This window comes from Notamacropus eugenii, chromosome 5 (genome assembly GCF_028372415.1).
Source record: "Notamacropus eugenii isolate mMacEug1 chromosome 5, mMacEug1.pri_v2, whole genome shotgun sequence".
In the NCBI taxonomy this organism is placed as follows: Eukaryota; Metazoa; Chordata; class Mammalia; order Diprotodontia; family Macropodidae; genus Notamacropus; species Notamacropus eugenii.
Genome location: NC_092876.1, coordinates 36621345 through 36693433, shown reverse-complemented (window position 1 = coordinate 36693433; position 72089 = coordinate 36621345). Strand labels below are relative to the sequence as shown.

Genomic DNA, 72089 nt, shown 5'->3' with positions numbered 1-72089 from the left:
ACCTTTTACTATCATATTGGAATCACAGACTGGTGGATCAGGGGAATTCTATGGACAATAGTTTGCCTAGGTTACAGTAAATCGTTTGACAAAGACTCTCATGCTGTCCTTGGGGACAAGATGGAGAGGTGTGACCCAGGAGACAAATAGCACAGGTCAGTGTACTTGGTACTGATTGAATGTTTAGACTCAGAGAGGAGCCATTAATACTGAGATGTCAACTTCATCCGAGGGGTCCAGTAGAGTTCCTAGGGGCTCCGTCCTTGACCTGATGCTATTTGATCTTCTTATCCATGACTTGGATGAAGCCACAAGAGACATACTAATCAAATTTTTAAAGGACAAAAACCCAAAAGGGACAATGAATATGGTTGGTAATAATGCTAAGCTCCAAAAAGATTTTATCAGTTGAGAAAGCTGGGTAGTGTCTAGTAAAATGAAATATAATAACAAGAAATTAATATTTAACTTGATAAGAATGGAAGTCTATGCATGGGTTAAAAAATCAACCTCACAAATAGGAATGGCAGAGTGAACTCAGCACCACAGGAGTGGACATATGACATGGAAGCCATACATGAGAATGTAATCCTGAGCTTGTGCATTGAGTAGCATGATTTCTGAGACTGGGAGAGGATGGTGCAACATTCTCTGCCTGTGCTCAGGCTGCATCTAGAGTATTGTGTCTCATTCTGGCTGCCATATTTGAGGAAGGAAATTAACAAACTGGAGCAGAGGAAATCCACAAGGAAAATGAAAGGTCTTAGGACTAGTCATCTGAGCAGAGAGCCAGCCTCAGAACCAAGAACTGGATTCAGGTCCTACTTCTGGCACTTTTTGTCCTTGTGATGATCCTCAGCAACTTGACTTATTTCTCAGCACTCCAAGGGATCTCTCTAAGAGAAGTCTCAGAGAAGGTGCTGATGACGTATTCTGTAGGAGCCAGACCATGGTTCTCCAGGATATGTTCAGTACCAGGTACCATGTTTCAGGAAGAGCATTGCTGTGCAGAGGAAAGTCACCAGGTTGGTGTATGCCTCCAGAGCATTTCAGATAAGGAGAACGGGTTGAAGGAACTGGAACTCTTCAGCCTGGAAGAGAAAACAACAGGGTCAAGTCCATGAAAGGCTGTCAAGGGGAGGAGGGATTCACTTTGTTTGGACTGGCCCCAGAAGACAGAACTAACAGCAGAATCTGGATATTGCACCCAGGAAGATTCAGAAGTGATACTGGAGATGAGAGGTCAGAGCCCTCTCAGGAGGTGACAGGAGTTCCCACTGAAGACCTCTGAGAGAAGGCTGGAGGATCACTTCTCAGGGAGCTGTTGAGAGGCTTCTGGTTGAGATGTGAGTTGGAACTGATGACCGCTAATCTCTCTTCTGGAATCTAGTCCCAGAATCATACTCAGAGCCATAAACAGCAGTTTTTGTCCTGGGGATAAGTGATAGCTTTGGCGGGGAGTAAAGTCCTCCTGGGGTGGGGAGTGGGGCCACCGTGAGGTTTCCAAGCTTCCAAAAGGAGAAACATCCTCCAAAAGAGGCCATTGATACAGCAGGGTTGAGACAGTCAGGGACAGCACTCTCTAAATTTCTCACCCTGGGCTAAAGACCCATTTGTCCTGCCTTGATTGTAATTATGATCATGGGACTTAGAACTGAGAGGAATCTTAGCAATCATCATGCCAAACCCTCGTCTTACAGAGGAGGAAACTGAGGCACACACAGGTACACATTAGTTTTCATATTTGTCCATACAACATACCCACATCCAGGCACACATCAGTGCAGATACTTGTGCCCACACAGGCTCACATCAGTGTGAGTACTTGAGCAACACAGATTCACATCAGTGTACGTATGTATGTATGCATAGGCACACATTGCTGGGTATATTTGTCCATACACACAGGCACATATCACTTGAATACTTGTGCACACTCACAGGCACGTATCAGTGTGTATACATGTGCACACAGGCTCACCCCAGAGTGGGTACTTGTGCACACCCAGGCTCCCATCTACCATGCATCCAGACAGAGATTCCCAGACCCCTCCTCCCACTCGGGCAGGCTTGCCTGGGCACCTCCACTGATGCCCTCCCATCCCCATTGCCCCTCTCCCCCTGCTGGGGGTGGGAGGGAAGCAGGGAGGGAGCTGGCGGGAGTTTGTCTGTCACCACTGGAGCTGCCATCTCCCAACAGATGTTGGATTATTCCTGGCGGTAGTTTTCATTGTTGGTGGGTGGCAGGCAGTGGGCGTTCCAGCACCCGGGGGGTTGGGGGGATGAGGGCCCAGCTGCAAGGAGGCCCCCCCAAGACAGCTCTGAGGAAACTCCTACAAGAAAAGGCTGCTGGCAGTCCCCGGGTTCAACTCAGCCCCAGTTGGAAGCCAGGGGCTCATCTCAGTCTTTTTGTCATTACCTAATGTCCTGTCACTGCTTAGCAGCAGCCAACATGCTGGAGCAGAGGCCTTGGGGGTCCAAGGAGGATCCAGCTGGGCCTTTCCTCTTCCTCCCAGGCTCAGGACTATGGCCAGGGCTGCCAAGGAGACCTGTCCTCGGGTTCTGGGTGACAAGGATCCTAGATGGAGACTTAGAAGCTTAGGACCTTTCAGGCCATCAAAGTCATCTCCGTGGAAACCAGGACTCCGAGGAAAATGACCTCTGCAGCCAGTAGCATCTAAACTAGGATTCAAACCCAGACCTTCCCTGATAAAGTGCTTGGCACATAGTAGGTGATTAATAAATGTTTCCCCCTTCCCCACCTTCCAAGTCTATCTCTCTCTCTCCCTCTACCACATCCTGAGGTCTTTCTCAAAACTGTCTCTTTGCTTTGCTTTGAATTGCAGTCAGACACAAGGAAAAATGTTCAAAGCTCCTCTTTGACTCTGCTTTTCAGTAAAAGTCAAGCAGTTACTGTTCCTGAGGGGTCTGGGAGAGAAAGAGAGAATGAAAGAGAAAGAGAGAATTAGAGAGAAGAAAGAGAATGAGAAAGAGAGGAGAGAGAATGAGAATGAGAGAGAGAGAGAGAGAGAGAGAGAGAGAGAGAGAGAGAGATGCCCATCCGTCCTGTCAGAGAAGCTGGACCCTTGTCTGAATGAGGACCAGGCAAGGAGGCCAGGTTGGCCCTCTGGAGGAGGTCAAGGCTCCCACTTTCTTCCAGTCCATGAGCTTTAGGAAAGAGAAGCCTCAGATGCCTTTGTCTCCTGCTGCCCTCCCACCAAGCTCCTGGCTGGTGGCAGGCTCTTGCCTTCTCCACACTGATGAGAAATTGGGCCACACCAAGGGATAGGGTGCCAACCTTGGAGACCAAGGACCTGGTTTTTCTAGGTGACCTTCATGTCCTTCCTCTGGGCCTCCATTCCCTCTATTGTATTTTATTATTATTTTTTTTAATTTTGAGACTGCTCCTCTCCACTTTGAGCAGGCTGGAAGGGCAGCGGCTGCCATAGCATGATCCCAGGACTGGGGAACAGGGAGGCTTTAACCCTCTCTGGTTTTCAAACCTGGGCTCCCCTGGAGGCCCTTTGGCACTCTCCGCATTAGTGCAGACACAGCTGATGGTTACCCCCCACCCCTTCTACAGCTCAGATTTCCTCTCCTCAGAGCATCCAGCAGCCTCAACCTCCCCTCCAAGCACAGATTCCAGGCTAGTGTCAGTGCTACAATGCTCAGCCCTTTTCTTCCCTTTCAAATGAGAGAGGGGAACTAGCTGCCTTCCAAGGTCTCTCTCTGGCCTGAGACATGTGATCCTATGATCCTATTTCCCTCTCTGTGGCTGCAGTTTCTTCCTCTAGAAAAGAAATGGGATCCCTGTACAGTCTCTGAGGTTCTTTCCAGTTCCAAAGTTATAATGCTTTGATCCTGGTCTAGACCAGTATCACTGGTCAGGGGGAAGGTGAAAGAAAAGGAAGGGGAGGCCTACAGACCTACTGTGTGCTCAGGTCCAGGTCCACCTTGTGCCCCAAGCAAAGGAAGAAATGAAAATGAGAATGATCTCCTGCCCAAGGTGTCAGGGCTAATGTAACAGACAGATTTGAGATGGGAGAGGCAAGAAGCAAAAGTTGCTCTCTGACATCCCTCTGCCTCAGAGATTCTGGTTTTGTGAAGGGCTAAGTGGCTTGGTAGGTCACCCAGCTCTGCAGACACAGAAGGCACAGACCCAAAGGGGCACACACTTGTCTGGAGAGAGAAGGCCCCGGTTAGGGCCTTAAAGAACCCCATGCTAGAGTTGGTGGGGTAGTTTTAAGGGGCTGAGGGAAAACTGAAATTCTACTTTAATCCCGATTTATCCTGGGGTTAAGGTATGGAGACTGAGGATAGCCCAGGTAAGCAGGAACAGGCAAGCTCTGGGGAGCCCTCCCCTAACTAATGGAGGGAAGGTGGGACCCCACACAGCATCAAGTGGAAGAGGTCCCTGGCTGGCCCCTCTTTCCACCCTCCCAAGCAGAAAGAATAAAGCCTTAGGGCCAGAGGCCTACTTCGCAGCTAATTACTTTAGAAAGCCAAGTTTTCCCAGAGAGGGAGACAAGCTGAAACAGCTCCAGGTGGGGCTCCAAGGCTCCCCCTCCTCTCTCTCCCACTCCCCCACCCCCAGACTGTGGACTCCTTGAGGGCAGGCTCTGGCTCAGCCCCTATCCTGATTCATGACTCGATCCTTTTTCTAGACGGCAAGTTTAGGGTACCAGCTTTTTTCTCTCCTACCACACCAGTGGGAGCTCACGGGCACACAGTGAAGGCACCATGCTGAAATGGAGGCCTGAGTTAATGGTTTTAGAGAACAGAAACCTCAATCTTTCAAGGATACCCAAGAGCCATGGTCTGTCCCTCCTCTGTCTACTCCCACAGAAGGAGCTCCCAGCTGTCCTGTTCAGCAAACCCAATGGGGGCCCAGAATCAAAATGAGGGCTAGGGCTAGGGCTGGGGCCACTGGAAAAGAGAGTCTCTGCATGGGGGATAGGGTGCAATTGAGCTGGAGACCTGTGGGGAGGGTCTTCAGTGAATCTTCAGTGAAAGCATTTACACCTCAAAAATCAGCAAACGCTACAAATTAAAGCTTGGTTTATTGTTTTGTTGGTTATCTAGACTTAAGGTGAGAGAAAAAATGTTAATTCAGATTAAACTTAAAAGTGTGTTTGGGGCAAATTCCCACCCCCACCCCAAACACGTTACTAAACATTTACCCCCCACTGTTGCCTCTCAGGTCCCTGTGACTCTGAAATTCTTATTTTGGGAGGAGTTAAAATGGTCCTTATAGAATGCTGCTAACCTTGGGAAAGAGCAGATCTACAGAGAGCTGTCACTGATTTAGAAAAAAAGGAACTTCAGAAGCTGCGTATAGTGCATGTGTGTGTGTGTGTGTGTGTGTGTGTGTGTGTGTGTGTGTGTATTTACACACTTCACTTTACTAATGGGGAAACCGAGGCCCAGACTGACTTACTCCAGATCATACACAGAATAAGCAAGAGTGCCAGGTCTCAGTCTCCAAATCCAGTGTCACTGACACAATTTCCCCTGTGGAAAGGCTGGGGAGACAGCTTCTAGGAGAGCAGGGGTGGGGTCTAATCTGGAGAGATGTGCAGGATGTGCAGATATAGAAGCCTCTGCAGCTTCGTACCCAGCACTGGGGCAGAGCAGGGGAGCTTTTGAGGGGCAATAGTCAGCCTTGTTCCTTCTCTTGATTTGACTTCTTCCAGTCTGACCACATTCCAGTGAGAGATAATGCTGTGAGGAGGGAGTCCTCAGGCCCTCCCTCTCTGAGGCCAACATGCAGGGACAACCCTTGGTTCTTCATCTTTTATCAAAGTGTCTAGTGAAAGAGAGAGATGTGAGATGATTCCACAATGGAGACTGGTCGTAGCTGATCAATCTACTCCAAGGCCTCTGGGATGGAGGAACAACCTTCAAGACCCCATCCAGAAGATGCAAACATGCCTCACATGGTTGGGATTTGGTGGGACTGATCATATGTAGGAACTGTATTAAGTGTGACCTCACTCTCCCCAAAGACTGAAATGGCAAAGGGGAGAACGTGCCTCTGAAGTGTTTGAGGGACAGGGTGTTTGTAGCCCTTTTATTACTGTATCTTCAAAGTAAATATTCCTTTATAAAAGCTGGTGGCAACTGGTCACGTGGAGCCAGGGCACTAGTCACTGGTCCAGAGACCCCATGGAGTCTTGAGCTAATGGCATTATAAAAGACACCCCAATTCCTCCAGGGCACTCCTAGAACCACGAGGGAGTGATATAATGGATCACTCGGAAGGAGCAAGGCTGGGATACTCGATGCAATAAGTAAAGGCAAAGTCAGTGGGAGGCTAAAAGACAGTGGCAGAGAAAGATAGATGGAAAATGAAGAAATACAGAGATAGGGAGGGAACAGAGATGAAGATGGAGAACAAAAAGAAACCAACTGAAAGAACAAGGCGGGAAAGAAGGAGTGAGATTAAAGGCAGAGATGAAAAGGGAGAGGAGACAGAGCAGAGAGAGAAAGAAAAAAGAGACCCAGGCTTCAACTAAGGCAAAGACAGGGAGAGGAAAAGAGGAGGAGACAGAGAAGGAGAAATGAACAATGAGACAGAAATGGGGAAATGATATATAGAGGGGAAAAAAGGAGACAGACAGACCCTGCATAAGTCACTTCATCTCTCTCTGCCTCAGTTTCCTTATCTGTAAAACGAGCTGGAGAAGGAAATGGCAAACTGCTTTGTCAAAAAAAACCCAAATGGCGTCATGAAAAGTTGGACAAAACTGAAAAATGACTGAACATTTTCCTCACTCCAGATCACTGTACAATCTAGTGTACCTTTATGCAGATAACTGCTTAGAAACAGGGGGGCAAAAGACATAGAGACAAAAAGACCCACACTGGGGAGTGAGTTACAGGGGAAAGAGAGATAGACTTAGAAAGTAAGAGGATTCAGAGTGAGAGAAGGAAGGAACTCCTCCCAGATACTGGCTGGGAGTTTCCATTACTTAAAGGGGGCAAAAACCCAGCTGGGGTGCTCCCCATGGCTAAACTGTCCCTCACCTTCCTTTCCACTCCCATCTCCCTCCCCTTAGGTCGAGGCATAGAATCTAGAAGACAAGATATCGAGACAAGGCAAGGTCAAGTTGGAGAGATAAGGTTAGAGGAACAATTGCTAGGTTAAGTAAATTGATTAAGTGAATTAGTGGGCTGGACAAAGTGGCAAAACTGACAGACGGGAGGTTGGTACCCCCCACCAAGGGTGGGTAGGTGTAGTTGTGAAGTCACTGAGACAAACGAAAGGAATGTGAGTCAGATAGATCAGTTAGTAAGAAGCGATAATCCCCTCTGAAGTTTTAAAGGCAGTCTGGATCCAGATGCAAACACCTACAAATAATTTCAAGAAACAAGGCTGGAATTCTCAATCATTAGAAAGGGGAAAGTGTTTCCCTCTCTGTTGCTGTGGAAGGCCAGATACAGAAAAGAAAAATTAAGTTAGAAGCTTAAGGAGGTGGCATCTAAGGATGGGATTTGGGTTTCTGGAATGGGACTTACAATGTCGAGTTCCCCGATGACTACTGGTCCCTAGCTGGAGTAAGCCTTACGAAAGGTAGTAAGAATGTATTTATCAGGTATCTTTAAATGGAAAAAGGTTGGGAGGTGGGGGAAGATGACCTGAGTTCCATTCCCAAAGTCAGCTATTTTAGGAAGTAGTCTCAAGGGAAGAGGAATGACAGCTGAGACACCCAGAAATTTACAGGAGACAAAAGCCAAGAACCAGTAGTAAAACCTATGGCTTCCAGTGTCTATAATAATTGTAATTATAATAACATTAGCTAGCATTTCTAGAGAGTTTCAAGGTTTACAATGCTTTTTACATATGTTAACTCGCTGGATCCTAGAAGCAGAAGTAGGTACTACCATCATCTCTATTTATTGTTTTTCAGTCCAGTGTCATTGGCCAACTCTTTGTGACCCCATTTTGGGAGTTTTCCTGGCAAAGACACTGGAGGGCTTGCCATTTTCTTCTCTAGCTCATTTTACAGGTGAGGAAACTGAGGCAAACCAAGATTTTTTTTTTTTTAAAATGACTTGCCCAGGACTCAGATCATCATAATACTGGAAGGTAGGAGCTATTATTATTATCTCTATCTTATAGACAAGGCAAAGAGAAAGTAATCTGAAATGGGATTTTGAATTCCGGTCTTCCTGATTCCAGGCTGGTACTCTAACCATTGCACCACCTAGATCCCTCAAGGCTTCTTAGCTCAGGGACCAGCTTCCCAAGAGGTCTTTTCTAATTTCCCAGTGCCCTGAGTTTTTTTCTTACCCCAGGAAATACTTCTAGTATTTACTTGTTGAAACTCTATCACTCCAACAGTGTATAAACTCCAAGGAGTTTATACACTGTTGGAGTGATAGAGCTTAACAGTACTTGACACTTTAAAATCTTAACTGATTCTTGGAAGCTACAAGGAAACTATAAAAATTGGGGTGGAGGCCATCTATTCCATCCCTCCCATGCACACACCATTTTATAATTAGGAAACCTGAGGCCCAGAGACTTGCCCAAGGTCACATGGGTAATAAATTTCAGAGAGAAGACTTGAACCCATGTTCAAATCCTGACCCTGGAGCCAGGCAGGACCTTTTCCATCATAATACATTCTGAGCTCCATGAGGGCAAGCACTGGGTCTCCCCCTAGGCAGTGTTCTATGTAGAGGAGGGGCTTGATAAATGTTTGCTGACTGTATCCACCCTGGACCTTGACCTCCATCCTTGGCAATGCTGGGATCCCTTGCCTCTGTACAGGCTAATGTAGTATTTCACAGGGCACAGTTTGTGTTGGCACTGAGCCTTGACACTCCTGGAGGGGAGACCCTAGGTATGCAGTCCATGGGGACTCCCACAGGAATTTACAGCCCAGGAAAACTTGAAACAGATCTCACCTCCTTGCCTCCCACCCCAATCACTCTGTGGGAGGGCAAGAGAGACCAGTCCAGCCCTAAGAGTGCCCTTTACATACCCCCAGCCCATGGTTTTTTCAGGAAGTTGCCTGATGCCTGAGGCCTCTTGGACTCATGGGACCTTTCTGGGACCTATTTTCTTCTTCTTCTTAGAAACAGGAAGTCAGAGTCTGAGCCAAAAAGTACACTGAGCTAGATTCCCCAAGTGTTGGCAGGGGGGAGAGCGGAGTTTGAGTCCCAGGCCCCCAAATTAGTCTAAGACCTCCCCTCCAAAGTCTCCCTTCTGCCCACCATCTGCTCTGTCTGTCAGATTCTCCTCCCTTCCCCCCTCTGGAATAAGGACCCAGGATCCTTCTCACCCCACCGCCCAACCCAGACACCTCCCACCTCCCTGCCCCACTGCAACTCTGAGACACCAACATGAAAAGAAAGAAAGGAAAGGAAACCGCGAAGCCGCAGCTCATCTGGCCGCCTTCAGCTGAGGGGGAAGCTGTGGGCAGAGCAGAGAATTGCCCATCTCCTTGGGGGGATGTAGCCAAGGAGGCAGGTCCCCTGACACCGGGCCACGCCTTCTGGGCTAGGCATGCCTCCTGGGCAACTGGCCGGGGTATTGCCACCCTCCTGGAAATCGCTCTCCACCCCATCCTCCCTTCCTCAGGATGTAACAATATGCCAGGTAAGTCCCAGGACAGAGTGCCAGGGGTGAGGGATAAGAGAGCAGGGCAAAGCCTACTCTGGGGAGCAGGAGGAGGGAAAAGAGGAAGAGGATAATGAGGAGACCACATAGGGATTATAGAACAAGAGCTAAAAAAGACCTCGCTAGGTTCTCATGCAACCTCTCTTTTTACCAAGGAGGAAACTGAAACCCTGTGAGTCAGTAAAATGATCTGTCCAAGGTCACACAGAGAATGTGGGGATTGGATATCAGGTCCTTTGATTCCAAACCCAGCCCTCTTTTCACTAATCCATGCTGACCAATTCCTACTCTATCAGGTTAGAGAATATGATTTATGCTAATGTGCTGTTACTATGTCATCGTCACCATAATTAATAACAATGACCAGTACGTATAAAGCCTTTCAAGGTCTGCAGAGTGATTTCTGGATAACCTCTCACGCCAGCCTTTCAACAGCCTGTTAAGGTAGGTGTTAGAGACATTAGTCTCTCTAATACTATTGAGGCCTAGAGAGATGAAGTTAAGTTACCCCAAGTCACATGGTTAACTATTATCAGAAGTGAAATTTGAGCCCTAGTCTTCCTTCCAGCCCAGTAAAACAGGAGCCACAGAGGCCATCTCCCCTAGTCTCCTACCCCTCTGTCCCAAGATGAGCTCTCAAGCTGGGCTCCTACCAGGGTCATCCTCCAACATAACATCCTGCCTACCCCTACTTCCCACCCCCAGCCCCCAGAGGATGGAAGAATTTCTGCCAAGACAGAGTCCCTGGAATCCGATTCCCAGCCTGCCTCCTCTCTCCTCTCCTGAGATGCTCTTTCCCCACCCAGTCAACCCCAGCCTACAGCCAGAGAGCCCGAGGGACCCTCAGGAAACAACTTCAAGAGGACAGTCTTGCATGGCTAGATGCATCATCAAAGTGTAACCCCATAGTAGCTGCGGGAGCGGGGGTGGGGAGTGTCTCTTATTTCCTGTACACATGCTTGATTTGCATGGTGTGCCCCATTGCCTCATGGGAATGAACTAAGGACATGCTCAAGTAATCTGGCAGCCCCTAGAGTCTTAAGGTGGGGTCCTTCCAGGAATAAGGCCTTGTCTTTTTTTTTTTTTTACAAGATCATTGGATGAATCAACCACAAGGCCCCCAAGGGACAGGAGGCAGGGAGTGGTAATGAAGAATAAGTTACCGTAACTGATTAAAAGATCAAGTTTTGGTGCCCTTGGCCCCAGTGATAGTACAACTACAGAAAAATCTCATGGAAGGCAACATCCCTGTTCCTTGTGACCTTCTATGTCTTAACAGTGGTAGTAAAATGACATCCAAGGGGTCCCCTAGGAAAGAACACCTTCTTCATCTATGTCTTTGGGTACCACCCCTGAGTTTCATCTATGTGGCCTTGGGCAATTTATTTAATCTTTCTGAGCCTCTGTTTCCTTCTCTACAAAATGAGGGGGTTGAACCAGACAGGACCCCAAGGTCTCTCCCAGCCCCAGGAGGTCACAAAATAACAGAACTTGAGAGGAACCAACCAGAGGACCATCCAGGCCCCCACCCAACCACCCACTCAAAGACCTCAAGCAAGAGGGAGCGCACTGCCTCCACAAGGAGCCAGTTCTGCTTTGGGATTGTTCTGAGTGCTAGGAAGCTTTTCCTGACTTCAAGCCTAAATTAAATTCTTGACGATTCCACACCACAGTCCCTGGTTGTTGGCTCATTCTCCTCCATGCTGCAGCCTTTCAAATACTTGACAGCTTTAAGGGCCCTTAAGTTTTCCCTTTTCCAGGTTAATCATTAGCCCCAATTCTTCAAAAAACCCTCCTCTGTTGGAGACTCAGGGTCCTTTGATATTATGTTTACCTTTTTCTGGACAATGGTGATCCCATTCACAAAGACCTAGAATGGTAGGTAGATAGGCAGACAGACAGAGATGACGGAGCTGGATAGATGGAAAGATAGAATCAGATGATAGATATAGATAGATAGATAGATATAGATAAATGGATAGAAATGGATGATAGATGGTTAGATGGATGGATGGATGGATGGATGGATGGATGGATAGATGGAAGGATGGATGATAGGTAACTCAGACAGAGATAGATAATAATATAGATAATAGATCAAGATACATAGATGGTAGAGACTGGTAGATAATAGCTGACATTTGTATATCAGTATAAAGTTTGCATCCATCAATCATCTCCTTCAAGCTTCACCATGGTTCTGGGAGGCAGGTACTACAAGCTACTATTATCCCCATTTTACAGATGGGGAAATGCTGGTTCAGAGAGATTAACCTACTTGCTCAGGGTCAGAAGGTGCAGAAGTGACAGAGGTAGGATTCAAGACTTAGCATCGTGCTGACTCCAAACCCAGTGTTCTATTTACTGCATCCTGCTGCTTGGTGAGTGAGTGCCAGGGGCAAAGCCCAGACCTCCCACGACTTTGCAGGATTCTGTGACTCAGGAGGGTTATGCAGCCTTGTTCCATCTTCTGTACCCTCCAGAGACTCCTCTGGCCCATATCTGGCTATCCTCAGGAGTCCTGTCCAGAGAGCCTCTGGTCTCCTTTGCAGGCAGCCCAGCTGGGACCTCTCCCCACAGGGTCCTCCAAATGGGAAGTTACCAGCAGAGAAAGATTAGAACCACCCCAGCAAGTGGACCCCCTCCCAGCCTGTAACCTTGTACTTACATAAAGTAATTTCATTTTGATTGCCTATTGAATAAGCCTGATTATTTCTTAAGAGTCACTTTGGAACGGAGCCTGAAGGTACAATATAAAATAATTGAATTGAGCGATAAAGTCCCAGCTGGTAACCTTGTCACTGACTGAACAAGGATCTCCAATCTGTAATTTTGTGAGTTGGACCAAAGAAGAAGGCAGGCTCCTTCTGCCCCTCTCACAATGCCTGCATTTCCCCTACCCCGCTGCCATTATTACCTTTGCCTGTGCCCTGGCACATTGGTTCCTACACCCTTCCTCATCAGAGCTGGAACAAGCCTGGACCAAAAGGATGCCATTATGGAGGGGGAGATTACCTCTTAGGGTAACCTTCCTTCCTGCAGCACTCTCCTCATCATGATGTCTCAGTGACATTCTTCTCCTCCAAACCCAAGAGGACAGAGACTGTACTGGCTGAGGAGAGCCTGCTACCTGGAACTGAACTCAGGACTGGGCTAGCCTTTGTCCCTGACATCATCCACCCCCATCCCAAACACAAATATCATCAGCTAAATTTGCTCCAGTTTTTAGAATTCCTACTTCCTCTTCTTGTTGAATGAGGGACCTGCCACAGAAGTTTGAGCCATTTGGATAGCCAAGACTCCCAAAAACAAGATGACTCATGGTAAGCACTTGAGGGATCATGGCTCAGTGGAAGAAGCACCTGGCTGAGAGCGAATCAGCAGGAGGCTGGAATTCTGTTGCTACCACTAACTTGCCGTGTGACCTCGGGTGGGCTCCTTCCCCTCTGTAGGGCTCTACTCTTCCTGTTCATTCGTTCAGTCATGTCCAACTCTTCATTACCCCATGGACCATTCTAGAACCACACCAGATCTTTCTATCCTGCACTATCTCCCAAAGTCTGCCCAAGCTCATGTTCACTGTTTCCATGACACTATCTATCCATCTCATTTTCTGACACCCCATTTTCCTTTTGCCTTCAATCCTTCTTAACATGTTTTTCAATGAGTCCTGTCTTCTCATTATGTGGCCACAGTATTTAAGCTTCAGCTTCAGTATGTGACCTTCCAGTGAATAGCCTGAATTAATTTCTTTAACTATTGACTGAGCTGATCTCTTTGCTGTCCAAGAGACTCTCAAAATTCATCTCCAGCGTCACAATTTGAAAGCATTGATGCTGAGATGCTAGCTTTCCTTATAGTCCAACACTCACAGCCATACTTTGCAACTGGAAGAACCAAATACTTGATTATACAAACATTTATCAGCAAAACGATGTCTGTTCTTTCATGTGCTGTCCAGATTTGCCATAGCATTACTTTCAAGGAGCAAGTGTCTTTTAATTTCATGACTGCAGTTACCACCTAGAGTGATCTTTGAGACCAAGTATATAAAATCTGAAACAGCTTCCATTTCTTCTCCTTCAGTTTGCCGGGAAGTGATGGGACCAGTTGCCAAGATCATAGATTTTATTTTATGTTAAACTTCATGCCAGCTTTGACATGCTCCTCTTTTACCCTCATCAAGAAACTTCTTAATTCTTCTTCGCTTTCTTCCATCAAAGTGGTATCATCTGAATGATCTGAATGTCTGAGATTGCTAATATTTCTCCTAGCAACCTTAAATTTGATTTTTGATATATCTAGACTGACATCTGACATGTTGTATCCTACATATAAAATAAATAAATAAGGTGACGATATATGGTTGGTTGTTGTCCTTCAATTTTAAGACAACCAAAATGGCATCACTACACTAGTTTCAAGTTTTAGTGAGTCCAACTGTGGTTGATCAGACCAGCATGAGCTCAGAATGTTCTACCACAGGTTGGGCACAAATAGTACATGTGAATATTTGGGGTAGATTCTCTAAGTTTGTGCATCTTGCATTTCTCTTGAACTGTTTCAATTCTACTTTGCTCATAGAGCGTAGTACCTTTTCTAATGTGAACACTCCACGCTGGGTGGTCCTGTGCCACTGTCTCCCATGTCACACAATCAATTCCAAAGTTCTTAAGAGAGGTGTAGTTTCTTCTGACCACCATGTGAACACTTGCCTTGTGCGAGTTCTCCATAAAATAATCTTTTTGGCAAGTACAAGTTTTGCATTGGAACAATGTGGTCAGTCCATTGGAGTTGTGCTCTCTGAAGCAGAGTTTAAATGCTTGGCACTTTAGTTTGAGAAAGGTCTGTTATCTCCGTGTGTTATCTGGTCCGGTGATTTTCAGAATCTTCCTAAGACAATTCAAATAGAAGCGATTCAGTTTTCTGGCATGGCACTGTTATACTGTCCAGTTCTCACAGGTATAAAAAAATGAGGTCAGCACAACAGCTCTGTAGACCTTCATTGAGTAGTCAGTCTAATACCTCTTCTCTCCATGCCTCCCAAACATGGCAACTGCACACATCAACCTCATTATCAATGTGTACATCCCTGGAAAGTACACTACCAGACAATACACATAGCCTTGTCACACTCCTTTCCCAATCTTAGACCAATCCATTATTCCACATTTCATTCTGTTGCTTTTTGGCCCGTATACAGATTCCTTGGGAGATAAGTAAGATGATCTGGCACTCCCATCTCTTTGAGGACTTGCCAAATTTTGTTGTGAGCCACACAATCAAAGGCTTTACTATAGTCAATGAAGCAGAAATAGATGTTTTTGTGGAACTCCCTTGCTTTCTCCACAATTCAGTGAATGTTGGCAATTTGGTCTCTAGTTCCTCTGCCTCTGAAAACCAGCCTACTCTTCTGGTAATTCTCAGTTCACATGTTGCTGAAGCCTAAATTATAGATTCTTAAGCATAAGCTGAGAAAAGAAGGAAAGTGAAAGGGTTGTTTGTGTGTGAAAGGAGTGCAGTTGTTTGGTAATTTGGACATTCTTTGGCATTGCCCCTTAGCCACTGTTGAGGTTTTCCAGATTTGCTAGCATACTGAGTGCAGCACTTTAACAACATCATCTCTTGGGATTTTCAACAGCTCAGCTGGAATTCCATCATCCCCCACTAGCCTCATTGTTAGCAATGCTTCCCAAGACCCACTTGACTTCACTCTCCAGAATGTCTGGCTTTAGATCAGTAACCATAACTATTGTGAGTATCGGTGATGTTAAAGATGCTAAACATATTTCTTACATAGTTCTGTGTAGTCTTGTTGCCTCTTAATCTCCTCTGCTTCTCTTAAGACCCTACTAATTTTGGCTTTCATTATGCCCATTTTTGTATAAGATTTTCCCTAGGTATCTCTAATTTTCTTGAAGAAATCTCTTGTCCTTCCCCTTCTATTATTGTCCCCTATTTCTTTTCATTGCTCATTTAAGAAACCTTATCTCTCCTTGCTATTATTTGGAATTCTGCATTTACTTGGGTATTTCTTTCCCTTTCCCCTTTCCCTTTCACTTCCCTTCTTTTCTCAGCTTTTTGTAAAGCTCCATCAGATGCCATTTTTCTTTTTTGCTCTTCATTTTCTTTGGAATGCTTTTTGTTGCAGCTTCCTGTACAATATTGTGAATCTCTGCCATAGTTCAAGCACCGTATCTATCAGATCTAATCCCTTAAATCTATTCATTACTTCCACTTCATATTCATAAGGAATGTTATTTAGGTCATATCGATGTGGTCTAATGGTTTTCCCTCTTTTCTTCAATTTGTCTGAATTTTACAATAAAAAACTCACGATCAGAATCGCAGCTCCAGATCGTTTTAACTGACTATATAGAGCTTCTCCACCTTTGGCTGCAAAGTTTGTAATTAATCTGATTTTGATATTAACCATCTGGTGATGTCAATGTGTAGAGTCACCATTTGGTTTCTTGAAAAAGACTGTTTGCTATGACCAGCAAGTTATCTTGACAAAACTCTGTTCGTCTCTGCCCTGCTTTATTTTGTACTCCAAGGCCATACTTAGGTGTTATTCCCATTATCCTTTCACTTCCTGCCTTATTATTTCTATCCCCTATGTTGAATGTAACATCTTTTTTTTGCTGTTGTTTCTAGAAGTTGTTACTGATCTTCATGGAACTGATCGACTTTAGCTTCGGTGTTTGGAGCATAGATGTATTACTGTGATGCCTTGGATTTGAACAGATATCATTCTGTCATTTATGCCCCAATATTACTTTTCTCCCTCTTTTATTGACCGAAAGGGCTATTCCATTTCTTCTGAAGGATTCTTGTCCACAGAAGTCTATGTAATGATCACCTGAATTAAATTCATCAATTTCCATCCATTTAGGCTCACGGACACCCAAGATGTTGATGTTTAATCTTTCCATCTCCTGTTTGATTACATCCAGCTTACCTTGGTTCATAAATCTTACACTCCAGGTTCCTACACAATATCGGTCTTTACAGAATCGGATTTCCCCTTTATCACCAGGTACATCCACAGCTAAATTTCCTTTCGGATTTGGCCCAGCTGCTTCATTAGTACCAGAGCTACTTGTAATTGTCCTTTGCTCTTCCCCAGTAGAGTGATGGATACCTTCTAACCTAGATTCATCTTCCAGCATCATCTCTTTTTTCATTTTAACACTGTCTATGGGTTTTCTTGGCAAAGATACTGGAGTGGTTGGTCATCTTCTTCTCCAGTGGATCACCTTTTGTCAGAGCTATTCACTATGACTTTTCCATGGATTACCCTTCACAGCATAACCCATAGTTTCATGGACCTATGCAAGCCCTTCTAATGCAGAAAAGCAGTGATACAGGAGGGGAGAAGACTGAGGGGTCCTAATAGTCCATGATTCTCTGTCCCTGAGTCTGATTATTGGGTTGACCGTGAAAGAACAATTTAGCAGCTGTCCAGCCCAACCTGATAGGTGAGGAAACAGGCCCAGAGGAGGAAAGTGACTTCCTTGAGAGCATCTATTTGAACTCAGATTTCTCAGAGCAATTCCACAGTCTAACACATCTCATTAAGCTCTCATTATGTGTGTTTAGAGTTCTGTGAGGGATATAACGCATTTTAGATTAAAGACTAGGTTGCTGCCCTCTGGCACCTTATTGTCTGGGGGGTCTAGGACTCCAGTGGTCTGGGTGTCTTTATCTGAAAATCCCTGTTGGAGCAGTTACTCTACATGACATCATTTAAACCTAGAATGAAGCTTTGAGGTTGGCTAATCTTCTCCCATCATTTTTCAGATGAGGAAACTGAGGCCCAGAGAGGTCTAATTATTTGTCCAAATGTCACACCAGTAGTAAACAGTAGAGAGAGCTAGGATTTGACAATTCCCCTCTCCTGTGTGTTTTTATTTACTTTTTTAGAACCCTAGGATTACCATCCTCCACCCCCAGCAGATGGCCCCTTCCCACACCTAAGAGTGGGGGGACCTCAGGAGCCCTAGTGCTCCCATCTCTGGGGTTGGGAATGAATATGAGCATGACGTAGCTGAGAAGCAATGCTTAACTGTCAAATCGAAAGGATCCAGGAGGTTGGAGGGAGGAATCCCAGAGGCCCCAGGCCTTCCTTGGTCTAATCCTATGAGGTAGGTAAAAAACAAAAAAAGTATATAATGGACCTCTTTGGGAAATGCTAATGTGGACTCTGAATCTGTGGCCGGCAAGGAGTCAGAGTCAAGGGAGGATGAGGATGGCACCATGAGCACTGTATTGGGGGAAGGAGGGAGAGGTACCTAATTTTGAGTGATAGGAGACCTAGGGATCCCTGGAAGGAAGGGTTGAGGTGATAGGTAGGAGGAGAGGGAGGAAGGAAAGCTCAGTGAGGCAAGAAGCATTTACTAAGCACCTACTGTGTGCACTGTGCTAAGCTCTGAGGATGCAAAGCAAAAGAAGTCAACACTTTCCAGGAGTTCATCTAATGAGGGAGACAATAAGCATTTATTAAACGCCTACTGTGTGCACCGTGCTAAACTCTGAGACTACAATGAGAGGCAAAATGCAAAAGAGATCTCTCAAGGAGTTCACCATCTAATGGGAAGACAACAAGTAACAACAGATTAAGAATTCTTGCTGTTGTTCTGATTTGTGATTTGTTTGTGTCGGGAACTCCTATGTCAAAAATCTCTTCATGGGTTCAGGTCAGCAGCTCTCCAGTAGCTTAATCTTAGAGATTTGTCTGGAGCACATATATAGCTGGTATGCATTAAAGGCAGGATTTGAACCCAGGTCTTCCTAACTCCAAGTCCAAGGCTGGCCCTTCGTCTATAAGACCAGGCTTCCTCTCAGGCGCAAGAATAACTCCTACTGTTGTAGCCCCTTTACATAGTCCTGCAGAGGGGCAGGCCTGGGAGGGGCTGCGGAGGAGAAGGAAGAGACATGGGAACCTCAATGGGGAGAGCCATGGGCTGGAGGGGAGCCAGGCCAGGCCACTTAGGTGATCTGTCTCTAGGTGCCACCTGTCTCTCTTTAGGGAGATTTTGGGGTGTGTATGGGGTTTTCTTCTAACTCAACCTCTAAGCAACCAGTCTGGGAGATAAAACTTTGGGAGAAGCCAGATTACTGTCTCACATTGATAACTGGGGATGGGCCAACCTGGGAACCCAGAGGAAACAACCAGAAGAACACACCCTCAGATTCACACCCAGTGTCTCTCTGTTTCTGTCTTTCTGTCTCTCTGTTTGTCTGTCTGTCTCTCTCTCACACACATACACACTCACTCTCTCACTGTCTCTCTCTCACACACACACTTTCTCTGTCTCTCTCACTCTGTATATCTCTTCTCTGTGTATATCTCTGTGTTTCTCTCTCACACACTCTCTCTCATACACACTGTCTCTGTCTCTGTCCCTGTCTCTCTCTCTCTCTCTCTCTCTCACACACACACACACACACACACACACACACACACATACACACACACCAGCTATATGACACATCTCAGAGCCTCACATTCACATGCAAGTGCATATCTAGACCCACAGACACAAAATTTTACACACATGTAACATCTCATAATTAAGCATACAGTTACATACCTGGATATACATGCGTGTACTCTGTCACACGCTTGACGGCACATACAATGACATTCACTTAGACAGTCACACACCTAGATGTATCCCACCTGCAGACACACCTGAATAGGCTTGAAATCATAACCGCATGTATTGTTACCCACCTGCACACCCCCACAGAGTCACATCCTCACGCTCAAACAGAGTCACATGCTGGGTCACATGGTCATCCTTGAAATGCAGTTATATACATACAAAATCAAACACCCATCAATGGTTGCCCTTCTCGATACATATATACAAATCTCACACTTGTATATAATTATGTCCTGGGAACACACATACAGCATATCACACTCACACATGTTACTCATGCAGAAACACAAAATCTCACACTCACACCTGGAAACACATTCACACTCATAGTCACACAGGTGCATATACCATTACATGACTGGATAGACACACGATCTCACACACACACTCACACATAGACTTATATCCACACCCAATCTCACACTCACAAGGCATTCATACAATCTCAGACTCTCAATCACAATACAGTTACACACCTAGACATGGTCAGAGTGCAGAGATCTCCATGCAGTTCTCACTACTCCCTGCCTCGCTGACCATACCCTTACAGGGCCCCTTAGACCTCTACCTATCACCTAGACCCTCCCAGGTCCAGGCCCTGGCATCCCATCCCCTCAACAACCCCCTTAATATTGGCAGCCTCCGGACTGCCTGAGAAAGCCCTGGTCTCCCTATCCCCTTGGGGATTATCTGACTGGGGGTCCCTGTGTCCCAGGCTGGCAAGAGAAGGGCTTGTCTATCAAAGTTCTGGAGGGATGGAGATGGTGGTGGTGGCATATAGGGGGATCACGCTGTATATTTCTGGAAGCTATGGGTGTATGTGTTTGTCTCTGGGTATGTCCCAGCATGTGTGTGTGTGTGTGTGTGTGTGTGTGTGTGTGTGTGTGTGTGTGTGTGTGTGTGAGAGAGAGAGAGAGAGAGAGAGAGAGAGAGAGAGAGAGAGAGAGAGAGAGAGAGAGAGACTTATGAACCAGACCCTCCAACTCTGTGTGAACCTGTATGTATGTGTGAATGTGAGTGTTTGAATGTGGGTATGACAAAGCAAAGAACTCTTGACCCTCCTAGCTCCTTGCCTCTGCCCCCTTCTTGTCCCACTCCTCAGTCTGGCGGGGTTGGAGCACTAGTGTAGTCTTGGGGAGTCGCTTAGCAAGGCCTGGAGAGTGGCAGGCCCAGCTGGGGTCCTGGAGTCCTCAGGATAGCCAGTTGCTCCCTCAGGGGTGGCCCCCTCCTGTGGTCTGGCAAATGCTCGGCCACGACTCCCCACCAACCTCAGCTGTTCTGAGACAGGTCCCTGAGCCTCATCTCCAAACCCACAGAATTTCAGGGACCATCTAGCCTACCAGGACAAGAATCCCCCAAAGAAGTCAACCAGCCTTTGCTTGAAGCCCTTGGGTGGGGGATGCTAATCACCTCTGCAGGTGGCCTGTTCTACCCCCAAGATGTTGAGGCCAAGCCTAAATCTGTCTCTCAGAAACTCTCACCCCTCACTTCCAAGTCTGCCCCCTGGGGCGTAGCAGAGCAGAGCCAATCCAGCTTCCTTAGGAGAACCCTTTCATTCAGCTATCACATTTCCTGAAGCCTTTTCTTTCCAGGCTAATAGCCCTAGTTTCTTCTCAGATCCATGGTCTGGCCTCCAGCCTCTTCACCATCCTGGTTCTCAGGCCTCTTCGGCTTATCATTGTTTTTCCTAAAACGAATCCCTGGCACAGGGGCCCCGACAGGGAATCAGGAGGGGCCTTGACTGTTAGGAGAGAAGGTAGGGCAGCGGGGAAAGAAGGAGGCCAGACTTGCCTGCCTCTCCTCGCCAAAAGTTTGCTTTCTTCCTTTGTTTGCATTGGCTAAAGTGCCTCTGATCTCATCTGCTCAGCATTTTCCATCCCTGCATGTACAGAGATTCCAGGCAGGCAGGGACAGAAAGTCCTTAGTGTTGAGAGTCAGATACTCAGAGAGAGAGACAGAACTGAGAGACAGAGAGCTAGAGAGACACACAGAGACAGAGAGAGACATGAAGAGGGAGACAGAGAATGAAAAAAGAAAGACCTAGAGACAGAGATGGAGACAGACAAAAACAGTCAGAAAGACAGAGACAAGGAAAGGGAGATAGAGAAGGAAAGGAGTCTGAAAGAGTCACAATGAAGGAGACAGAAAAACAGATACAGAGAAAAACGGGGGGAAAGAGGAAGAAACAGAGAAAGAGAGGAGAAAAGGCATAAAAGTTAAGCCACAAACCCACAAAGAAAAAAGACACAGACTGAGAGTCCGAGACAGCATGAGAGACAGAGAGAAGGAGGAAAATCAACTTTCTGAGCATGGTTTTAACCTACAGATGGTCTGTGGACCAAGTATCAGGAATGGACCTCAGCTCTTACCGTCAGGCTCTCCAGCTCTAGGCTCCGAAAGACAGAAAGAGGGGACAGCCGATGATGGTTAATTCCCACCTGGGTGATCCAGATCCATAGGGAAGTGGGAGGCGAGGGAGGCTTTACCCTGTGGCCACAGAGGGAGATCTATGGGTGGGGCAGAGACTTCCCTCAGGTAGCAACTGAGGTGAGGCATCGCAGCACCGAGAAGCTTGGGGGGGAGGTGTCCAGCCCTCTCCCCACTTTTCAGTAATTGCTGGTCTGAGGCCCAGGCTCTCAGAAGGGCAGAGTTAGGGGAAATCACAGAACTTGGGAGCTAGATAAGCCCCTTGAGACTATATGGACCAGCCCCTACCACACACACACACACACACACACACACACACACACACACACACACACACACACACACACCTCTCATCTAAGAGGAGGAAATAGGGATCCAGAGAGGGGAAGGGTCACAAATTGTTAGCAAAAGAATCAAAAATAGAACTCAGACCTCTGGGTTCCCAAATCCTATGACCCTCCACCGTTTACAGGAGCTTAGGGACCTCTCCCAGGTACTGGTTTCCTCTGCTCCTTGCTAATAGGAACAGCTACATTCTTTTGTCTTTGTAGCTCCAGTATTCAACACACAACAGGTGCTTAATAAATGCTTTTTCACTCAGGCAGCTGTTCATCCATTAGTTGTTCAAATGACTGAATGAAAAAGCATGTATTAAGCTCCTGCTGTTTGTGTAGCACTGTTCTGACATTGGTGGACTCTCAGTCTTTCCTCAGCTACTCTTGGCATTTTTTTGGAACAAGCCCCAGAACTCTAGAATGTGTGACCTTAAGCACAGGACTTACCTCTCTCAATGTCAAGTTCTTCCAGTAGAGGATGAGGCCAGTGCTAAGTTGTTACTGAAAGGGTGGTAAGCAGACAAGGCTGGAGAGCCTTTAGAACAGTTATAGAATCTGACTTTGTGGCTCATTCTGAGTGGTTGATGCGTATGGGTGGGTGGGTAGGTATGGTGGGGCTGTTGACCCACTGAGGCCTTTCTACATAGTCTATACAAGTGTGGGGTGGGTGGGAGGAAGGGGTGAGGGAAGATCCAGACCCTTGTGGTTCCAGGACTCACCTTCCAGGGAGGTTGGGGGAGGAAGGAAGGGAGATCCCTGGGGAAATGAACGGTCAAAAGGTATGTCCCTGTCAGAGCCACGTGGGCGTAGAAATTTTTAAATAACTGAACCCAAATATCCATTAGTTATTGACAGGGAGCAGTGTTTGGAGTCAGTTGAATTAGGTCTGAATTATGACTGCTCCTGTATGGCCAGGTGAACAAGCGACTTCCTTGTCTTTGCCTCAGTTTCCTTTCATCTGTAAAGTGGGGGGCAGGGCTTTGCTGACTCTAAAGTCCCTTCTAACCCAGAGATTCCATGTATCCGAGTCAAGTCAGCAAGCATTTAGTCCAAGTTGGGTGTGATGGCTGTACTCCAAAGTTTTACTGCCTATGGAATCAGATTAAACTCCTGACCTCCATTCAAATCTGGCTCTGGCCTCTCTGAGTGCTTGGTCTAGAAGTGGAAGGACCCTCAGGGGCCATCGAATCCAACCCTCTCCTTTTTACAGATGAGGAGACTGAGGCCATCAATTGTAAAAATGAAGGACTTGGATTAGATGACTTCTGAGCTGCCTTCCAATTCTACTTCACTTACCCTTTCCTATCTCTGGGCCTCAATTTCCCCATTTGTAAAATGAGGAGGTTGAACTAGTTGGCTTCTGGGCTGCCTTCCAGCTCCAGAGCTGAGGTTCTAAGATATAGCTACCTAGCAGGAGCCAACTGAACTGAGAAGCCGAGAACATCCCCCTTCTCCCTCCCTCCGTCCTCCCTAGGTGCCCCCAGCTCCCAGCCTCTGTCCTTCAGCTATGAACAGAGCCTGGTCTCTGGGGCTCACAGAGGCTGATGAAATGTACCCTGCTGTTGCTGGGAGCGAGAGGCAGATCCTGGGGGACCCTTATTCCTGGCACTGAGGACCAAGAAGGAGCCAGAGGAGAGAAGATTGGGGGAGGGAATCTTTCCAGTGCCCTTGAGTCAAGGGGTAACACTCACAGGGAAAGGCCTCTTGCCTCCCTCAGCTTCTCAAGCCTGCCCTAGCCTTGGGATATTTTGGGACTGTGGCTTCAGTCAGAAGCTAGGCTGGATCTTAACGTAACCTAATTAACCAAGGTAACCAATCTGGAGAAGGTAGGACTTTCAGACCAAGAAAGCCAGCCTTCCTCGAAGCAGACGATGGACCCAACGAACAGCCCAGGAGGTTTCCTTCAGTTTTAGAAGAAAGAGACAAAGAAAGGGTCAATTCACACAGATGCCCCTGGGCCTGCGGTTTCTCTATCCTCTCCATATGCTGACAGGAACCTCCCACCACCATGCCAGGCCCCAGGCTTTTCCCCATCCCAGGATGAGCCTCCCCGAGAATGCCCCCTGCCTCTACAGCCAAAACCTGAGTCTTGCTTCCACCTCCTGCCTGCCTGTACCACCTGCCCCCGGCCCTGGGCCAGCCCTAGAGAAAACCGTCTCTCCTCCTCCTGCTCTCCAGCCTCCCCACGCCAGGCTTTGGCACAAGAGAGGGCACAGATGTCGCCGTGCGTAAGGAGGCCCGCAGTGTCCATGCGTCAACCGAGCGTCTGCCATCGGCAGCATGGCCCTTGCCACGAGAAGCAACCTGGAGGAGGCTGGGCATGAAGCCAGCCGAGCTCGCCAGGATCAGAGCCCAGGCTAAAGTCAGGAACAGTGAAGGCTTCGTCATTCATCCCCCAGGCTTAGGGTTCTAGGTATTCCGTCTATACCCCCAGCCAGAGGTCTGGGCAACATAGATGTTAGAACCCTGCTTCTCCCCTCCCAGCTCAATAAATGGCAGCCTGGCATAGTAGATGATGGAGCCCTGGACCCAGTTTCAGGAAGACCTGAGTTCAAATTTTACCTCACATACCTTCTAGCCGTTTGACTGTGGACAAGTCACTACACCTGGCTTTCCTCATCTCTCCAATGTCTCTTTTAGCTCCAGAACCTCTCTGGGAATCCCCCTCGAAGGCAGGGACCATTTCTTCGCATCTCTAGCACCTGGAACATCATGAGCACTTAAAAAACGCTTGTTGAATCCCTGACAGACTACGGATGGTAGACGCCCAGACTCACGGATGGAAGTGACCTGAGAGATCGCCCCATCTAACCCCCTCCCTACCAAGGAGACTTCTCGGTAACCTGTCTGAAGCCATCACCTTGGGGAAGAGCCCCCACGGCATGCCCCCAAGCCCTCGGGATGCCAGGAACAGCCCAGGCTGGAGGCAGGAGCTGGGGGCTGGGCGTGGGGGGTGGGCACGGTGTGCTCGAGCTCACATTGTCTGCTGGCAGACCTGAACTCATGGGAGGACCGGGGAAGAAGCAGCGGCAGCGGCAGAAGGAGAAGGGGGTGGCAGCAGGGGGAGAAAAGTGCCTCCAGAAATGAGCTGCCGGTTTTACATCCTTCAGAGGCAAAGAAAAACATAAAATAAACGGAAACCCTCCTGAATGCTGGGACGTGCTAAGACAACATTTTAACACGTTAAGCAGGGAAACTGTTGGATTTGAAATTACCCAACAGTTTGTTGTGACAGTCTGCTGGGGAGCATTTCACAAAGGCTGAGTGAGTGGAATACTGAGTGAAGGGGTCCTGAGCATCCCAGGAACACTGGGGGATGGCCAGGGAGCCCCCTCCCAGGGTCATGGGTGGCACATCCCCACCCACAGGGTGAGCCTTGAGCCCTGAGCAGGTGTATACTCCCCCCACAGCATCCACCAGTACATACACACACACACACACACACACACACACACACACACACACACACACACACACACCTGAGCAGGTGCAGCTCCCCCCATGACACCCACAACTTCACCAGCACACATACCCTGAACCCTAAGCATGCCCAGATCACTGAGCAAGACATAACTAGGTCTGGCCATCAGGGCTTTGTCCTGGGGTGGGGGGGTCATCCTCTAGAGACCAACATCGCCATGCCTCATGGTTCTCTGCCAGCCTGCACTGAATGACATGACTCCACTCCATCACTTTGCTCCAGGCTGCCACTCCTGCAGTCCCACCACTGCGATGTCCCTATCACCCAGTGCCTTTGGCCATGGAGACTAGACTCACTAGAAGACAGGTCTCCTCTTTCTCCTGCCACAAGAGTCTAAACATGGTCAGACTGTCTTCTACACTCCCCACTCTTAACCTATAGACTCACATAAATGGGTTTTTCAGCCCCCCCCCCCGATGAAATAATTTCTAGTTCTCTGCCACTGAATACTAAACAATGAACATAATCATTTCTCTCCTGTCCCCAACAATGAGCCCTGAGTCACCGCCAATCTGTTCTTCTCCCAAGACCTAAACATCTTCAGATCTCTGGTCCTAAACATGCCCTGCCCCCCAGAGAACAGAGCCCTGGTCCCACCAACGATTTATACTCCAATTCTTAGAAAGTTTTTCCTAACATAAAACCTGTGCAACCTCCTCACAATGGTCCTGTTTCTGCCCTCGGGGGCCAGGCAGAAGACTACTCTGTCTTGCAGATAACTGATCTTCCCATACTTGAAAATAACTCTCTCCTCCCCCTGAGTCTCATCTCCTCTGGGTTCAGAATCCCCAGTTTTTTCCAACTGCTCTTAGGATATGGACTCCCAGTTCTCCTGTCTCCCTCCTCTGGACACTTTCTAGCTGATTGATATCCTTTCTAACCTGAGCAGCAATGACCTGAACCCAACCATCCGGACATGGTCTGACCAGTGCAGCCACCTCTTTTTTCTCTCTGCTCTGGATACCTTTCCCTGTGGTCACTGAATGCCGAGCTCAGAGCACTCAAGATGGTCTAGCCTAGAGCCCTAAGCACTTTCAACGAACATGAGCATCAAGCTTATCTCCCCCAGAATATTCCAAGTTCCACCTGCCCAGAAACACTCAGGCAGAGGGCTCTTCAACCCTTCCAGAAAAAAAAAAAATAGCATGTTAAGTGCACCTTGGAATACTGACTGCAGGGTACCACCCTCCTCACTCCATCCTCTATGACTCCTCCATCTCAGCAATGAGGGCAGCTGTGAGAAACATGAGAGGCTGGCAAGGACTTGGTCTCTTCTGATACCAGAACAAATCGTGGTCCTGAAAAGGAAAAAGAAACTTATTCTCAATATGATCCTACAAGCATTTATTAAGTGCCAACTGTGTGCAAAGCTCAGGCTCTGAATGACCAACTCGTCAGAGAGGAGGATCATAGGAGAGCATAGGGAGGATCATGGCAGAAGAGACTCCCCCAAACCTCAATGCCCTGGCTTGGACTCTGAGTGTCACCATCACTCATTGCCTTGGAGAACAGATAATGAGCCATATTCCTTTCTATGAAGACAGAAGGTGGAAAACATGGTCAGAAGTGGTCGCTGTTGTCTTTTCTTGACTAGTCCCCCCCTTTTCTTTCTTTAAATAACTTTTTCTTACCTTTCTTTGTACAATCCTGTGTTTAGCACAGCACATGACACATAGTAGGTGTTTTTTGTCATTACTGTTGTTTAATCATTTTTCAGTCTTGTCTGACTCTTCATGACCCCATTTGGGTTTAGTTTGGTTTGGTTTTGATTTCTTTTGGAAGAGATACTGGACTGGTTTGCCATTTCCTTCTCCAACTCATTTGGCAGATGAGGAAACTGAGATAAACAGGGGGGTAAGTGACTTGCCTAGGCTCACCCAGCTAGTATCTAAGAACGGATTTGAACTCAAGAACAGGACTATTCCTGACTCCAGGCCTGGCACTCTAAGCACTGCACTATCTAGGTGTTTAGTAAATGCTTACTAACTGGCCTTCATTTTAAAATGTGCCTCTCCTTCCCCCAGTCTGGGGAAAGAAAGATTTTTAAAAAGCAAACCATTCATCAAACCAGCCAGGACTTTAACCATCACCTCCACCCCCATCTGACAGCACGTGGGGGATTCCACATTCATAGTCTCCTACCCATCATTTATTTATGTCTTCTCTGGGATTGGTCAAGCTTGGTCACTAGAATTACACAATGTTCCAGTTTTGTTTTATTGTCCTTTTTTGCTTTTTTCTTCACCAGGGAGGGGTCTATTCCAGGGGGAAGTCGCTCAATTCAGAACAATCAGCAATGTTTTAAAAAAGAAAAAGTTCACCCATAAAACTTACTTTTAAAAAATGGAAGATTGGATAGAAGACCAGACTTCTGGATTCTAACCCCAGTTCTGCTGCCTATTTACACAGGGACCTTGAATAAATACTCAGACCTCAGTTTCCCCATGTGGTCTTTCCAAGGGAGGTGGAGCCTAGGGATGAGCTAGACTCTGGGAATGATTCAAGAGAAGAAACTGAGACACTGTGTGTGTTTATGAAAGAGAGAGGAGAAGAGAGACAGAGAGATGGAAAGAGACAGAGAGAGGAGAAAGAAGAGAGGAGAAAGAGAGAAGAGAGGGAGAGAGAAGGAAAGAAAGAGAAGGGAAAAGAGAGGAGAAAAAAGAGGAGAGAAATAAAGAGAGGAGAGAAAAAGCATGGCAAGAAAGAGAAAGAGAGAAGAGAAAGAAAGAGAGAGAGAGAGGGAGAGAGAGAGAGAGAGAGAGAGAGAGAGAGAGAGAGAGAGAGGAAGCAGGTTCTTCCTGGAGGCAGAAGGCTGAGGGAAACATCTCTACAGGTCCCTCTAGAGGGTGGGTTCCCCTCCCTCCCATGACCAGGCCTGGGGTGGGTGCTGCTTGCAGCTCTCTGAGTGTTAAAGGCAACATGGGAGGACTGCTATTGACACCCGAGATGCAAATGAGCCTTCTCCTGGCACCGGCCCGAGGCCGCCTGCCAAGAGAACTCTCTCTAGATGGAGCTTTTTTTAAATACTGTAAACTATTTTGGTCCCAGAGAATCTTGGGAGCTGGTGGGACATGATCTCCAGCTATTTATAATCCCCAAGGCCGGAGCTGGCCAGAGACATGTAGGGTCATTTTTGGAAGACACAGGAGTCCAGGGAGGGGTGCTGCCCCCCCTGGAGCCAGCTTGGCCAGGAGGCCAAACTTTCTCTACCCTGTGGCCTTTGGAGTCACTGCTCTGACTTCATTTCTATTCAATCCATAGAATAAGCATTTACACAGCATATATCCTCGTGTAAGGCACCAGGGACGCGGAAACTCTCTTGTTAGTCATTTTGGAGTTCGGTTATCTTGAACTCAAATTCAATTCAAAATTCAAGGAGCAATTACTAAATGCCCACTATGTGCAAGATGTTATGTTAGGCTCTGGAGGTACAAGTATCTACTCCCCCTAGCCACCAAATAACAGTCCCTGGCCTGAAGGAGTTTGTACTCTACTGAAGGGACCCCATATATACAGACAAGTAAAGTCCAAACCAAGTCCTTGGAGAAGGAGCATGAATAACTGGGAGACTCAAAAAAGGTCTCACACAGGCCATGGTATCTAAGTAAACCTTGAGAGGAAACTTGGATTTCTGAAAGGTGGAAGTGGGAAGAAAGATCATTCCAGACACGGGCAAAGGTACAAAGGTTAGAGGTCAATATCACATGTGATGAGTAGCAAATAGGCCATGTGTGGCTGGAAGATAGAATGAATGAAAAGGGATACCATGAAATCAGTGTGGAAAGATAGGCTGGAGCCAGACTGTGGTGGGCTTTAAATGCAGAGTAAAGGTGTTTGTAGGTGACCTGGAGGCATCATGGAACTTCTTGAGTAGGGGGCTGACATAGTCACGTCTGGTGGCCCAGTGGAAGAAGGTCTCACTCTATCTCCCTATCCTGAATTCAAACACCACCAAGACAAATGGGGGAAGATGTTAGCTATCCACAAATGACTTCCATTTTGGGGGATTTCTCCTGGTCCTGTCAAGGCACTAGGACATCTCCCTCAATAAATTACTAGGTATCTATTTTGCATAATCTTCCATATGTATGTGTCTTCCCCATTAAAATGTAAGGTCCTTGGGAGCAGGACCATTTCATTTTTGTCATTGTGTTCTTGGGGTTGAGCACAATGCCTGGGATACAGTAGAAGCAATTCTTGCTTTGGGTCACAGATGCAAGAAGAGTCAGAGGGAGGATTCACACCCAGGACTCCTGACTCCATACTGCCTCTTGAGGATGCTCACATTCATGGTTTCCCCAACCATTCATGGTGGATTTTTCCTACTCCTTACCTTTTATGTCACCATGAAAGGCAGTGTAGGGAGAATATGACATTCTTATGGGCCTGGTGCTTGGTAGGAAATAGGGATGGATACTAAAAGAGATGGCACCAGAACCCTGCTCCCTAGAGGACTAGTTCCTCAGGAATCTTTAACTTGGTCCCAGAGGAGGAGAAAATCTAAAAAGATCAGGAGTCCCAGAGAGACCTCACCACCACAACTACCTAGAGAAGGAAGGAGGCTATGGGCCCAGAGGGTCAGGACTAGGAGCCAACAGAACCCTCCAGACAAGAGGAAGCAGCCCCAGGGCTGGATAGGACTGAACTTAACACTGTACCTAGCATAGGGTAAGAGTTGTATAAACGTTCCTTCATTCATGTATTCATTTCATCATCCTCTATCTCACCAGAGCCCTCGTGAGGCATTGCATTCAGAACTTGGAGCCCCAATTGAGGAAAGACGTTGACAAATTGGATCTCATCTAGAGGAAGAGAAAGATGGTGGAAGAGGGAATCAAAGATGGTGAGTAGTCTTGAGTCCATGCTGTGTGAAGACTGACCATAAGAACCAAAGAACTATGGACCTATGAGAAGGCCTTCATGTCCTTGCTTTTTCTGAAGAGTCTTCATGAATTTCCCTGCGGGTGGGGCAGAGTATAGTACTGATGATGGATGAGTGACCTCACCGCTCCTTATGTTGGCTCTTTGAAGGGTATGGCAATCAGTAAACATTAGGCACCTGCTATGTGCCATGTACTGCAGCTAAGTGTTGGGAATACAAAAAAAAAGAAGCATAGTCCCTGGCTCTCTGCTATGGGTTGCAATGGGGAGATTGGTGAGCTCCACACTAGACTTGACCAGGTGGGTCCACTAGGCCACCAGGCATGACAGCCACTGAGCTGGTGTGGGCAGATTACTAAGTCAGAATACAATGTCTCTGATGGATGGATTACCTTTTCAGTGCTAAATGCAGTCATGATTACCTCTGATATCTTGTTAAGCTGAGATTGAAGCTCTTTAGATGGAGTTGTATGGTATTCTATTGAGATGCGGTCCTATTGTGCTCTCTTATAAAGGGCAGGGGTCCTTGGTCTAGGATTAGTGGAAACCTCTTCGTTCTGACCTCTCTCAAGACTTCAGAGGCTTTTCACCTCTAAGGAAAGAGGCAGATAAGATCTATATTCTTCTGTTAAACAACTCTTGGTTCAGAACAGAGTTCCATTAGTGAGGGACCCTATTCTAACTTGGGTTGACCAGCCAGATACATTTCCCAGATTCCAATTAAGGTCTTACACAAAATAAATGGCCAGGGACCCGAGCTATTGAGGCAACTGGTGCTCTGGGCCACTTTTCTTGTCTTTTCCAGCCTTTTCATACCCAGTTGAGTTATGTTCAACCTTCAGACTCCCCCTGAGGTACAGAATACATCACTGACACTCAAAATGGCCTCCTTTTTTACATTTCAATATCTGTATTTGTGCACTTACCACCTTCAGCCTTATAGATGTCTAAATGGGGGTATGCTGTCACAGAGATCTTCCAGCATAGACCAGATGACCATTGGTCAGATATATCATAGCAGACACCCTTATTCAGCTATGAATCAGACTAGCTGGCCATCACTGCCCTTCCAACATGGAGACTCTCTTGAGTTGTGTCTCTAGTTCTGGGTAAGATGGTGTGCCATTTCCAAAGCCCAGTCTGGAATATGAAGGATGGAAGAGACCTTGGATAGTCTCTAGTCAAAATGAGACATCATAGGATTCAGAAGTAGAAAAGTCCTCCAGGCTTTCCCATCTTCCATTTTACAGAAGAAAATTGAGGTCCAGGGAGTTGAAGCAACTTGTCCCCAGCACATTCTGACCAACAGAGCCGAAACTGGAACCCAGGTCTTGGTTTCCTGACACCTAGATCAAGACCTGATGTCTTTAGTAGGGGCCCATCAGAGCAGGTGACAAAGGCCTTATTCTAAGCCTCTGATACACAGCACCTTGGGGGGGGGGGGCAAGGTCAAGATTAAGGTGTTAGAGGGTGGAGTATATGTGAGAGAGTCAGAAGATGCAAGGAAGCCAAAGGGATTCCCAGGCAGTTAGAAGAGGACATTCTTTCTAAAGCTGTGGCTCTAATAGCCACCCCAGGACAGGCATGGATTTTGAGAGCATAGACTTTGGAGGACAATCTTGTTTGTTTGACAGATGAGGAAATTATCCACATAGATAAGAGAGAGAGACTTGGAGACAGGGATACAGATGGAGAGGCCCACTGGGGGCTTGCCTGGTATGGTGAGCTCTGCACTGCACCAACACTCCCAAAGCCCAAAGCCCCCAGGGAGATGCTGCAGGGCAGAGCACTCCCAGCTGAGAAGAGAAAAGGAAGGCTGCCTTATGTCTCCCTCACTGGAACACTGACAGACTGCCTTAACTTCCCCTTTCCAGTGGTCAGCCCCACCCAGCCAGGGCTCTCCTGGGAGATAAAGCTTGGCTTACTCAACAGCTGGGGGAGGAGGGTTGGGTAAGCAGGGGGACACTTCCGATGGCCAGGTTCCTCCCTGTCATGGAACCTCCTGGGCCCAGCCCATGGCGGGGGCAGCTGCCCTGCTGTGGCATAGCTTCCTCTATTAGTCAGGCCTCTAGCTTCAGGGGAGATCCCCAGCCCAGCAAAGAGAAAGGCAGCCAGAGGCTAGATGGACATATACAGGGAGAGGCTGAGACCCAGAAGACGAAAGGCTCCCAGATGTGAGAGAGAGTCTGGGGGGCTGAGGGGCACTGAGGGGGACAAAGGCAGAGAAGCAGGAAGACAGACATGGAGGAAGACAGACATGCAGGAGAGATAGAAAGAGAGAAACAGAGAAAGAGAGAGGAGAGATACAAAGACAGAGAGAAACAGAGGCAGAGAGGCAAGAAGACAGATATGGAGAAGAGACAGAGACAGAAGAACAGAGAGAGAGAGAGAGAGAGAGAGACACAGAGAGAGAGAGAGCAGGACACAGAAAGAAACATGCAGAAAAACAAAAAGAGAGGGATAGACAGACAGACAAGACACAGATACACAGAGTAAGGGGAAGAACAAAGGGCAGAGACCAAGTTTTCACTAGAGACAGAGAAAAGACACCCAGAGAAAAACAGAATGAGGAAAAAGACAGGAAAACAAATACAGAAAAAGCAACAGAAACTTAGAGAAGTAGGCAAAGACTGAAATACAGAGGGGCTCAGGAGACAGAGGGACAGAAAGAGAGGGTGGAGGGAGGGAGATAGAGACAGAAGGAGAAAAAGAGAAGAGAAGAGAGGCAGAGAGAGTGACAAAAAGATAGAAACAGAGGGGGAAAGGGAAGACAGAGGGAGGCAAAAGAAAGAGACAGAGGCAGAAAAGGAGAAACATAGGAAGGGAGAGGGAAAGAGCAGAGACCTACAGAGACAGGAAGGGGGAGGAAGGAGGTGAGTCATCAGGGCTACTTCTAAGTGACTACTCCATGCTGGGCACTGTTGGGCACTGGAGATACAAAATGGAAAGTGAATCAGGCCCTGCCCTCACGGAGCTCCAATTCAGATGTGGGACTGACAAGTAGATAGGTAGGTACAGGAGAGATATAGACACTGGGTAGATGTAGGCACAGAGCAGGCACGGAGATGTAGGCAGGTAATGGAAGAAGTGAAGGCAGTAGCAGCAAGGATGTGTTGTGAGCAGGAGAGAAGGAGCCAGGAGAAAGAGAGACAGAGACAGAGACACAGAGAGAGACAGACAGAGGGAGAGGCAGAGACAGAGAGAAAGCAAGAGAGATAGCAAGACAGAGACAGAGAGAGGGGGGAGACAGAAACATCAAGAGAAAGACAGAGACAGAGAAAGGGAGGAGGAGAGACAGAGACAAAGAAGAGAGAGAGAGAGACAGACAAAGACAGAGAAACAGAAATTTAGAAAGGATGATAAGTGGGGACAATCAGTTGGAGAAGTCAGGAAGGGATTAGATAATATTATCTTGCATTTTTATAGTGTTCTATAGCTGCAAAGAGCTCTCCAAATATTATCCTATTGGAGCCTCACAACAACTTTGAGTGTTAGGTACTGTTATTATCCCCATTTTACAGTTAAGGAAACTGAGTCAGGCAGAGATAAAGTGACTTACACAGGGTCTCAAAGCTAATAAGTATCTGAGACTGGATTTGAACTAAGATTTCCCTAACTCCTGGCCCATCTATCTATCCACTGTGGCACACCTGTCTACCTGGTTCAGCTTCCAGATCAAGATCAGGGAGGGGGAATGCAGAGATTTTGGCCTCCGCTTGGAGAAGGTCCAAGAGTGATGTATGGGATAGTAGGGGAGTCAGAGAGAAGGAGACACACAGGACAGGGCTGAGATCCCAAATGGACTTGGCTCTTTTCAGAGGACCTTGGTAAAGGAGGAGGATGGAAGGGGGGACTCTTCAAGACAGGGATCTCTCTGTCCCCATTGTGCCCTTCTCCAAGCCTGGGGAGGAGCTGGGAGCTGAGCCCCCTGAGGATACTGGGAAACATAGGGCACACCCAGGGAGAAGTGAAACTTCTGGAAGGATGTCGGAGGCAGACATGGGGGGAGAGACGGGACAAGACATCACAAAATCTGGAGAAAACAGAACAGGAAACAGAAAACCCCAAGTGACGAAAGGGAGACCCAGGCTTCCGAGGTGTGGGGAAAAGCAGGGATTGCCCTTACTACTTGAGGTCTGTTGGATTCATTACCTGGAAAGGGGACCAGATGCATTCAACTCCAGGGTTCCAGAGGGTCAACCGTTCTGGCCCTTAGTGTCTTAACCTGTAGATGGAAATGGAAGTCAGAACAGCATGGCATAATGGACAGAGCCTTGGACATAGAGCAGAGACCCTAGGTTCAAATTCCAACTGTGCCAGCGTGAACTTGGGCAAGCGACTTTTTCCTTATGAGCCTCAGTGTCATCTTCTGTAAAATGAGCAAGTTGGGCAAGATGACCTTTAGGAACATCCAGATGTGACACTCTGTGAGTCCTTGATTCTAAACAGAAGCACAGACACAAAGAAAAGGAGGTGAGACCTAGAACAGGCTGGAAGACCTAGAACCACTGGTTTCAAGATCCCCAAACCCTCACTCCTGAAAAATGACAATATTTCCTCTCTTTCTGGACCTCTAAGATCGACAATGCTCTTTTGAGGGCATAGATGTTACAAGTGTGATTATTCCTTTTTCACAGATATGGAAATTGAAGTTAAAAAGGTAGAATGACTTGTGTGTGCTTTCAGAGTGTAGGAGAGGAGGACCTTCTATTCCTCATTCCCAGAAGCAGGCTTGCCCAATACGGAAAAGTGCTCCCAGGGATGGACCCCCATTATGTGTCTCCTATTGTTAACAGGGGATGTATATTAATGGGTAACTATTACCAATAGTTCCCTATTATATGATCCGGGGACAGAGAGGGAGAGAGGGAGAGAGAGACAGAGAGAGAGAGAGAGAGAGAGAGAGAGAGAGGAGGGAGGGAGAGGAGGGAGGGAGAGAGACAGAGAAGGCAGCCTTGGAGTCAAGAAGACCCGAATTCAAATCCAGTCTCACACGCTTCTTAGCAATGTGACCCATGGCAAGTCACTTCACCCTGTCTGCCTCAGTTTCCTCATCTGTAAAATGAGTTGGAGAAGGAAATGGCAAACCACTCTGGTACCTCTGCCAAGAAAACCTTAAATGGGGTCAGCTAAGAGTTGGATGTGACTGAAAAAATGACTAAATTATTAACAGGGGACCTATATTAATAGGGAATTATAATTAATAGTTTCACATTATGCAGTCAGCACAGAGAGGGAGGGGAAGAGAGAGAGAGAGAGAGAGAGAGAGAGAGAGAGAGAGAGAGAGAGAGAGAGAGAGAGAAGAGGGGGGGAGAGAGAGAGGGCAGCTAGGTGGCTCAGTGGGTAAAGTGCCAAGCCAGGAGTCAGGAAGACCTGAGTTCAACTCTGGTCTCAGACACTATCTGTATGATGCAGGGCATTTCACTTCACCCTGTCTGCCTCAGTTTCCTAATCTGTAAAATGAGCTGGAGAAGGAAATGGCAAGCCACTTTAGTATCTTTACCAAGAAAATCCCATGGACAGGATTGGCATGCTATGGTCCGTGGGATCAAGAAGAGTCAGATGTGACTGAACAGGAGCAAATTCTGCATATATAATGGGGTTAAATGAGATGATGACAGTGAAGGTTGCTCTAAGTCTATGAGCCAATGACGTACACTGTAGGTGCTTAATAAATGCTTATTGTTTGATGGATGGATTCCCGTCTCTGGACTTGCGTATGTTTTCCTGCTTCTGTTCACTTCACTCTCCATCAGTCTATAATCACCATAGTGATCATTTCTTACAGCTAAGTAATACTCAATTCCATTGGCGTAACACAACTTGTTTTCTCATCTGTAAGAAGAAAAGGGGAGGGAGGATGAGACGATTTTCAACATCTTTTAGGACTCCCTCTCCCTGATCCAGAGTCATCCCAGCCTCCCTTTTCCCCTCACAAACCCTAAGGGAGTCCTTCCTCGCACCCAGGACCCTAAAGGCATACTTTGTTTTCAGGTGGGGTCTGCCAGGGCAGTCGCCCTCAGGTGACTATGGGCCCAGGGGCTTCTGGGATGCTCTGGGTCACAAGGGGCTTGGCTGTGACCCTGACGCCCCATTGCACTCTTCCTCCAGAGGTCATTGTCCCCGGCTGGGCCAGCAGAGAAGTACACGTGGGTGCCCATCAGGTTGCACATGCCCAGACACTTTAATCTTTTACAATTTCATTATATCCAAACTGGGTTAGTGACTTGACAAGAACACTGAGAATAAAATATGAGGCCCAGGGGCGGCTTTGGAAAATGAGCTGAGAAATGAATAGTTACCCGCCCCCTCCACCCCCCCAAAAAAGAGGCTCTCTGGGCCTGGGGGCAGCAGACTGGAGCATTAGCAGCAGGGCTCACATTCCAGAGAGGGGCTGTCTGCAGAATCCATCTAGCATCTGTGGCCTAAATAGACACATTTTAAAGAGACTGACTCCACTTGTGGGAAAGGTGGCCGTCTGTCTCCAAAACCCACTGGGTGAATGGAAGGGGGCTGGGAAGAGATAGGAATCCAAGAGGAAAAACTCTAGGATTAGCCCCAAGCACAAGCATCCGGGGGATTCACCGCCAGTCTCTGCCTTATCCACTACCCCAGGGCATAAATCGGGGAAATTGGAAAGGGAAGGGAAGGTTTTTGGTTTGCTCTTCTGAGGTCTTATCCTGCCCCTTGTCCTGTATCATTCTTCTGTAGTGAGTCATCCAGGCTTTATCCCACTCATTCACCCAAGCCTGGCCAACTTGGGCATCTTGGCATTTACCCCATTACATACCACCCCTTCTTCCTTTCCCTCTCTTGTACAGAGAATAATGATCCAATCAAAAATTGCTGTTCAGTCATGTCCAATTCTTGGTGACCCCATTTGGGGTTTTCTTGGCAGAGACACTGGAGTGATTTGTCATTTCCTTCTCCTGCACATTTTACAGATGTGGAAACCGAGACAAACAAGATGAAGTCATTTCTCCAAGGTCACACAGCTGCAAGTGTCTGAGGTTGGATTTGAACTCAGGTCTTCCTAACTCCAAGTCTAGTGCTGTATTCACTATGCCACCTACCTGTCCTAATCTAATCAAGATTGCCATTATGATGGGAAGCATGCCAGTTCACAATACTTCTTAGACAAGCAGTTCTCAAACTTTTCAGGGCCAGGACATGCTACACTCTTAAAAATTATTAAGAACCCCAAAGAGTTCTTGTTTATATCATATATATACATATATGTAAATATGTACATACATTATATATGTATATATTTCTATATACATATGTATACATATGTGTATATGTGCAATAGGTTCCACCTATTAAAATTTAATGTATTACAAATTCAAAATGATGAAATTTTAAAATATTGATTTGTTCATCTTAAAATAGTAATAAAAACCTACTACATGTTAATATAAATATTTTTAATGAAAAATGATATTTTAATGAAAAATAACTGTTTTCTAAAACAAAAAATGTAGTGAAAAGAGTGGCATTCTTTTATATATTTTTGCAAATTTCTTTAATGTCTAGCTTAATAGAAGACAGCTGGATTCTCATATCTGCTTCTGCATTCAATCTGTTGTGCTATGTTGTTTGGGTGGAAGGATATGAATAATAATAATAGTCACTAACATTTATTTAGCATCTTAAAGTTTGTAAAGTGTTTTAGAAATATTATCTCATTTTATCTCCACAACAATCCTGGGAAATGGCATTATTGTCCTCATTTTACAGCTGAGGAAATCAAGGCAGACAAAGATTAAGTGATTTGCTGAACCAGCACTTAGCACAATGCTTGGCACCTAGTTGGCACTTCAGAAATACTTATTGACAGGATCTTGATTGACTGATTTGCTCAGGGTCACAGAAGTGATAAGTGTCTGAGAAAGGATTTGAACTCAGGTCTTTCTGACTCCTGGTCCCAAGCTTTATCCACTGTAACACCTAGTCAGCCTCAAGCAAACATATATTTGGAAAAGGAAGGAGTATTTTAGCAGGAAAATAATACTTCATGATGATGATGATGATGATGAAGAAGAAGAAGAAGAAGAAGAAGAAGAAGAAGAAGAAGAAAACAGTTTTGACTTCAACTTAAATGAATTGAAACTGAGTGAAGTGAACAGAACCAGGAGAGCATTGTAAACAGTAACAGCCACATTGTGTGATGACTAACTTGGATAGACTTAGCTCTTCTCGGCAACGCAAGGATCTAAGACAACTCCAAAAGACCCGTGATGGAAAACGACATCCACATACAGAAAAACAACCACAGAATCTAAATGCAGATCCAAGCAAACTATTTGCTCTGTCTTTTTTTCTTCTTTCTTGTGGTTTCTCTCCTTGGTTCTGATTCTTCTTTACAACATGACTGATGTGAAAATATACTTAAGACGAATGCATATGTAGGGTCTATATCAGATTGCATGATCTTGGGGACATGGGAGGAGAGGGATGGGGAGAAAATTTGGAATTCAAAATCTTTTGGAAGTGAATGTTGGAAACTAAGAAAATAAACTCATAAAAATAATTTAAAAGTTAGTTTTGACTTCATGGATCATACTTTGAGAATCTTTGTCCTAGACCAAAATTCCCAGTCCCTGGTCACCGATGCCCACATAGCGTGTCTCCCTACTTGAATGTGAGTTCCGTGAGGGCAAAAACTATTTCATTGTTGTATTTGTGTCCCCAGTACACTGCCTGGCATATAGTAGGCACTTAAGAAATGCTACTGGTTGAGTTGGTAAAATATCATATTCCCATCCTTTAGTGAAAAATCTCAGGGCATGAGCATCCAGCAGGTTGGCAGGTTGATGGTTACATCATCCAAGGACAGAGCCCAACTTCACTAATAAATTGATGAAATTTTGACAGCTGCCCTTTATGTGTGATAGCAAAGAACTGGAAACAAAGGAATGCCCATCATGGGGGGATGAGTGAATGAATGATGGCCATGCTGAACATAGAGAAACATGGGAAGATATGTATGAACTGATGCAACATGAACTAAGCAGAATTAGAGAAAACAATGTGCCCAACAACCATGATAGCAAGGTAAATGGAGCCAAGATGAACAAAACAAAGTGAAGAATGAAATGATACTGACCCAGCTTGGCTCCATTGGAGAGCGCTTCCATCCATCCTTCCCTCCATCTCTCCCTTCTTGGCAGAGGTGGGAGACGAGGGGTAGGGATCACTGAATAATGCTAGACTCTTTAGATGTGTTGGTTAGTTCTCCTGAGTCTTCTCTCTTTTTTACAAAGGATGGCTCCTGGGGAGGGGAAGGAGGAAGAAGAAATGATGTATTGGGAAATATAGTTGATATTAAAAACAAACTACCAATAAGATCTTTTTCAAAAACACCAGCAAGTTGTTCCTCTTTTCTTAGCATTTTCTCCTTCACTATGTCCTCTCTTCAAGAGATTCTAAAATCTCTGTGCCCAACACTGTGGCCCAGACCTTCCTGGTATTTCTCTTTCCCAGATGCCCCCTTGCCACCTTTATGGCCCACCTGAAATAACTCAAACTCAGCGTATCTCCAATTGCTCCCTTCATCTTTCCCCCGCTTACCATGACTCCTTATTTTGGCTTCCCATCTCCTGAAGGCACCCCTATACTCCCAGTCACTGGGACTTGACAGCTCTGAGTCATCTACGACTCTTTCTTTCCTCTCATCCCCCCACATACAACCTGTCACCAAGTTCTCTTGATTCTGCTGCCTCAGTGTCTTGCATATCTGTTTGCTCCTCTTGACTCACACCTTCCAAAGTCTCATCTCCTCTCACCTGTTCTACTGTAAACCTCACAGCCCTTCCCAGTGTCTCGAGAGAAGGACATTCTGCAAGGGGTACAGATGGCTTGGCTTCTCCGATGAGGAACCTGATGGACCCTTCTCCTCCTTTCTTCTCTCAGGATCTCTGGATCCTCTCCCATCCATTCTGCCATTGGTCACACAGAAATTGGATGTTTGCCCACTCACCAGAAGACATTCCATCCTACTGGAGTTCCCAAGTGACCCCAGGAGTTGTCCTTGGAGACGTTGCAGAAGCTTGGGCACGGCAGAAGAGAGGGGTCATGCTGGTTTGAGACCTGTGGTCAGTCATCCTGAAAAGAGGTTTGCCTTGTGTGAAGTAGACTTGCCCTGCATGCCACAGAGTGCCATGCTGACTGACAGACACTGGCAATGGAGGGACAGGCAAAGGTGCTAGGATCCCTCTGCCTCTAGATCTAATGTCTAGGTCTAGAAATCATCTTAGGAGTTGCCTATCCTGACCTCCTCGATATCCAAATGAGGAAACTGAGGTCAGAGGAGCAAAGATTTCGAGCTTCAAGTATCCTTGGAGACCACCAGACCCAACCCCCTCGTTTTACAGATGAAAGGGAGAAATAGAAGCGATTTGCTCAGTCACACAGCTAATCAGTATCTAAGGCAGGGGTTCTTAGCCTGGGAGGCATGAACTTGCTTTTAAAAATATTTTGGTAATTACTTCTAAGTATAAGTGGTTTCTTTAGTAATCCTATGTATTACACTTTATGTCTTAAAACAATTAATCTTAAAAAGAAGGAAACACGCATTTATTAAACACCTACTATGTGCCTGCCAGGCACTGTGCTAAGTGCTTTATAAATATTATCTTATTTGAGCCTCACAAGAGGATTCTCACAACAACCCTTCGGAGATTGATGTTGTTATTATCCCCATTTTACAGATGAGAAAGCGGAGGCAGACAGATGTTAAGTGACTTGCTCAGGGCCATATAGTTAGTCAGTGCCTAAGGTAGGATTTGAACTCAGGTCTTCCTGACTCTACACCCAGGGCTTTATCCACTGCATGACTGCCAAGGAAGTCCCTTTGGGGAGAGGATGAAGAACCCCTGGTCTAAGGCAAAACAAGATTCAGACTGAAGGAAGCCCAAGGTCAACACTTTATCAATTAAGCCACAATGCCTCTCTAGGCTCTTAAAAGGCAAAAAGAGAAGAAAGCCGACTTCTGACTCAACTCTGGAAGAAACATTCCAAGCACTAATTACAAAATCCATGTCAGTCTCCTCTCAGTAGACAAGCGGGGGTACATGGGAGCACAATGGTGCATACGCAGTCATGCTCAGTTGTTTGGTTGAACTGTTTTTCTTTGTCACAAGGAAGGGCTCAATTTCAGGAGTGAGATCCACTAGAAAATTACTGATATGAAACAAAAGCTATCAAAACTGGAGAAAGAAATTAAGAAATCCGCCAAGCCGCCGTTGAGGACACAGGTGGCTTGTTGGACTGGGAAGAGCACTGGACCTAGTCAGAGGACCTGAGTTCAAATTCTCCTCTACTACTTACTGGTTTTATGATTCTGGATGAGTCACTTCCTTTCCCCGTGCCTCAGTTTCCCCATTTGTAAAACGAGGAGATCAAACTGATGGTCTCTTTTAGGACTGAATTCAATGATCTTGCGATCATAAATTCTGAGTCCATTCCCCCCCCACTGACTCCCCACAAAGGGACTCCTGAGCCAGAATCCCTCTGGCTCTCCTACCGGGCCCATCCCCCTCTCAAGGCCCCTGGGTGGGCCCCCTCCCCAGCTGCTGGGCTGGGAGCAAGAGGGCCTGTAAAATGACCCTGTTGGGAGAGATGGAAAAAATGTTGCAGCTGGAAATGTCATGGCTTCCAATGTTTCTCTGTCCTGAGTGTGCTGAGTAGCGGGGGGAGGGCAGGGCAGGGAGGAGAACCCCAGGGACTGAAGGGAATGGTGGAGGAGACCGGGTGTTACTGGACAGATGGTCCTGAGTGACCAGGAAAGGGAATCAGCTCGTCTTTCCAGCAAGGGGCCAAAGGAAGGGGAGGAGGGTAAAAGAAAGCTGGAGCCAGAGAAGAAAATGGAGAGGGTCCTTCCCTGAGCAGCCCTGGCTTGCTCCTCCATCCCCTGAGCTCTCTGCCTGGGCATCCAAACTGGAGAAGTTTAGAGAATTTCAGAGCTGGCAGAGACCACAGAAGTCTCCCATCTGGCCTCCTTTCCAGTGAAGGGACAGTCACTCTGTCTGGTTAGGAAATAAGGGGGTGGTCACACAGCCCCTGTCCTTCTGTTATCAGCCAACAGGTTAAGGCTCTGGACAAGGACTAAGAAACTTCTAGTGCAACCCCCTCATTTTGCAAAGAAGGAAACTGAGGTCAAGGGTTGTGACTTGGTCAGGGTCACACAGATAGCAAATCTTTGAATCTTTCCTCTGTCCTGACCAAGACACAACCGGGAGGACTTGAACTTGTTTTTTCAATATTTCATTATTAATTGGTCTCCTTTGTAATCCTGCATATTTTATTTTACGTATTTGAAAACATGATTCTGAGAAAGAATGCATGAGCTTCCCCAACTAGACAAAAAGGTAAAGAGCACCTCAGAATGCCCACTACCCTAAGGAAAACAAAAATATTTAAGAATGGTAACCAGCATTAGGCAGCTACGTGATGCCATGAGTAGAGTGCCAGGCCTGGAGTCAGGAAGGTCTGAGTTCAAATCCAGCCTCACATTCACTTAACCCTGTTTACCTCAGTTTCTTCATCTGTAAAATGATCTGGGAAAGGAAATAGCCAACCACTCCAGTGTATTTGTCAAGAAAACTCCAAATGGGATCATGAAGAGTGGTACACAATTGAAACAACTGAACAACAACAAAACGGCATAGTCTGATCTTCCTCTGAACTTCCTCTCTGGGCCAACTTTTCCCCATATCTTCAAAGAGAAGGAACTATTCTTTTCTTCCTCTTCAGGATGAAGCTTTGGGGCCTAGAATCAAAGAAGGGGGGAAGGGGATTTCTTTCTGTTGAATGTTTTGTCTGTATCCATGGTCTCTCTGAGCACCCTTGGGGGTTTGAGAGACCAGAGAGGGTTTGGCCAAGGCCAGAAAAGAGCCACAGAAATGTTCAGAGAATAAAGAGCAGGATTTGTGCATCACCCAGACTGTCTTTCACGAGTCAGGTGAGTTCACAAAAGTAAAGAGAGACAGACCGACAGAGACAGAAACAGAGACAGAGACAGAAAGTGGCAGAGGGAAGGAATGAGAAGGAGAAGGATGTATTTTACTTTCATAGACGTTTGCTCTTGTTTCCCTGAGAGGAGCTGTCAGTAAAAAGGAGAATGCTGGTCACCCTGGAGTATCCGCCAGGTTCCTGATGGCTCTTCCAGATGTGATGCATAATTACAGCTGTGGCATGCACATTGCAGAGTAGCTGAAAAATTTGGTATCTGTGAGGAGATCTGGCCCCGAAGTCAAGTTCTTCTAACACTCCTTTGGGGGCCCCGGCTGGCTCCCTCCTCCTCCACCCTGGTCGGCCGTAATCGCTGTAAAATGAGGAAGTCGCTCTCCAGATGCTAACCAGATGTGAGCATCCCACTCCCCGCTCGACATATTTCCCGACAATAATACCCGGGTGTTACTATGGTGATAACAGATCCACCAGAGGTTTGAGCTAATGCTCACAGAGTGTGTCTGTACCGTTACCATAGCTTTATTCTCACAACTGTGGCCCTTGGACAGTTCCCCAGTCACACCAGCCGCCTGCCCTGGGGCCGGGCCGGGCTGAGCTGCTCCTAGAGAGGCCCCTTCTTTCAGGAGGGAGCTCAGGGGTCCCTTGCTGAGATCAGGCACCTCTTTTGCCAAGCCTCATGGAACTCTGGCCCTCTCAACCCCATTTCAGTCATCCTGGGGGGGCTTCAGCAATCAGATTAAGACAAGGGCTCTGGCTGAACTTTTAGCTCTTGGGGGGAGGAAAGAGGGGGACTTTGCTTCCACCAAGAGGGAGAGATTTGGAGCCCAGATTCTATCTCATTGTATTTAAAAACAGGACCCGGATTCCAATGTCAAGTTCTGTTTGTCAGAGTGACCTTGGACAAATCATGTCTTCTATTATCCTCAGTTTCTTCCTCTGTAAAAAGGGATAGTTGGAGTCAATGACCTCTAAGGTCCTTTCCAGGTCTAATCTGTGACCTTGTGCTGTACTGAGAAGCAGGGACTCAGTCTGAGCTCTGCCAATAGCTTGAAGCTTGACCTTGGATAAATGATTTCTCTTCTCTGGGCCTCTACTGGGTCCTCTCCAGCTCTGGAATAGGATTCTATTTCTCTGCATCTGCAAGGGACCTCTTAGGAATCATCTAGTTTAACCTTCTCATTTGACAGGGGAGGAAACTGAGGTCCTAAGAGGAAAAGTAATTTGCCCATGACCAAACCAGTAGACAGAGGTAGGACTCTAACTCTTTATCAGGCTAGTGTTGGCACAAAGTAGGAGCTTAACAAATCATTGCTGAATTGCACTGGATTGAAGGGGGAAAGGCAGAGATCCATTACTGAAGGTCATTGGTCACTCCCTCCTGGGGAATCTGTCCTGTGGGTCCTTGGGGATGGGGGTAAAGAGAGAGAAGGGAACAGCTGGGGCTTGTCTGGGGAGTATGATGTTTGTCTACCCAAGGGAAGATACTAAGACAGCCCCACAGCTCAGCTTTGCCCCCATGGAGCCCAGCCTAGGACACAGACGATAGTGGGGACCTGGAGACTAGCCCTCTAAGCTCCCCACCAGCTGTCAGAAACCATCTGGGACAGATCAGTCTCAGGAGTGGGGTGGGGTGGAAAATCCGGGGCAGCCCCAGCCTCCAAGGGTCACTGCCCCATCTTTGCGCTTCTCTATGAGGCTGCTTGGCTCCCCCAAACCCCCAGGACCCAGCCCCTAGGCCTTGGGCAGGCTGGACGCTGGGACTCCCAGGGCGTGGGCAGCAGGAGCTGGGGACTGAGTCACATCCGGGTTCACTCAGAGCTTTGGGCACCAGGAGGAGGGAGGGAGGGAGCCAGGGCTGGGGGCGTCAGGACCGAAGCAAATACCAGCTCAAGTGACAAAGGCAGAGGAGTGGGAGGATGGGAATTAGTCACAGTAATGGGGGAGGAAGAGAAAGGAGGGGGCAGGTCCCTACTCCCTCCCTCCACCCTTCTTTTACTCTGATCCTCCTGTCTCCCCCCGCCCCCCCCCCCACCTCGACTGTGGGACTGATCCTAGACCTCAAAAGAGCTCAGTAGCTCAACCCTCCTCCCCTCACCTCCAGTCTGCTTCCCCTAGGAAAATGGAATCCCTAGGCTCCTTCCAACCCATGCTTCCCAAAGCCCCTGATATGAATCCTCTAAGCCCCCCATCTATGCTTTGCCTCCTTCCCTGGTAAGAAAGTCTCTACCATTCTGTGGTAGAGAGAATGCTGGATTTGGAATGAGGAGACTTGAGGTCATATTCCAGCCAAAACTGACATTTCTTATTTCACCTGTTTCTGTGAGCCTCAATTTCCTCGTCATTAAAATGGGCACTATAATACTTTCACTACCTACCAAATAGCAAAATGCTTTTACAAACTTTTAAGTGCTATTAAAATATTGACTCCTGTTAAATTTATCTCCATATAAGCCTCAGAGACTAACATCCAACTTTGCTCATTCAATTTCCTGCCCTGTCTTTCCGGTACTTATCATTAGATCACAAGATCACAGTTACCATGATCAGGTTCTTCTCCACTTGGTCCCAGTACATGGAGCCACCACCTCCATGAATCTCCAGCACTCCACCTGCTGCTGGATACTCCATCCCAGCCTCTCCACTGCTCTCAATCTCCTGCCCCAAACATTTGGTCTCTAGGTCTATCTGTCCCATTGCAGAACAAACTCAAAATATGGTAGCCACCATTTGTTCATAGCATAGAAGAGTTATGGCCATGACAACACTGACCACAGCACTGTACCTGGGTGACTACCTAGGAAGGACTTTGTTTATCCAAGAACCAGGAACAGGTGGAGAAGGAGAAAGTGAGGGGGAGGGGTGACCTAGTTGACCAGGACACGATGAAATTAATAAAAGAAGCCAGAGTTATCTATTAAGCTGGACTCTGTCTAGCTTTGTTTTTAGTCTTTCATTTCTGAAGACCAATGACATCATTGAAGTGATGTCTTGACTTGCTGTGTATCCATAACTAGCCAGCCTCAGCATTTTTCTATCCTTAGAACCATCTAGTCCAACCTCCCTCATTTTTACAAATGGGGAAACTGAGTCTTGGGAAGCGGAAGGGGCTTGCCCAAGGTCACACCGCATCCAAGGCTAGAACCAACGCACCCTGACTCCCAGTCTACTACTCTTTCTGTATTTGTAAAATGAGGACGTGAGTATTTGCTATTGTGTCAGAATTACCAGTAGCAGCTGCCAGCTCTGTTTCTCTCTTCCCTCCCCTCTACTGTTCCCAGTGCTATCTTGAGGCTTCTCAGAGCCTCAGGATAATTTGCATGGGCTGATGCTAGTCATTGGATGGTAGGGGGAGGGAAAGGAAAATGGTAGAGTTTCAAGAGGTATGAGAGGTTCTTCCCTAGGCTCAAAAAGGCACAGCATGTAGGATGCAGACTTAGCACTACCCCAAGGCAGGGAAGAAGAAAATGGAATCCCAGTCATCCTTCCTAGGCTGGACAGGAGAAAGGATTTGACTTCATTTGAGAACCAGAGAGCCAGCAAGGTATTCGAAGTTCTGCCCACTCACCTGAGGGGGGTCCTTTTGTGTGTTTTGGGTTAGACTTTGCATCTGACTCACAAAAGAGCTGGAACTGGGTCAATCCTCCTAGAGGAATGTTGGACCCGGACAGTCTGTTTCTGTAAGAGCAGTAACTTTTTTTTAAGAAAGGGGATGACAGTACACAGCAGTAAGTGATACTGGCCCAGTTTCCATTTGTAGGAGAAAGAGAGAGGAAGGAAGGAAGGAAGGAAGGAAGGAAGGAAGGAAGGAAGGAAGGAAGGAAGGAAGGAAGGAAGGAAGGAAGGAAGGAAGGAAGGAAGGAAGGAAGGAAGGAAGGAAGGAAGGAAGGAAGGAAGGAAGGAAGAATCTTTCTGAGTCAAATCAACAGCTGCTGGAGCCATAGGGCTACTTCTGACCAAGAAAAGGTCATATACAAAAAAGGAGGAGAGGGGCTTGAATTGCGTAAGAAGGGAATTATGGAAATCATTTGAAAGACTTTGAATCTGTGAAGAAAACTAGAAACAGGATTTGGGGAAAAGAAATTTGGGAGAACTTGAAACTTCAAACTGAAGGAAAAGGGCTCCTTCCAGAAGATGCCATCTCAAGGAGGAAAAGGAAATGAGTCTAAAGAGAAAAACCCCAGGACAAGGAGAAGGGTTTCTGGTAAGGCAAAATTAGTAAGAAAGGGTAAGTGGACTACATTACAGATGCAGAATTAGACGTTGCTGAGGGAAAGAAAAGGACGTTGAACGTGGTGGCCAAAGTGTTAGGTATGACAAAGGTGGTAAGGGGGTTAGCAAGGTGTTTGAGGGGTAACACCAACAAGTAGCAAAACAAGGCTAAGAAGCTCAATGAGTGTGACTAACAGGGTCTATTTTGCAGAGATCTGCATGGAGTATACAACATATTTCTGCCAAACGACGTCTCCCTTCTAGAAAGAATGTTAAGGAGCTTAAGGTCACCAAAGAAAAACCCAACCATGGTAAACTTGGAGATTAAAAAAGAAAATGAAGCTCTTCCTAAAAATGAGGGAAGTAGACACTGAGGGGGAAGCCAATGCTTGTCCTCTAAGAAATGGCAAAGGAGACCTACTTGTGCTGTCAACTAGTGAAATTACCTAGTGAAGATTGAAAAGAGTAGCGCCCCCTGGCAGTTCCCAGTCAATGGTGCCAACATAGCTATGTATTGACTTGCTTTAACACAAAGTTGTCTTCCTGGGGCTCCCATCCAAGTTATAATGGAGAACCTCCCAAGATATGTTAAAATGATGAATGATTACCTACTTCTGGTGATTCATGTGGACCCAAAGGATATGGCTAGATGGAACCTAGAAAGCACTTGTCCAAAGTCTTGAGCAAGAAACCCAAAGGCTATGGGATACAAAGGTGAGGCATTCATAAGAGAAAAGTGACCACTGGCTAAGAAGATGGCATCGGAGAATAGGATCCAGATTTTCCTAGGCTCTGGTCAGGGATGGAGTGTACCAAGTAAAGGCAAGGAAGGAGGCATTAGCCTTTTATTGTGTCTTACAAATCTAATCAAATAATGAATCATTGTTTTTTGCCTTTGTAGCTTCCACATATTACCCCTTGTTCTGCCCTTGGGAATAAAGGGAAAAAATCTAGACATTTAACCCTTTCCCATTCTTCTTTGCGGATATTTGAAGATAGCCATTGCATACCCAGCTCTTCTCCATCCCACACAACCAACTCCTTCAGTGATTTCTCACATGACAGGAACTTGGAACCTTTTACACATCATCATTTACTACCTTAGAATGCTTTCCCAATAATTAACATCCTTCCTAAAATATGTTGTCCAGAACTGACTATAATCAGAACAGATATGGTCTGACCAACGCAGATTTCTTCATTCCTAAACGCTGTAACTCACTTAACACATTCTAAGATCTAATGAGAAGCCAGATCACATTATTGACTCAGACCAAGCTTGCTGGCCAAGAATACCTTCAGATAAGATGAACAGCATGCTGTGGCGTCACACTTTCCCTGTTTTTTAACTGTATTATTGATTTTTAAAATGTAAGACTCCATCGCTTATATCTGTTGAATTTCATTTTTATTTGGCTAATAGTCTAACCCATTCAAGTCTTTTTAGATCTTGGCTCTGCCATCTGACATGATAGTCATCACTCCCAGCACTGTGTCATCTGAAAATCTGATAAACTTGCCATTTATTCCTTTAGCCAAGTCACTGATAAAAATTTAAAATACCCCAGGGCCGAGCAAAGATCTCTTGGACATGCCATTAAAAACCTTTTTCGAAGTTTACATTAAATCATTAATAACCATTCTTAGGGTTTTTCCATTTGACCAGTTTTAAGTCTATCTAAATGTGCTATTATCTAGACTGTATTTTTCTATACTTTCTACAAGTGCTATGTTAAAAATGTTAAAATCTAGGGAAGTTTCATCTACAGACTTTCCCGTCATCTACCAGTCTAATTATCTTGTCGAAACAGCAAATGGGCACATTTGGAATGTTCAGCTCTTGATGTAACCACTCTGGTCCTTGGTGATACATGCTTCCTTTTCCAGATATCCATTAACTATCTCTTCCAGGGCACCTTAACCTGTGATTTCACAGGTGAGGAAATGGATGCTTGGAGAGATAGGTGGAGTGATTTGCCCAAGGTGACATAGCTAGTAAATACCTTTGGTAAGATTGGAACCCATGTCTTTCTGACTCCAGATGCAGCACTGTACCTTGATGCAATGCAATTTATTCAACCACCCATCTAATCATTCATTCATCCATCCATTTGTTTCTTCACCAGGTGTTTATTAAAAGTTACTACTACTGTTGTAAGGTACAAAGGATACAAAGGCAACACAAAGCAGTCCTTCTGACCTTCAAGAGCTAACATCGCCCCCTTCCATGGAACTGCAAGTCTGCCAAGCTCTGTTTTCCTCACTGTGACTCTAGCAGGTCTAGTGTTTTTTCATTCCCATTTTACTGATGCGGAAACTAAGTCTCAGATTAAGGAAGCGACATCCCCAGGATCACTTGTCCAGGAGATGTGACCCAACCCAAGTCTCCCCATGCACAGCAGTACCACCCATACAGTCAGCCATAAAGGGGTATACACACTCCTCCTGCCTTCTTCCCCCACGAAGGAGGATCTGGAAAGTGGACAGACTGGGGTGCTCCAGGCATTCTAGGTCCTCTCTCCAGCCCTGAGAGTCCCATGCAGCCACACATCCTGGGAACCTGGGGATTTCTGGGCCTAAGACCTCCTTTACTGGTCCGTGGCAGCTCCCTCCCCCCCTCCCCTAGCAGCAGCCCCCTCCCCTACCAGCCCCTCCAGCTGGTGAGTTAGAGGCTCATTTACACTTTAAACGCTACAAGACAATAAACCTTTAATTGTCTCATCACAGCATGTTTCGAAAATGTTATGTCAGTGATTTTCCAAAAGTATTTCTGTTCCCAGGGAAATATTCTTCTCAGGACCCAAAGAGGGGTGGGGGCTGGGGAGTGGGACTTAGAGGGGAGGGGAGGAGGATTGGACCTTGGATCCTCAAGGCTCTAGTCTGAAGTTCCAGAATGTGACAGTTCTCTGCACTCCCACCCTTGGGTTCCATTGTGTCTTAAGAGAGGATAGGGGACAGGGATACCAAGACTTGAGGGCTTGGGGGACTGGGAGGTTGAGGAACTTGGGAGCTGAAGAACAGAGAGATTTGAAAGGGTGAGGGGATGAGGCATTGAGGTGATTAAACCGTGTGCAATCCAGTCAAACTGTTACAGACACACAAAATTTCATTTCCCACTATTTGCACTTTGCCCAGGCTGTGCCCTATGTCTGAAATGCACTCCTTCCTCACTGCCACCGTTTCAAATTCCTAGCTTCTTTCAGGGCTCAGCTCCAGCTCCACTTACTACATGAGGTCTTTCTTAGCCACCCCTCCTTCCCATGCTAGTACCCACCTCTTCCAAATTATTTTGTATTTAATGTGTAGAATTAATATATAATATATGTATATATATATATAATGTGTGTACATATATGTGTGTATATGTATGTGTATATATATGCGCATGTGTATATGTATATGTATACATACAAATACATGTATATACACATGGTGTCCCTCCACTCTTCACCATATTAAGTTCCTTGAACAAAGGAATTGTTTACTTGTGTCTTCATATCCCTAGTGCCTAGCACATAGTAGGTACTTAATGAAGGCTTGTTAATTGACTGTTGATTGACTGATGAGTAGAATGAAGAAGCTGAGCCACTGAGGGAATTTGGATTCAAAGAGCTAATTAAGCAGCTGAGGGGACAGAGGGACCTTAAGGGAAAATCCTCTTTTCAACAATGTTTTTTTAAAGTTGAGTTCTGAATTCTCTCCACCCCTCCCCCACCCATTGAAAAGGATAAAAATGTGATATCAATTATACATGTGAAATCATGCAAAATCTATTTCCTTATTAGCCATGTTGCAAAAAAACAAGGAAAATAAAGAAAGTGAAAAAAAAAATGTGCTTCAATCGAGACTCAGATTCCACTAGTTTTTTCTCTGGAGGTAGAGAGCATTTTTTTTATCCTAAGTCTTTTGGAATTATCTTGGATTCATTGTATTATCTTGTATTGATTGGAGTAGCGAAGTCTTTCCCAGCTGATGGCTGTTACTGTGTACATAGTTTCCTTGATTCTGATTACTTCACTTTGCATCAGTTTATATAGGTCTTCCCAGGTCTTTTCTGAAACCATCCCTCTCATCATTTCTTATAGCACAATAGTATTCCATCACAGTCATATAAAACAACTTGTTCAGCCTTTCCCCAATTGATGGGTATTCCCTTGATTTCCAATTCTTTGCCACCAGAAAAAGAGTGGGAAAATCCTCTTGATCTTATCCAATGTCTTTTTTTTGTGGAGGAGAGTAGAGAGAGAGGACCCAGGGCAAGAGAAGACCTACAGCAAAGAAACAGACTGCTTCTATTCTGAGGGTACAGATTGTCCTGTGAATGCCCTTTCTTAGATCTACTGCCTTTATAAAACATGGATTCAGTCCAACCCTGCCACTCCATCCAATCCACTGCCAAATCTTGTCATTCCAACTAATATGTCTCCTTTTCTCCTCTGACACTGCCACTCTTCTAGTGAAGACCCTCATCACCTCTTGCCTGGATTATTGCAATAGCTGCTGGGGCAGGGGATCTGCCTGCCTCAGATCTCTCCCCACACTAGTCCATCCTCCATTCAGCCACCAAAATGATTTTCCTAAAGGGTAGATTTGACCACATCTCTCTCTCTCTCTCTCTCTCACACACACACACACACACACACACACACACACACACACACACACACACACACACACACACATACATGCACCCCAGTTCAGTAAATTCCAGCGACTCCCTATTATCTCTGGCATCAAATATAAATTGTTTGGCATTTAAAGCTCTTCAATCTGGCCCCCTCCTACCTACCCAGTCTTCTTACACTTGACATAAGTCTACTCTAGAATCTGCCTACACTATCTCAGTTCCTTAACCACAACACTTGCATCTCTTGTCTCCACACCTTTCCCCTGGCTGTTCCCCATGCCTGAAACACTCTGTCTTCCTCTCTGCCTCTTGGAATCCCTAATGTCCTTAAAGACTCCACAGAATCCCACTTTGGGCAGGAGACCACCCTCTCTGACCACCCTTCCCCCCACCTCACACCTTCCCCCTCTGAGATCACTTCTCATCTATATTTTGTATGTGCCCTGTTATTTGCATGTTTTCCTCGAGGGTGGGGACTGGGTTTTTGCTTTTCTTTACATTCTCAGCACTTAACGCACCACCTGGCCCATGGTAGGCATTTAATAAATACTTTTTGACTGACTGACTAACTGATCAACTTTATGACCTTGGAGCAAGTCATTTCAACAACTTGGGTTTCAGTTTCTTCATCCGTAAAATAAGAGGAGATGACCAAGATGGACTGTGGTTCCTTACAGTCTCTAGACCTGTGTTTCTTTTTGGGAAGGCCCCCTAGGCTTTGTTTCCCTCCCTGACACCCCTGGGGAGGTTTGGGCTAGACCTGGAAGAAAAAAAGAGGAAAAGGGTGTGGGGGTGGAGGGGGCAAAGCAGCACGGGCTTGAAGCATTTCCCCTTTCTGTGTAAGAAGCCTTCTGGTAACACGGCCCCACCCCTGCTGCCAACCCACTGGGTCAGAAGATGTCCCCAGGGTATTAAGAGCTGACATTTATTAAGCAGTTAACCTGTTTTGTCTTATCTGACCCTCAGGAATGGAGTGAAGTGGGCACCTGGAGAATATAGCATTAGGGAACCAGAGCTGGAAGCGACCTCAGAAGCCATACAGTCCAATCCTCTCATTTTACAGATGGGGATACTGAAGCCCAAGGAGGTTCAGTTCACTGGATCATAGATGCAGAGCTGGAACTGAGCCTTCTAACCAAGGTCACACAGTCAGTCTGAACCTAGATCTTCCTTTCACTTTGAGTAATTACTTTTTGGTCCCTCTTCTAAATGAGGGTCTTCAGTTTTTCCCATTCTCCTACCCCTCCATCCAAGATTTCAGAACCCCAGGGTAGGGGAGTTAAGCCTACCATTTCCTCTTGGCACAAGGTCTGAGCAGCACAAGTTGGGAATTAGACAATGGAGGCAAACTGGGCTAGCCATACCTCCCAACTACCAACCCTACTTGGCCAAAGTCCACACCCCTTCATTCCCCACTACAAAGCTTCCTTAGTCCTGCAGCAACTCCAGGTCCAAGGTCTCATTTGAAGCTGAGAAAGAAGATTCTACATCTTCTTTCCCCTCCAGAAAAAAACCACAGAAGCCAAACCCTAACCCTCATTTCCCTTTCAGGATCCTCAGTTAATTGAGGCTAGAGAGCCATGGAAGAGGGACAAGTGTCCTAGTTGGCCCCTTGGCTCCTGTCTCTGCCCTCAAACTACCCAGCCCCTCACTTCTTGAACCTTGAATCCCTCAGCTCTCTCCTCTGCTCGGTAGAAACACCCTAACCTCTCAGTTCCTCAACTTGCTCATTTCCCGTGACCTACTCCTCTACCCTACTTTGGCTATTCATACAGATGGTTATACCCTTGGCGTTGCCATCCTCACAAATGTGCCACTTCCATCTTCAAGAAATCTGAAATTTGGCTCAGATTCAATCTGCCCTGCTTGTTAACATAAACATCACAAATGGGGAGGTTTCTTAAGAGTTAACCCAGTATGGTGAATCTTTAATAAACTTTGTTTTACTTTGACTAAAAAAAAAAAAAGAAAAAGAAAAAAAATCAGAAATTCCATTATCTGATCACAACCTATTCCTCAGCCTTGCACACCCAAACCCTGTTTTTCATCCTTACTATGACTTCCAAGTTCTCCATTCTCTCCCAAAATATCACCCCTATCCTGGCCACACTCTTGACCCCTTGATGAGCCAGTTCAGCTCTACACTGTCCTCTTCTATTGAGTCCCCAACCCCTTTATCCTAACATCAATCTTACCTTACCAAATCTCAGCCTTGGATCTCTCCCATTATCACTCCTAAATACATACTGCTTAAAAAACCTGAAAAAAATCATGAACTGCCTGGGTCATTACAAATTTATGTTACACCATCTCAACTGGGCCTTCACAACAGCAAGGAAATCCTTTTGTACCTCCTTAATTAACTCATCATCCTACAGTCCATATCAGCTGTTCTGAACCTTTCCAAGCCCCCTGTAACCTTACATGTCTCCCTCTTCCCCTACCTTCTCAGCTGAGAACCTTGCCTCATGTTTTACTGAAAAAACTTGAGGTCATTCACCAGGAACTCCCTTTTCTCTCATCTCATATTACTTACGTGACTTTCCCCAATATCTCCTTCACCGATTAATAGGTGGCCCCTCTTCTTGCCAAGGCTAACTCTTCTACCTACACAAATGATCCCATATCATCCCATTTTCTCCAGCAGACTGCCCTTCTACCATCCCCACTCTCTCACTCATATTCCATCTCTCTATCTAATGGCTTCTTTCCTTTTGCTGATAAACACTCCCATATCTCCTTTATCCTAAAACAACAAGTAAACAAAAACAAACCCTTCATTGATCCATACATCCCCACTTGCTAACATTCCACATCTCTTCTTCCTTTTGTGGCTAAACTCAAGAAAGCCATCTGCACGAGGGGTTTCCATTTCCTCTCTTCATGATTCCACAATCCAGCTTCTGAACCCATCATTCAACCAAAACTGCTCTCTCTAGTTACTCATGATCTCTTAATTGCCAAATCCAGTGACCTTTTCTGAATCCTCATCCTCTTGACCTCTCAGTAGCCTTTGACACAATCTATCACACTCTTCTCTGACATCAGTTTTCCTGACATCAGTCTCTCCTTGTTCTCCCCACTCCTGTCTGGCCGTTCCTTTTTGGTCCTCTTTGTTGGATCTTCACCCATCATACCTACCAAAGGCAGGTGTCCCCCAGAGCTTTGTATTGGATGCCCTTTTCTTCCCCATTTATGCTACTTCACTTGGTGATCTCATCAGCTCCCATGGTTTCAATGATCATCTTTACACTGATGATTCTCAGATCTACTTATCCAGCCCTAATGTCTCTCCTAACTTTCAGACTCACCAACTCCTGTTAGACATCTCAAACTGGATGACCAGTAGACATCTTAAATGTAACATATCCAAAACTGAATTCATTATTCTTCCCTCTAAACCATCCCTCCCTAACTTTCCTATTACCATAGAGGATAATATCATCCTTCTGGTCCCTCAGACTTGCAATTCAGAGATAACCTGGATTCTTTGCTCTATCTCACCTCCCATATCCAAGCTCTTAACAAATCCTGACAATTTCACCTGTGTGGCATCTCTCAAATGTGACCCTTCGCTCTTTACATACTGTCACCACCCTAGCGCCGACCCTTATCCTGTCACACCTGGATAAGCAAGAGCCTGATGGTAGGTCTGCCTATCTCAACTCTCTCCCCACTCCAATCCATCTTCCATTCAGCCAAAAAAAAAGATTTTCCTAAGATGAAGGTCTAATCATGTCACCCATTTACTCAAAAAATTTCTGTAATTTCCTATCACTTCCAGGGTCAAATATGAATGTCTTGGTTTGGTATTCAAAGTCCTTCAAAGCCTACCTGTTCTACCAGTTCAATCCTCTTACACATTATAATCCTCCCCACACCACATACACACATACACACACACACACACACACACACACACACACACACACACACACCCCTATCTCCCATGTACTCTGTGACCAGTGACTTTGCACTCTTTTTTCTTCTTTGAGTAAGACACTCCATCTCTCACCTCCAGGAACTTTTCCTAGCTGTGTCTCATGCCTAGAAATGCATTTCCTCCTCATATTTGTCTCCAGACTTCCCTGGCTTTCTTTAAGTTCCAGCTAAAATTCTACTTTCTGTAAAAAAAAAAAAAAAAGTCCTTCCCAATGCCCCTTCATTATCTTCTCTCTATTCACTATCTCCAATTTATCTTCTCTCTCTCTTTCTCTGTTTCTCTGTGTGTGTATACATATACATACATATATAAATATTTATATACATGCATTTATAGACACTTGTTTATACATAATTGTTTCTGTGTTGTCTCCCCTTTAAGGGATATTTTGAGCTCCTTGAGGACAGTGATTATATTTGGCCTCTCATTGTAGCCCCAGCACTTTGAACAGCATCTAATACATAGTAGGTGTTTACTGGATGACTGACCCAGGCTGGAAACCTTAAAATGAAAACTTTCAGGAATATCAGAGCCAAAACCCAAAGCTTCCAAATCAGAGGAAAAATATTCCTCCAAAAAGGAGCTCAAGTATCAATGAGCCCCAATAAGAATCACACAAGATTTAGCAGTTGCCACTTAAAGGGAAAAGAGAGCTTGGAATATAATATTTTAAAAGGCAAGAGATTAATCCCATAGAGGAAAAATAGATTTTTGATGGAATAGAAAATTTCCAAGCATTTCTGATGAAAAGGCCAGAAATGAGTAAACATTGTGAAATGGAAATAGAAACATATAGGAAGGTGCACATATATATTTAGGAAAGGAATATATAGAAATCAATATATTAATTATAACAGATAACAATTATAATCTTATAAAATAAAAGACAAATGTCTTCTCAGAGCCCTAATATCTTTAAGTCATAGAGAAAAGGACTGGGGGAAAGGGAACAAGTATTTATTAACTACCTAATAAGTTCTACATGCTATATTTAGAACTTTACAAATATTATTTCATTTTTATCCTCACAAAAACCCTGGGAGGTAAATGCTATTATTATCCCCATTGCAAAGGTGAGGAAACCAAAGCAGACAGAGGTTAAATGACTTACCCAGGATCACACAGCAAGGAAATGTCTAAGGCTGAATTTGAACTCAGATCTTCCTGACTCCATGTTTGGCACTCTATCTATCCATTGTCATCTATGGATATTTATGCCATCTAGCTTAAGAGGGGGAAGAAAGGAGGAATGAAAAAAGGGAACTAACTTTTGGATAACAGGTACAAAAGATGAAGATTATATATTCATGAAGGGAGGGATGGGGGGGAATAAGGATACAAAGAACTTTTCCTTCTTTCTCCTTTCTTTGTCATTATAGTTCCTTCTTTCCCATTTCTATCTTCTATAACCATTAAAATGGAACAAAAATTTCATAAAGTGATTATCTTTTTTGAGCCTGGACTTCTTATTTTGACCTAGAAGCCCTAGATTTTGACTGAAAGTTTTCATTTTAAGGTTTTGAACCTGGATGACTGGGAAGATGGTAATGTCCTTCAAAATAACAAGGAATTTCAAAAGAATGCCGAGTTTTGGAGAAAAGTTCTATTTTGACATGTTGATTTTGAGATGCCTATGAGACAATCAGTTCAAGATGTTCAAAAGGCAGGAGCAGAACTGGCATGTCCGTGGTCACGTAGCTGGTAATATTCAGAGGCAGCATTTGAACCCAGATCTTCCAGTTTCATCATTGATGCTCTTTCTACTTTACCTCAGAATACAATGCAAATCACGCAGACTTTAATCAAACATCTGCTGTATGCACTGTGCTCTGGGCATGCAGAGTTCAGCCTACACATTGGTCTTTATTTTCATGAAGCTTATATTCAAGACTCAACAGAGGTAGCTATGATGTTCACTAATACGTGATAGGCAGTTAGATGGTACCATGGATAGAGCTCCAGTCCTGAAGTCAGTAAGGCTCATCTTTCTGAGTTCAAATCTGGCCTCAGACACTTACTAGCTGGGTGAACCTGGACCAGTCACTTCACCCTGTCTGCCTCAGTTTCCTCATCTGTAAAATGAGCTAAAGAAGGACATGGGAAACCATTCCAATATCTTTGTTAAGAAAATCCCAAATGGGATCTCAAAGAGTCAGACACACTTGAAACAACTTAACAATGCATAATAAGTACATTGGAGAGTTATAAAATCATTATATGAGACTCATTTTGGGGGTAGAGAAGTGATGGTCTCAAGATGCAGAACAAGAACCATTTTTAGAAATGACCAACGTGGAAATTCCTTTTGTCTGACTATGCTTTTTTTTTTGACCAATTAGCATAAGAATGGGAGGGAGGATAAGAATAGGATAGGAAAAAAAGATAGAATGCAAGAAAAAGAAAAAAGAATTATTGAAACAGCTTTTTTAAAAATACTTAAAAGAGAGCAAGAGAAAGGCCAGAAAGGAGTGGAGACAAGCTGGATAGCTCTGAAAGCTACAGGTTGAACTTATTACATACTTAAAAAGAACAGCACACAATAAAAATAGATACTTGCTGTTTAATGTTTAATCAGAAGATTCCTGGTAAATCTGCTATTAAGATTTTCTCCACCATTTTCTCAAAGTGTAGACAATCAATAAAACAATAAATCAATAATTATGACAGCACAACAAAATAATAATCTAACAAAATGATAAATCAATAATAATACTGAATTATTATTGATCGTATTTGATCTATAGCATTTGCCAATTTCCATGGTGCAAATGCTCACACTGAAAATTTAACAGTTGACTCTTGTAAGAGTTTTAGCTTGCTCCAGGACATCCTTTGGTATAATCCCTTTTCAGTTCTGCAAATGCCCATTTTATTTGATGTTTGTCATGTTCAGAACTTTTTTAAAAGAAAACAATGCTATGTGATATATCAAGAAAAAGGATGTTTCTGACTTCCAGAAGGATGAGACATTCATCATGGGCTTACAATCATTGTTCTCCAACTCTGGAAGGGGTCTCAGAGGCTCTTATTGTGTCTAAGTCCCTACTTCTACAGATGAAGAAACTGAGGCCTGGAAGGTAAAAATTCTTTGCCCAAGATCACATAACTAGTCAACACCAGGTGGGATTTGAACTCAGCTCCTTTGACACAAGAGTTAGTGCTCTTTCTACACTTTAAAGAACAACTAGTCACTTGAAAGGTAAAGAGGGGTTGATCTGGGACCTGATTTCTTGAGGGCACTAAATCTGGCCCAACTCCTGGGCAACTCTTGATGAGTAGGGATCTCAGACCTATCCAAAGAATCAAAGATAGGCACTCAAACCCACCCAGCTTTGCCCCACCCCTACTCCTTAGGCGCCTAAAAGAACTTTTCTGAGGACTTGTTTCCAGTTAGCCTCCTGAGTGTATTGGAGCCAGATATAACAGGATTACAAAAGAACGTCAGCAATTAATATTCAGAAAACAGCCAACATTACAAATTAGGGGTTAGTTTACAGTTTCTTTGATTTTCTAGGTTTAATAAAATGATGGAGAAAATTTTAATAATACTGATTAAATTTTAAAATGTGCTATGAGCACAATTAGGAGGGCCAGTTGTTAAACATTTACCAGCACATTCTTGGCTAGGGTCTAAAAGGCCACAGAGATGATGGGGGTTGCAGCTAACTTCTGCCATGTTTGAGGAATATAGGAAGTGAACAGGACTCAGAGGCAGGCACTGCTGAGTTCTAGAGCTCCATTCCAGTGCCTGTGGCAGTAAAGGACTCAGTTTTTTCTCCTGTGGAATAACCTCCTTAATAAGGGTTTGCTGAAGGCTTTGATGAGGTTGCCAACACAGTATCATTAACCTCCCCTGCCCTCACACCTCTTCCCTTCCCTTGGGTGGCAAGGCAGGATCAGACCTTCATTTCCTTGAGTCAGGAGCAGCAGGCTTACATGTATTATGAACAACCATCTTCCCCTGTAAACGCACATACACACACTGAAGCCCCAGCATTGACTTGTGACTGTGGCCATGCTCACTTCTCCCTTAGAACATCCTCCTCTGGACCCCAGGGTCTCACTTCTGTGTTGCTTTTTTTAAACTAGGACTCGTGACCATTGTGAGGGTGGGGTTGGAGGTTCCAGTCCCCTAGGCTGCTGCATAGTAAGTGGCTCGTGAGTTTGGAAAGACTGCTGAGCTGAGCACAACTGGGCTGCCAGTCACACGCTGGAAAAATTCCTCTATCTCCCTTCTGTACCTCCCCCTACCACAGAAGGGAAGGGATGAGATGAGGCGAGTTGGGGGAGGGGAGGTTGCAGTAGAAAGAGCCTGGGGTTCTGGAGTCAGAGGACCTGACTTTCAATCCTGTCTCTGACAATTCCAATGTCTCTGTGACCATGGGTAAGTCACCTCTACTATATCATGATTCACATAAGCATTATTAGTGTACCTGAAAGATGGTGAAAGGAATTGATCATTCCTGCTGAGCCCTCCCAAACTAAGTTTTTAAAGAACATCTTAAAGAATGCTTCCATTCAAAATCCAAGTAGGACAACTGAAAAAATGTCACAGTGTCTCATTTTTCCAGCCCAGGACATCTTAGGAGGACCAAAAGAGAGGTCTGCTTCTGGACCATAGGGTGGAGGCTGGCCTGGAGCAGGTGTGGAGGAAGCAGTACGAGCTGTGACACCTGGAAGGTGGCAGTGGCAGCAGCAGTGGAGGTGGCAACAGTGGTGGGACCAAAAGTCCTCAGTGCCTAAGGATGGTAAGGAGACTAAACATCTGGTCAGAAAGATATTACTGAGGATGCCTGAGCTAGTACTGGATGCAGATTCAGTGCCATTTGGCAGTTCCTTTGCCCATTAACTAGTTCTGGGTCACAGTTGAAAGGTGGAAAGGAGATATTAGTCTGTGATCCTGAAGGAGCAGAGACCCAACCTGGGTCAGGACAATTTCATGGACCAGGACAATGACCAGAGCTCTCCTGGGATCACATCACCTTTGAAGCACCAACAACCTACAGGTCCTGAGATCTAGCCACAGAAGCCCAGGCTAGTTATCATCCCCAAATGTGAGCACAGTCCAACAATAAAATAAAGTCTAAAGTCAAGAAATAAACCCAAAAAATGAGCAAAAAAAAAAAAAAAGAACCTGAGCATAAAAGACTTCGATGGAGATAGGGAAGCTCAAGACAAAATTGAAAGAAGACAATGACTTGAAAACATCTACAAGAAATCCTCAAAGAAAAAGACAGATTGGAGACAAGAATTTTTAGAAGAGGTAAAGAAAGACATTTTTTAAAGTGTAAATTTTTTTTAATCAAATAAGAGCAGTAGAGGAAAAATGGGAAAAGAAATGAGAACAATGCAAGAAAAGTGTAAACAGAGAATTGGTTGGTTGTTTGGTTGGTTGTTGTCCTTCATCTTCGAAGAGGAACAAAATGACATCACCATTGTAAAGTGAAATTTCATTGTGTCCGACTGTGGCTGATCAAACCAATAGGAACACAGAATGCTCTACCACAGGTTGGTCACAGATAGTCTGTGTGAATATTTGGGGTGAATATCCCAAATCTGCGCATCCTGTGTTTATTTTGTGCTGCCTCACTTCTACTTTGCTCATAGAGCACAGCACCTTTTTTATGTGGGCACACTATGTTGAGCAATCCTGTGCCAATGTCTCCCACACAATCAAATCCAAAGTTCTTGAGAGAGACCTTGAGAGTGTCTTTGTATCGTTTCTTCTGACCACCAAGTGATTGCCTGCCCCATGCAAATTCTCCATAAAATAGTCTTTTTGGCAAGTGTACATTTGGCATTCAAACAATGTGGCCAGTCCATCAGAGCTGCACTCTCTGAAGCATAGTTTGAATGCTTGGTGGTTCAGCTTGAGCAAGGACTTCACTGTCTGGTACCTTATCCTGCCAGGTCATCCTTAGTATCTTCCTAAGACAGTTCAAATGGAAATGATTCAGTTTCCTGGCATGGCACTGGTAGACTGTCCATGTTTCACAGGCATATAACAATGAGGTCAGCACAATGGCTCTGTAGACCTTCAGTTTGTTAGTCAGTCTAATACCTCTTCTCTCCCAAACTTTTCTTTGGAGCCTCCCAAAAACTGAGCTAGCTCTGTCAATACATGCTAATTTTGGCCTAATAATTAACACCAAAAAAACATAGGTGCTTCATCAGCCACCACCACACCATCCATAAGTGGAACCATCAGTTACAACAAATGGAGAAGTTTTGAATGCTGTGGATAAGTTCACTTACCTTGGCAGTGTACTTTCCAGAGATCTACATATTGACCATGAAACAGAGAATTAACAGCTTAGTAAAAGAGGTATAAAATCTCACAGAAAAGAATTCCTTAAAAATAAGAATTAGTCCAATGGAAGCTAATGATTCCATGAGCCTTCATGATATAATAATATAAAGTCAAAAGACTGTGCAAAAATAAGAAAATAGTAAAATATCTCATTGGAAAAACAATGGAGCTGGAAACTAAATTAAGGAGAGATAATTTAAGAATTATCAGACTTCTTGAAATTCATTATCAAAGAGCCATCATTATTGCAAGAAATAAAGGGAAAACTGCCCAAATATCATAGAACCAGAGGGCAAAGTAGACATTCAAGGAATTCACTGGTCACTTCCTGAGAGATCTCAAAGTGAAAACTTGCATGAATGCTATAGCCAAATTTTAAAGCATCAAGGTCAAAAAGAAAATATTTCAAGCAGCCAGAAAGCAACAATTCAAATACCATGGAGTCACACTCAAGATCATGTAAGATTTAGCATCTACCACTATAAAGGAGTGAATAACTTGCCAGACGAGATTCTGGAAGGCAAAGAAAGTAGGATTACCACCAACAATAATGTATCTGGGAAAAAATGAGTATAATCTTATAGGGGAAAAAATGGATATTTAATGAAATAGAAGACTTTTAAGAATTCCTGATTAAAAGATCAGAGCAAGATAGAAAATCTGACATTGAAACACCAGACTCAAGAGTAGCATAAAAAGGTAAACACAAAAGAGTAATTATATGAAATTCAAGAAAGTTAAACTGTTTATATTCCTATATGGGAATATGATACATATGACATGTAACATAGGGCAGTTAGAAGGAGTCTACATAACAGAGGGCAAGGGTGTGAGTCTATTATGTTGGGATAATCTCAAAAATAGGATGGAAGGAGAAAGAGGGATGCACTAGAAGAATGGAGAATGGAAAGGAAGAATGAAAAAAACTATCTCACATAAAAGAGGAAAAAATTATTAGGGGAAGTGGGCAACATTTGAACTTCTCATCTGAACTGTTTCAGTGAGGGAACTATATATACACACAGTTTAGTATAAATATCCATCTTGCTCAACAGGGAAGTAGGATGGTAAGGGGCTAACTGAAAAGGACAGCAGTGGTAAGAGGAAAGATGGATTAAGGGAGGCTGTGATAAAAAAACCAAACAGATTTTTGAGGATGGGACAAAGTAAAAAAAAAAGAGGACAAATAGATGGAGAGAAATACATAGGAATCATAACCATAGATGTGAAGAGGATGAACCCACCCATAAAGTGGAAGAGGACAGTCAAACGGATTAGAAACCAGAATCCAATGTTTATGAGAGGCATACTTTAAGAAAACCAAATTACCAGTCTCAAAAACTAAAAGAGTGAATACACAACCAATGAAGATGAAATTAAAGCATTCATTAGGAGCTATTTTGACCAACTATATGCTAATAAAATTAGCCATAATCCAATTAAATGGATTAATACTTGCAAAAATATACATTGCCCATATTATCAGAAGAGGAAATAGAATACTAAAATAACTCTCTTTTAGAAAAAGAAATTGAACAAGCCAAAAATGAGCTCCCTAAGAAAAAATATCCCTAGGACCAAAAGGATTTAAAAGTGAATTCTATAAAATAGTTAAAGCATAATTAATTCCAACAGTATATCAACTGCTTGGAAATAAATTGTTCTTCAAAATTCTTTCTAGGACACAAATATGATTTTAATACTTAAACCAGGGAAATCAAAACCAGATAAAGAAAACTATAGACCAATTTTCTTAATGAATATTGATGCAAAACTTGTTGAATAAAACACTAGTAAGAAAATTACAGCAATTTATCACAAAGAACATATGCTATAACCAGGTTCGATCAATACCAGGAATGCAAGAGTCATTCAATATTAGGAGAACAAGAAGCATAATTGACCATATCAACTACAAAATCAACAAAAATCACAGATTGTGTCAATTGATTCAGAAGAAGCTTTCTGACAAAATACAATGCCCATTCTGTTAAAAAAAAATAGAAAAATCAGAATGAATGGAGTTCTACCTAAAACAATAAGCAAATATCTATCTAAAATAAGAACAAGCATTGTCTGTAATGTGGATAAACTAAAAGCCTTTCCAATAAGATGAGGGACGAAGCAAAGATATCCATAACCACCATTATTATTCAATAATCCACCATAAATGCTAGCTATAGCAATGAAACAAGAAAAAGAAATTGAAGGAATTAGAATAGGCAACAAGGACACAAAACTATCACTTTTCACAGAAGGTATCATGGTATACTTAGAAAACCCTAGAGAGTCTACCAAAAAGTTAGTTGAAACAATTAACAATTTTAGGAAAGTAGTAAGATACAAAATATATAATATATAAATAATGTAATATATAAAATAAACCCACATAAATCATCAGCATTTCTATGTACTACCAAAATCCAACAGGAAGAGATAGAAAAAGAAACTCAAATTGACAGTGTGAAATATTTGGGATTCTATCTGCCAAGACACACACAGGAACTATACAAACACAATTACAAAAGACTTTTCATACAAGTAAAGACAGATCTAAACAATTGAAGAAATATTAATTATGAGCCAATATAATAAAGATGAAAATACCACCTACATTAATTTGCTTATTTAGTGCCATATCCATCAAAATACCAAAAATTATTTTATAGAATTAGAGAAATAGTAGCAAAATTCATCAAAAGGTCAAAAATATCAAGGAAATCAATGAAAAAAAGTGAAAGAAGGTGGTCTACCAGTACCAGATCTCAAACTATATTACAAAGTAGTAATCATCAAAACAACCTGGTATAGGATAAGAAGTAGAGTCGTGGATCAGTGAAACAGATGAGGCACACAATACACAGAACTATACGACCACAGTAACCTAGTGTTTGATAAATCCAAAGATACAAGGTGTTGAAGTAAGAACTCACTATTTGACAAAAACTGTTTGGAAAACTGGAAAGCTGTCTGGCAGAAACTAGACATAGACCAATAACCCACACCATATATCCAGAAAAGGTTAAAATAGGTACACAATTTAGACATAAAGGGTGATAGCATAAGTTAATTAGGGGAGTATGAAAAAATTATTGGTGAAATTGTGAAATAGTCCAAACATTTTGGAGAACAATCTAGAGCTACAACCGAAGGATTATAAAACTCTGCACACCTTTGACTTAGCAATATCACTGCTAGGTCTACAACCTCAAAGAGATTAAAGGAGAAGGACTGATATGTGCAAAAATATTTATAGCAGCTTTTTCTGGTTTCAAAGAACTGGAAACTGAAGGGATGCCCATCACTTGAAGAATGGCTGAACAAGTTGTGTTATATGATTGTGAGAGCATAATATTGTGCTGTAAGAAATTATGAGAAGGATGTTTAAAAAAATATAGGAAAACTTATATGAACTGAAACAAAGTGAAGTGAGAAGAGTCAGGAAAATAGTCATAATAGCAGTATTGTAAGAATGATCAATTGTGAACGACTTAGCTATTCCAATCAATGAAATGATCCATGACAATTCCAAAGGACCTGTGATAAAAAATGCAATATACCTTCAGAAAGAAAAGTAGTGGACTCTGAGTGAAGACTGAATTATATTTTTTCATTTTATTTTTCTTGTGTTTTTTTCTTATTTCTTATGTATAATGGATATCATATTGCTTACTTTCTCAATGGATGTGGAAGGGGCAGGAAGGAGGGAGAAAATTTGAAACTGAAATTTTTTTTTTTACTATCAGGCAATGTTTGTGAGTGTGCTGAGGGCAGGACATGGGGCTCACTGATCTCTTTAAGCAGGTGTATCAAGCACAGAGTCCAGTCTGAAAAATGCAAGATAAGGAAGTTTCTTCTACCAATCCAGTTTGGTCCATTCTTTGCAACTCACAATGTTAGAGGGCTGTCTAGAGTCATGAGATATTTTGCCCAGGGTCACACAATCAACAGATGTCAGAGGCAGGATTCAAACCCATGTCTTCCTGCTTCCAAGGCCAGCTCTCTCTCTATCTAGTCTGCCATGTTACCCTTCTAACGCGTACTAGGTGCTAGTCTACACATCTTTGTGGAATGAATAAATAATCCCAAGTGAATAGGCAATTTATATGCCCAAAGGCTGCCTTGAGTTCTAGGCATGCATTCCATACACATGCATATACATAGGAGTTAGGAACTGAACTGTGCTTTCACTGATAGAGGTGAAAACACTCCCTCCTCCACCCCAATGCAGGTTAGCACCTTATTTATAACTTATAGCCCTGAGAGGTTAAGGGATTTGCCCATGGTCACACAGTCAGTAGGAGTTTGAAGCAAGACTTGAAACCAAAACAGTTAGGCAGCACAGTGGACAGCACAAGCTGGACTTGGAGTCAGGAAGATCTGAATCCAAATCCTGCCTCAGACACTTATTAGCTGTGTGACTCTGGGCAAGTCATTTAACTAGACTCAGTTTTCTTGCCTTTAAAATGAAGATCATAATAGCACCTATCCCACAGGGTTGTTTTGAGTATTAAATGAGATGCATGTCACAAACCTTACATTGCTCCATAAAGGCTAGCTAGTGGTGGTAGTGGTAGTAGTAATAGTAGTAGTAATAGTGGTAGTAGTGGTGGTGGTGGTAGTAGTATCTTTAAGGTCAGCATTTCATCCATTAGCTATGGAAGTAGTAGTAGTAGTAGTAGTAGTGATAATGGTGGTGATGGTGGTGGTAGTAGTAGTAACAGTAGAAGTAGTGGTGGTGGTAGTAGTAGTAGTAGTATCTTTAAGGTCAGCATTCCATCCATTAGCTATGGCAGTAGTAGTAGTAGTAGTACTAGTACTAGTACTAGTAGTAGTAGTGATAATGGTGGTGATGGTGGTGGTAGCAGTAGTAACAGTAGAAATAGTGGTGGTGGTAGTAGTAGTAATAGTATCTTTAAGGTCAGCATTCCATCTATTAGCTATACTGTGGTATCATTAGACTGTGAGCTCCTTGACAGCAAGGACTTGGTTTTGCTTTCTTTGTATCCCACCATTTAGCACAGTGCCTGGCATATAGAAGGTGCTTCATAAATTCCCCATATTACTACCTTCCATATTTGTACATGTAAGAAATACAGGTATATTCTATGGAGTAAACCAGGATGTTTGCCCTTTCACTTAGTGCCTTGCCTTATGGAAGGATTACAGATCTAGAATTTGGGGGAAGGAGAACCATCTAATTCAACCCCTTTATTTTATAGAGAAGGTAAATGAGCGCCAGACACTTTGAGAGACCTGCCTAAGGTTACACAGAGGTATTAAAGGCAGGATTTGAACTCAGGTGCTCAGTCAAGCCTTAGGCACACTAAAGAGTTCCTGGGAGACAGGGTATAAAGGGGGGGAGAGAGGGAGTGCAGAAATTCCTTATGATTTGGACAGACCTGGAGGTATAGATATGGAATCCTTGCCCACCTAGCCTCCTTCTGATCCCATGTGACAATACCCCCTCAGATAAGAATTATAGGTCACTGATCACTTAGCGCTGAAAGGGCCCTGAGAAATCTTCAGACTGCAACTTGTCCTATTAGAGGGCATAGATGATATTCACTTAGACATTTGCTTACAGGAACCCTTTGAGGGAGGTATTTAATATTTGCATTTTGCTAAAGAAGAAATTAAGGCTCAGAGATTAAGTAACTTCTTCCAGGGTCATGCAGCCAAGGGAAAGGGATCTGAGTTCAAATCCCTGTCCTCATTTGAACCCCAGATTTGCCAAATTGCTGAATGAGTCTTGGTCTGTTTCTGCTTCTGTCGCATAAGAGGGTTGAACTAGATGACTTCTGATGTCCTTTCCAGATCTAAATCTGTGATCCTTAAGGTTGTGGTCAAGAAACAGCCATGGGGAGGTCAGTCTGGCTGGAAAAACAGTATGTGAAAGAGGGCAGTGTGTAGTCTATTTGTGAAGGTAGGTGGGAGCCAGGTTTTGAAGGGCTTTAAATGACACACAGAAGAGTTGAAATTTGATCATAGAGGGTATAGGAGCCACTGGAGCTTCTTGAAAAGGGGAGTGCCACAGTCAGACGTGTTTTAGAAATATCATTCAAGCATTGAGGTGAGGGATGCATCAGAGAAGGGAAAGGCTTGAGTCAGGGAGACCAAATGAGAGGTGACCCTTCATAGTTTGGGTGCAAATAGAGAGAAGGGGATGAACTCAAGACAGGGGAGAGGTCTGAGGTGGGGGGGGGGGGGGGAGTTGTTATGGATGACTTTCTCCCACTCTCACAGGTTCATGGAAAGTGGTTTCTTCATGGGGATGGCCAATTCCTGAGGGACAGAGGGAGAAGTCCCTGAGGGTTCAACCCTCCATGAATTGGCATCCTTCATTCATCTCGGGGTCCTGATTTTGACTGACCAGCCTTCAACAGCTGCTTTGTCACCCAGGAACTCTGTGGCCTATTGACCCAAGAATATCTCTCCACTCCTGCAGCCCCCTTATTATATTCTAGAGCCTTCCTTCTGAGGATAGCCATCCTCCTTTCACCTTCCTGCTCTGATTCTGACCCTCTGAACTTTGCCGCCATGCTACTGTTGAAGTACAAGCCCCGCCCCCATCTCTTTTCCCTTTTCTATGTTGTCGTTGCCCATTCCAATGTAGTCTTCTTGAGAGTAACAGCTGTCTTTCTTCTTGCTAATATTTGTGTCTGTAGTGATTAGCACAGTACCTGTCACATAGAAAACATTTAACAAATCCTTCTTGCTGCTGTTGGTAATTGAGGGAATCCATCCAACGATGGACTGGTGGGTTGAGTAGAACTCCCTTGACAACCTCTAGTCCCCTCCCCTGACCACATGAACTCCAGGACCAGACTCCCTGTTGGATGGAGGTAATGTCAGGGTCTCTCTCATGGGCTATTTCCCAAGGCTGAGCACTAGGGTTGTTACAGCTGATCCAACCTTCAAGGAGAAGGGGAGAAAAGGAGCCTCTAGAAGAAGGATAAGGGAAAAGACCAAGAAGAGAAGAGAAAGAAAAGTGCAAAGAATTTTTTTTTTAAAGAGGCAATCAGAGTTAAGTGACTTGCCCAGGGTTCCATAGTTAGTAAGTGTCTGAGGCTGGATTTGAATTCACGTCCTCCTGACTATCCACTGTACCACCTAGCTGACCCAGAAACCATTTTTAAGAGGAGTTGAGATGGAGGGACCACTCTCCCTAGCTGGCTAGACCATACCCCTGGAGAATGCTAAAGATATAGCTTACCTAGGTTTATCAGAGTAATTAATAGCAATCGTAGTAGTAGTAGTAGTAGTAGTAGCAGCAGCAGCAGTAGTAGTAGTAGTAGTAGTAGTAGTAGTAGTAGTAGTAGTAGTGGTAGTAGTAGTAGCAGTAGTAGTAGTAGCAGTAGTAAGTAGTAGTGGTAGTAGTAGTAGTAGTAGTGGTAGTAGCGGTGGTGGTAGTAGTAGTAGTAGTAGTAGTAGCTATTCTTTATATACTACTTGCTATGTGTCAGGCACCGTGTTATGCACTTTACATTTATTACCTCATTTGAGTCTAACAACCCTGGGAGGTTGGTGCTATTTTTTATTCCCATTTTACAGATGTAGAACTGAGGCAAGCAGAAGTGCCTTGGATAAAAGTACTGATGGCAAGCTCCTCCAGTGTACAGGTAATCTAGTTCCAGGAAGGAGAGAGAGCTAGAAGGTCTTAATAACCTCCTAATAAGGAGCCCTGTTCTGAAATCTAATAAAGTCAAATATAGCGCGGATAAATGTAAAGTCGTACGTTCAGGTACCCCAAAAAGTCAACTTTGAGAGCACAAGACTGGGGTGGAGGGAGGCATGATTAGATAGGAGGGTTTCTGAAAAAGAAATCTGCGGGGGTTAGCGACTTTGCAAGCTCCCCACGAGTCAGCAGCGTGATGGACCTGCTAAAAGCATCTTCGGGCGACCTTGGCTCGCAGGTCTCCAGGAATAACAAGGTAATGGAGCGCTAGCCTGGGTCCTGATCACGCTCTGTCTGAAGTGTCGCATTTAGAAAGGACAGTGAGAAGCTGGCGGGTGTCCCCAGCATAACCAAGACGGTGAATGGATCTTGAAGCCATGTCAAAGAAGTAGTTACAGAACAGGGGATATTTAGCCTGAACAAGGGAAGACTTGGGTTGTCTTCCAACGTAGGAGGACTCGTGCTGAAGAGGGGTTAGCTTTTTGGATTTATCTCTAGAAGGCAGAACGAGGATTGAGGAGCAGAGGCTGCAAAGGCTGGATAATTCTAACAATTAAACATAGTCTTAAAGCCGAATGGGCAACCTCATGGGGTAGAGGGCTCTCCACTGCTGTGGGGAGTGGGGTGCACCGAAACTTAATTGTAAAGTCCTTGGGACAGCGCTGGCGCATAGTTCTCATTTGTCCTTTGTTTTCCATTTTCAAAGAGGACTAATGATATCATGAGGGATGGGATGTCTTGACTCTTTCGTGAACTGGATTTAAGTGAGGCAGAGCTGCACAAAGCCATCAGCCTCACTCTCTCTTCCAGAGTCAGTGAAGTCCAGTGTCAGGACAAAAGTCAAGATGTCCGGCGATGGCCCGGAATGCAGTGGGTGACCTTAGTGTCTTTGATGGCTGACCAAGCTCTAAGTACCCCACAGCGTCTGCTTCAGCCACCATCATGGCTGTTGGAACAAATCGTTCCCATCCACCCATTCTGCCAGGGGAAATCTTCACTGTGAAGACTAGCACATAGTAGGCGCTTAAAAAGCGATCATTTTCTCCCTCCTCCCCCAAGTTATTGCGGGGAGATGGGGGAAAGAATCGTTTTTTAGTGTGACTGGAACAAATGGTTGGTGAGGTCCTTTCCAACTCTGTATTTTGTGATTCTTTGAGGGTCTAAGTCTTCATCACCCTATGTCCCCATTTACAGCTCCCACTCCTGAGAAAAAGACCCAGAATTTAACAATGATTCTACTTAAAACAAGCTTTTGTTAAGCACCTACCATTTGCCAAGCACTGTGATAGGTAGTGAGATAGAGACAAGAGTGAAACAGTGCCTGCTCTCATGATGCTTACCTTCCAAAAAGGAGAAAACAGAAAGATAGATAAAGGTAGATAGATATAGACATAAATATATACGTGGAATATAGGTAGAATAAATAGTAATTCAGGGGAGGAAGGGAGGACACTAAGAATTAGGAGGAGGCCAACTTACAGAGGCTGATGCTTGAGCTGAATCCAGAAAGAGTTTAGAGTATGAGGCAGGATTTGAACCTAGCCAGGAGACTTGGTAAATAGAATGTTTGGCCCAAAGTCAGGAAGACCTGAGTTCAAATCCAGCCTCAGATAACTTCCTGCCTGTGTGACTCTGAGCAAGGTCATTTGATTTCAGTTTGCCTCAAGTTTCCTCATCTACAAAGTGGGGATAATACTAGCACCTCCCTCTCAAGGTTTTTGTGAGGATCCAAAGAGATAATAATTGTCAAGCGCTTAGCACAGTGTCTGGCAAACTATTCAAATGCTAGCTACTACTACTATTATCAGTAACTATATTTCACCATAATTGATTTCCTTTGTATGGACTTCACCGCATTTAAAAGCATTATTCTGAGAAAAAGTCCCTAAGCTTCCTCCCTTTAGTGAGGGAGAGCCCAAAGGGG

General features: G+C 44.8%; 1 long non-coding RNA gene across 1 annotated transcript; it reads left to right on the top strand.

Moving 5' to 3' along the window:
• Positions 1-15904: 15904 nt before the first annotated feature.
• Positions 15905-37616, top strand: LOC140504054 (uncharacterized). Its single transcript, XR_011966950.1, has 3 exons — positions 15905-17775; positions 30273-30385; positions 37368-37616. It is a non-coding gene; the product is annotated as an uncharacterized lncRNA (long non-coding RNA).
• The last annotated feature ends 34473 nt before the right edge of the window (positions 37617-72089 follow it).